This window comes from Capsicum annuum, chromosome 1 (assembly GCF_002878395.1).
Source record: "Capsicum annuum cultivar UCD-10X-F1 chromosome 1, UCD10Xv1.1, whole genome shotgun sequence".
Classification (NCBI taxonomy): domain Eukaryota; kingdom Viridiplantae; phylum Streptophyta; class Magnoliopsida; order Solanales; family Solanaceae; genus Capsicum; species Capsicum annuum.
The window spans coordinates 185,214,112-185,286,200 of NC_061111.1; the positions used below are offsets into that span (position 1 = coordinate 185,214,112).

Sequence of the window (72,089 nt, forward strand, 5' to 3'; positions counted from 1 at the left end):
TTAATTTCACTCAAATTAATTTTCAACTTTTATCTATTCAATTATAAATTTAACAAATTTTTAATATTTAATTACATTTCTTTATTTGTTTGATAATTTCCAACAAATAAAAATATTTGTTCCAACATATTACTTATTTGTTGCCGCAGATAAGTAATATATTGGAAATGACCTGACTGATAAAATTATCTATTGAAACGGATGATTATATCTTTTTGATAATTTCTAACAAATGACTCACCTGTTGCAACAGGTTAAATCATTTCAAGTAAAATTGGTCAAATTGATAACTCTACTTAGGACGAACACAATAGTAGATCATGTGATTGCAATGAGATCAATTGAAATTGTAATTTCACTTATCAATTCATATTTAATTCTAGCTAAATCAATATAGTTATTATAAACAATGTCTAAATTTGAATCATTTCCACTCAAATTGGTCAAATTGATAACTCTGCTCAAGACAAACACAATAGTAGATCATGTGATTGCAATGAGACCAACTGAAATTGTAATTGAACTTATAATCTCACATTTAATTCTATCTAAATCAATATATTTATTATAAATAATGGTTAGATTTGAATCATTTCCACTCAAATTGGTCAATTGATAACTCTACTCAGGACGAACACAATAGTTGATCATGTAATTGCAATGAGATCAATTGAAATTGTAATTGAACTTATCAAGTCATGTTTAATTATAGTTAAACCAATATATTTATTACAAAATGTCTTTATTTGAATAATTTCCGCTCAAATTGGTCAATTGATAACTCTACTCGGGACGAACACAATAGTTGATCATGTAATTGCAATGAGATCAATTGAAATTCTAATTGAACTTATCAACTCACCTTCAATTCTAGCTAAATCAATATAGTTATTAAAAATAATGGTTTGATTTGAATCATTTCCACTCAAATTGGTCAATTTATAACTCTACTCAAGACGAACACTATAGTTGATCATATAATTACAATAAGATCAATTGAAATTGTAATTGAACTTATCAACTCATCTTTAATTCTAGATAACTAAATATATTTATTACAAATAATTGCTTGTTTTGAATCATTTCCACTCAAATTGGTCAATTGATAACTCTACTCATGACGAACACAATAGTTGATCATTTAATTACAATGAGATCAATTGAAATTGTAATTGAACTTATCAAGTCATCATTAATTCTAGCTAAATCAATATAGTTATTAGAAATAATGGCTTGACTTGAATAAACAGAGAATTAACCTATTACAACAGATGACACCGTTATTAAAAATTATCAAATAGTATAGACATCTGTTAGAACCAATGATCAACTTGTTGCAACAGATGACTTATCTATTGGAAATTATCAAATACATATTGCAATCTATTGCAACAGATTAGTTATCTTTTGGAAATTATCAAACAATATTGACATCTATTACAATAAATGACTCATCTGTTAGAATATTTTTTATTTTAAATTAATTTTTTGTCTAAAATAAAAAAATACTAAGGATGTCAAACATTTTTTGGATAACACAAAAATCCTCCCCTTCTGTTGTTTTATCTTGTATTTTCAATGTCACTGTCTCCTCTTTCTCCTCAAAATGTTCACCACCATAAATTAATAAATATTTATACCCATCTCAAGAATTCTCTCTCCTTCAACCATAAAATAATTCCTCTCTCTTCTTTCTCTTTCTCTCCTCTTTAAGGTAATCTTAATCGTCTCCTCTTTTTTCTTTTTTCTCTATTTTTTTTTGCTTGAGGATCCTTTTAGTTCTCATCCAATCTATAACTTCTCTCCTATTTCACCTAAAATTGGTATTTTGATCCCTTTGCTTTTAATATGGCAGGTATGGTTCACTATTAGATCTGGGTTCTCAATTATTATTCTTGCCTTCTCGTCTTCTTCTTTGTCTGTTTCATCAAATTGTTCATGTTATCTTTGATAAAAATTAAAATTGTGTATATCATATTTTTACATTATTTATTTACATCTGTTGTTTTTATTTATTTACCAATTATCCATATCAGGCTTATTTATGAACTAATTTTTTAATTAAATATTCAAAAAAAAGTTATGACCCTTGAGTTCTTCCAACAGATGGTTCATTTGTTGCAACAAATTGGTCATTTATTTGAACTAACAACCTGGATTGATTCCTTCTAATAGATGACTCATATATTTAAATAGATTGGTCAGTTGGGAGAATTTAAAAAGCTCGGCACTATTGGTGTTGTTTATTTATTTATTGTTTGTTTGTTTGTTATTGGTTTTGTTATTTGTTTTTATTTTATTGATATTATTGGTGTTGTTCGTATTATTGGTGTTGGTGTTGGTGTTAGTGGTGGGGGTATTGGTGGTGTTGGTGTTGCAACAAGTGGGACATATGGTGGAAGATATTAAAATAGGCCTTCCAACAGATTCTCCATCTTTTGCAACTAATGAATCAACTATTGAAATAAATCAAAACAGTTCTTCTAACAGATGACCCATCTGTTGCAATAGATAGAGCACCTATGAAAATAAATCAAATCATTAGAAGACTCTTGATTTCTCCCAACATATAACCCATCTGTTGCAACAAATGGTCCATCTGTTGGAGTTCTTATTGTAATGTGTTGTATTTATTGAATTTTTTGTTACCCTTTTTTTAAATTATGAAGACATCAATTGTAATTTTTTTTATTTTTCTCTTATTTATAGATAAAAGATGTCTTCCAAAAGAAAAGAAAGTGAAAGTGGATCAATTTTTACCCGGCCAACAAAAAAGGTTAGAGTAAAGATGGGTTTGGAAGAATAAGCTGCTTACAGATGGAATCACTTCATAAGTGAGAGGTATGTATTACTGATCATCTTATCATAAAAATACACATAGAGTTAAATGATTTTGTGAATGTTGTGTTTTATCGATTAGGCATTGATTATTCAAACAAGATATTGTATTTTACAGTTAAGTTTGATAATTCTGAACTGATAAGGCTGAGGGATAAAGTAGGTGGTGTCGATACCCTGTTATAGTTTAATGATGGTTTTGCTAATATTTATTTGTCAAGTTTGGAGAAGGGAACAAGTTTTGGTGGCAGTGCAGAGATTAAATAGTGATAGGATTGATTTCAAGGGTTCAATGGACTTTTGAAAGGCCTCCAAAGCCTCTCACTACTGTAAATAAGAATGGAAATCAATATAGTTATTATCCTAAACCAAATTTATATGGATGGGTTACGCGGGGGTGATGATTATACAGTAGAAGGTGCTTTGGAGAATATCTATGTGAGAAGGGGTAGCTGCTGAAGACTATCTCAACTCAAACCTTATTAAAGAGAAGAAACACAGGGCAACAAGGAATGTGTAATAAATCTGGTTGATAAAATTGACATGAAGAATGAAAAAATAGAGAGAGCAGCAAAAATAAAAGTGCATTCAAAAATTAAAATCCATCACTCGTTGTAGAAAAGAAAAATGATAAAGTGGACTGGAGCTGTGCACTTTTCTAGGAACATCGACTAGTTAGTATAGTTTGAATGATCACCTCCAAAGAAAGAAACATAATTCCAAGGAGTTCGATTTTCAAACACCGAGGGATGGGAAGATGCACAGTCAAGAATAAAAATTGCACCAAGAACTGCTGAAGTTAAAATAAGGGATCAAGCCAAGACGGAAATTTCTAAAGTTAAACTTGCATCCTATGCCTTCTGTTTGTGGTTCTGGTCACATCAATTACAGTAAAAACAAAAAACCATGGGACTTTTGCTCAAATTCAGACCTTTTTATTTCAACTGTTATTGACCTAATCAGAACCACAAATAGAAAGCATAAGATGCAAGTTTAACTTCAAAAATTTTCGTCTTGGCTTGATCCCTTATTTTAACTTCAGCAGTTCTTGGTGCAAGTTTTCTTCTTGACTATACATCTCCCATCCCTTGGTGTTTGAAAATTGGATTCCTTGGACTTATGTTTCTTTCTTTGGAGGTGATCATTCAGACCACGCTAATAGTCGCGGTTACCTAGCAAAGTGTACAGCTCCAATCCACTTTACCATTTTCTGTTCAACAACAACTGACGGGTTTTCATTTCTGGATATACTTTCATATTTGCATCTTATTAAGATTTTTCATTTTTCAAGGCAATTTTATTGGTCATATTCGCTACAACTTCCTTACTTACAACCCTGTGTTTCTTCTTTAATAAGGTCTGAGATAATATAGTCTTCAATAACTCCCATTTCTCTTGCAGGTATTCTCCTACAACTTTTTCTGTAGTATAATCATCTCCCTGAGCAACCCATCCATATAAATTTAGACCAGGTAAATTTCTATTGGTTTTTCATTTTTTTGTTGCACTAGGAGACTTCAAAGAACTTCTCAAACTCTGTTACACTATTAAAACCAATCCAATCACTATTGAATCTCTACATTGCCATCAAATATTGATCCCTTCTCCAAACTTAACGCATAAACATGAGCAAAACCATCATTAAATTGTAACAGAGTTTTGACACCAACTTTTTGGTCCCTCAGCCATATCATTTTGAACCTATCAAATATAAATGTAAAATACAGGATCTTGTTTGACGGATTAATGCCTAATCGATAAAAAACAACATTCACAAAAGTATTGTACTTTATGTGTATTGTCATGATAACTTGATCAGTAATACATACCTTCCACACATGAAAGTGGATCCATCCATCTGCACATACCTTATTCTTCCTACCCCATCAATGTCAAATAGTATTTCATTTTCAATTTCCATACTAAAGTAGTGTACAAAACTACGGAGTCTCAAAGGGTAACCATCTTCAAAACCTTTCTTCTTAATCTTCTAGGAAAGATAACAATAATCTCAAAAACTAAATACTTGATCGAGTAACCCTTGCTGCTACTGGATTAAGTTCTTCCAATATATGACCCATCTGTTGCAACAAATAAGAAATCTGTTGGAAGAACTCAATCCAATAGCAAAGGTTTTAGTACTTCCAACTGATGACCCATATGTTGCAACAAATGGGAAATCTGTTGGAAGAACTCAATCTAATAGAAAAGGTTTTTAGTACTCCCAATAGCTCGCCCAATTGTTGGAAGAATTTAATCCAGGTTTTGTGTTCTTCCAATATATGAACAATCTGTTGCAACAGATGGACCCTATGTTGGAAGAAAGTAAATAAAAACGGTTAGTGAAAAAAAATGGTTATTGAAAAGGTGAAAAGTCATGACTTTTTGATAATTTAATAAAGAAAAATAATTAATTAATTTTAATAACTAATTTTAATATTAAAAAGGTGAAAATCATGACTTTTCACTTGTTTGATTTAAATAATTGAAAAGTCACAAGTTTGATTTAATTAAGATATGTAATTAATAAAAATGAGTTGAACAGTCGTGAATTTTGGTCTAACAAATAAAAATTCAGTCCTTTGTAAGTAGGTTCTTCCTTACTCGTTCAGTCTAGTCCACGTTATTTATTTCTTGTATCTTCTCTTTCATTAAAACACCATTATATCTTTAACTAATTCTCTTCAAAGAGTTGATTTCTTTTTCGTCCATTGAGGTTTGTTTTTGTAAAACTACTAGTTAGTAGTATACATTGTATTACATTTGAACCCTTTTCTTTTCTTTAGTATTTTACATTTTTTGTTAATGCACACATGTTCTAGATATGGCAGATTCGGGTTGGAACATGGCAACTCTGCGCAACACCATACAAAAATTTCTAAGGCATATTCATGAACTCCAGTGGGAGTTGGGTGCCATGAAATCAAGGCTGCTTGGTGAGATTTGAAGGCTGGGGAGGGCCATGCTGTTGTCGATTGACAATAATAATATTAAGAATAATAATAATGATAATGATAATGATAATAATAATTAGGTTATATTTTTTATTTTAGCATATGTATTTTGTTTCATTTGTATTGGATCTACCTAAACCTAATGTATGTTTTGTTTTATTTTGTTTTGTATTTTTAAATGTAATGAATGAAAAAATTTATGTTTGGTTGACTTTGACTTAATTTCTTACTTAATTTTATTCTATCTATTTCTTTTTCTTAACATGTTAAGGGTTGGAGGTAGGTTTGAGCGTTTGACACAATTTTGAATCTAGTAGCAATAGCAAGAGTTTTGAGTTCTTCCAACAGATGGACCATCTGTTGGAAGAACACAAACCATTGGCAAGAACTGTATTGTGTTCTTCCAATAGATGGCTCATCTGTTGCAACAGATTAGTCATCTGTTAGATGAACACAATACAATTTGATGAACTGTGTGGTGTTCTTCCAACAGATTTGTTACAACAGATGGTCTATCTGTTTAAAGAACACACAGCAGTAGCAAGGGTTTTGAGTTTTTCCAACAAATGACTCATTTGTTGCAACAAATTGGTGATCTGTTAGTGCAAGGATTTTGAGTTTTTCCAACAAATGACCCATTTGTTGCAACAAATTGGTGATCTGTTGGTTGAACACAATCTAGTTTGATGAACTGTATTGTGTTCTTCCAGTAAATGTCCATCTATTGCAACAGATGGGTAATCTGCTGAAAATTTTTTTGCAGTCGATTGTATTTAGTTCTTGTTACCTTTTTTTATTGATGCATAAGTTAATAAAAAAATATTTTATACAATAAATAATAACATTTACATTCTCAACAATGAGTTAAAATTATCAAAGTCCATAACAAACAACAACCCAAGACTATTACAACGATCATGATGCATTATGATCCGGGCATGTGGTTTTTGTGGTCAATGTTCTTACATACGAAGCACTTATTTTTACTTGATGAAAATAATTCTCCGACTCCGCGTCTTTTCTTATATCATATTTTTCCTGTTTTGATAGTGCTTGGGTCAATATATAGAGGAGGTATTAATCTCTCCAAAATCTCTACAGGAACAACCCAAGATTCTTCAGGAGGCATTGGATTAATATTCTCACAATATGCTATTATATATCTTTTCACCGAATAATATGCAAATAAGTAACCATAAATTTGAGTTCCATATTGTGCACCATATTGGGCTCAAAGCGGTGCCATAGTATGTGGACAAGGTATTTTGTCCAAGTCAAAAACTCTACATGTATAAGATCTTCTTTGAAGATTGACCGTGGCAACATCACCATGACCGTCTATACTGAACTTGTAATCTGCTATTTGATGAGCAAATAACCTATTCCTCAAATTGGTATTCATTGATATTTGCTTTTTCGCTTTTAGAACAAGTTTATGTTTTGTGTTCACAAACTGCATACGTCATTCGTGAAATAATTAGGCATACCTCTTATTTATTTCATTAAATGTAGCCACAATGAAAAATTCTCTTTCAACACCAAACATTGAATTTAATGATTCAGCTATGTTTGATGTTATAATATTATACCTATACAAAAAAAATACTTAGTACGACATCATAAAGTATTACAAAGTTGTAACTCAAACAAGACATTAAATTCATAAGAATGTACCTATTTGCTAGACAAAATGACCGGCTCCATCTCTCAAAATAGACATATTTGAGATGTTGTGATGCCTTGGAATGCATATCTCTTATTTGATTGAAATGGTAAAAAATCTCAGCTTATTATATGCTTTAGTTGCTCTATAAAAAAGAGTCACGACTCTTTCATTGTGAAAGTTGTTTCGAATATTTTCTCCAAGATACCTCATGCAACAACCAAAGTGAGCTAAAGTGAAGAAAATTGAACCCATCTTTTGGATACTTGGATGCCTATCCTAAATTATACAAAACTCTTCGGTATCATCTACACAGCTTCACATTTGTTCAAAAAGATATGTATACGATGCATCCCATTTCTTGTCCACTACATAAAAAGAGACAACAAAGATGTGACTCTCGGCATCATGTGCCACCGCCGATATCAAAACTCCATTATACTTGCTCCTCAAGAAAGTCCCGTCAACGTCTATGACTTTTCTCAATTATTTAAAACCAAGAATCCAAGCACCATAGAATACAAAAAAGTACTTGAACCTTCTATTTTCATCAACATGCAAAGTCATCTTACTTTCGAGATTTATGGACTCAAGAATGTAAAGGTAGGCATCAAGAACTGCATACTCGTGCCCATGTGTCACCCTAACCAAGTCCTTGGCAATCCCTATGGCCATATAAATCTTTCAATAATTGACTGTAACATCCAATTTTGTATGGAGTTGATTGGCCATATGACCTATAGAAGGGCCTTTTCCATTGGAGAATCTATTTTTGAAATATTTACCGAGGATCTTTGTCGTGACGTGAGGATTATGGCTCGGAATATGCTCCGAACCACATGTGTAATACTTTTCATAAACATTAATGACGAATCTTTCAAAACTTAAGTAATTCACAACCCTCAACCACCACTTGCAGTCCAGATTAAAACATCTAAAACAATAGACATTTATCGAATTAATCCCCTTCTTTAGTCAAAAATCTTTTTTCAAGCAAGCAATATATGTAGAAGTAGCTAGTTGATCCTTATTCTTGAACACCATTCCCTTGAAAAAATCAGTCTCGTCATCTTGACGATTGCCCGACTGTGTTGATTAAGAAGAATTGCCCATTATATTGCTTCCAACAACGGGCGTAGGTGTTTAATCATCTTTCCTTACTTGATCTCTACTACTCTCATCATCATGTGGAATATTCATGTCTACATCATCCAATTTATCATCAAACATATCTTCTTGTTCTTATTCTTCTTCTACATTTTGATTCTCATTCTCTCTCGATTTTTCAACCACGTATACCCTTAACACCAATCTAGCTGAATCACTCAGATAAGCATACAATTGAACCCGATCAGTTATCTTGAAAGATAGTGCCCTCTGATTTTCAAAAGAGCTGCCCATGTAGCTAGTGAAAAGTTCTTCTGATTAACAATTCAGTCCACAGTAGCTAATAATTAAGTTCATAAAATCATCATACGAAACATCACTTTGGACTATCATAGCTATCGTCTCTAGCATTTCAGCCTCATTCTAACGCCAAACATATTAATTGTACTTCTCGATCCATTCATTATGACAATCCACCCCTATTGCTATTGATCCCTCCATTAGTGTTACCTAAAGACATTTGTTAAAAAATTTGATAATGATACTATAATAAAATTAATAATGATTGTATAGTACTATATCATTAACCCTAAAAGAAAAGTAATCTGCTGCAACAGGTGAACAATATGTTGCAATATGTGAGTTATATGCTGCAACAGATGACTCACCTATTGGGGTTCATGTTACTGTACTATAGCACCTGAAGCTGATTTCAATAAATGAGCCATTTTTTGGAGCAAGTGAGTCATCTGTAGCAACAGATTATCAATTTGTTACGACAGATGATTCACTTGTTGGGATAGATCTTACAGAACCTATGAAGTTGATTCCAACAAAAGAGTGACCTGTTAAAATAGATCAGTCACATGTTGCAATAAATGACTCGTCTGTTGGAATCATCTTCAGATTCTATAGTTTTTTAACATGAATCTTAATAGGTGATTTATCTGTTGCAACAGATAACTCACCTGTTACAATAGATGACTCATCTATTTGAATTAACTTCAGGTTCTATTGCAATATTTGAGTAATCTGTTGCAATGGATAACTCACTTGTTACAATAGATGACTCTTCTGTTGGATTCATGTTACAGCACTATAGAACCTGTAACATAAATCCAACATTTGAGTCTTCCATTGTAATAGATGACTCATATGTTGGATTCATATTCGAGTTCTAACCATTTTAGAAAAAACAGCAGTAGTAGTGTACCTAGATGAGAAATTCAACTAAAAATTATAATTTTACTAACTAAAATCACCTATGAAGTAATTTCCAAGTGATATACGAAACAAAATTTGACTTAAAAATTGGTCAAGTAGCAACAGTAAGGTAACAACAACAGCAATGGTCAACAAAAAAAAGATGAAGATGATAATGGAGAAGAAAATGATGATAATGAGGCAGAAGATGATGACTACAGCAGCAACAACAATGAACAACAAAAATCGCGAAAAGAGAGAAAACAACAATAAATGAAAAGAGGGAGAAATGTGCATTTTTCCCCTCCTTTTTAGTTATATTAAGATTTATATTGGATCAAAGTATAAATTAAAAAACTTATGGGTTATTCTCAAACTTCTCCAACTTTCTTAATCCATAATAAAGTAATTGTCACTGACACTCAATTATTAAAACTTGAGTCACCTACCCTTCATTTTCAAACTCTTGTTACCTTTAACCCGAAGCCCCTATAAACATGGCTAACATAATTATACCTTTAACTATAAGTTAATGTTACTTATTTTTTATTATTGCATTAATTTCAAAAACCGATAACTTCCTTTATTTTTTATAAATTATTTTTTTCTAATAATATTGACTCCATATTATTTTTTTTCAATAATTTATATGACCACTTGATTAGGCATTATAGGTCAATACTTCATTCACATGTATATATATATGTGTGTGTGCGCGCGCGCGCGTGTGGGAGGGGGGGGGGTTGTGTTTTTAATATGTGCAACATTTTTTTTTAGTGTTAGATATTTTTAAGGGGAATTGTGTTTTTAATATGTGCAACATTTTTTTTAGTGTTAGATATTTTAAAAAATAAGAAATTCTAAAATATATGATAAATAGAAAATTTATTTTAAACACTAAGGAGTTTTAAAATATATTATAAGAAAAAACATATGATAAATGTAAATTAATCCTACTCTTACATTGATAAAATTGATATTCTAATGTGATTGAGACTTTTCCTAATTTTTAGGAATCATGTGTATGAGTTATTTTTTGAAACGAAAGAAAAATCATGAAGGTCATTTAATTTAAAATAAAAGAAAAGCATACAAATGAACCAAAAAAGCAGAACATACTCATCTGAAAGAGAAAAAAAAAAAAGATAAAATTGTATGAATTTAATCTATTTGGAATTCATATTATTTTAATATTAATAAAAAAACTATGAAAATAAAATAAAATCTAGTTAATTTATTTGGAATTCATATTATTTTAATATTAATAAAAAAATTATGAAAATAAAATAAAATCTATTATATTTAAGATAATTTCTTTAGTTGAAGAAAAGGTTTTGAATTTCTAAATCAATTAGAATTTTACCCTATATATAATAAAAAATATATTATACAATCCTATTCAAATAATATTTTACTCAAACTTTAACACCAAAATACCACCGCTTCTTCTACTTCTACCTTTCTTCTTATTTTGATTTTGATTGAAATTGTATTCTTTTAGTCATCATCATCTTTTATGCTTTTCTTTATTCTTTTTAGTGACAAATTTAAATATTGTATATAAATTCTATGTAATCAACGATTGGTAATGACTTATCCCCTTTTAATAATTTCTTCTGTCACTTTTTCAGTTGAAAAATTCTGATAAAAAATTGAACGAGAAGTGTTTTTCCCCCAAATGAAGTCAAAAAATTTAAATTTTTATGTTACGTAAAAATTAAGATTTGTATTTCGAGAATTATAATTTTCTTTTTGATTGCCACAAGTTTTACTTCTTTCAAAGTTACTTGATAGTTTTTATGGTAATAGGATATATTTATTGTTAAAAAAGAATAAAGAAAATTGATCTCCATTTGATTTTATATTCTTTATTTTTATTTTTATTTTTATTTTCTATTTGAACTAGATACAAATTTGTCTTGAATTGCTTTCTATTTTAAATTATGAATACAAAGATTTTATGATAACAGTTCGAGGATGCTCAACAATTGGTTTAGTTCGATTTATGTATTATCAATTTAATTTATTAATTTTTTATTTCTATACACACTATTAGTTTTTTATTTCTAAACAAGCTAAATCAATAATCTAATTAATAAGATATTTATTATTGATTTTTGATCCGTAAGATTCAATTTCAATTTAATTGATAAAAAAATGTTCCTATATATACACAATATGAAGATGTTCATATAGTCAAAGACTTTGCTACTGATTTATACGAAAGTAACTATGCATATAATTTTGTACTATTTAAATTTCTATTCCATAACTTTATGATTAATTAATACAGCTCACGTACACTTGACTAGTAAATTATAGGTCAAACTCATCGGTGGCCCCCTAAACTTGGCACGAACTTTCACTTAGGCACCTTAAGTGGACGTTGTTCACTTTTGGCACCTCAAGTAGCTATAAAGTGTGTCACTTTGACACCTTTTGTTGATTCAGCACATTGTGTGTGTTGCACTACACTAAAGGCGCGTGAGGAGCTGTATTTTATGATTTTTATATTTTTTTTACCTTCTTCTTCTTCCTCTTTCTTCTTCCACCAACTCAACCTTCCACCACCATTAACAACCATTGCAAAGCTTCCAACATCAGCTTTAAACCTTCTTCTTCTCCGTCCATGCTTCACCTTCCATTATCATCACCATCATCCACCAAACTGCCACCAAATTTTGAATTAAAAAATATAGAAGAAAAAAATCACATGCGTAATTTTAACAATTAAAAATCAAATCTCCGTGATTGTTATATACAATTAAAATAGTGTAACCAAATTTTTCGCACAACCACCATTAATTTTGTTATTCACCTCCACAATTTTTGCACCACAATTGAATACAATATCACCATCAAACTTACCTTCACTCAATTTTCATTAATTGAGTCTATTCATAAATGTGATCCAACTAAAATATATCATAGTATACATACACGAAACCATACCAAAGCAACTAGACAGAAATTGAGACCAAATGGGTTCCTTCTTAAAATTATTTTTTTGACCAATTTATTTTTGCTAAGATGAAATTGTTGTCAATTTGATCAAAAATTATTGTCAATTTAGATGGAGAGTGAAAAATTGTTGTCAAATATTGTCACGTTGTGAATTTGAAGTCAATTTGGTTGGATTATTGTAATGGTTGGAGGCGGGGGTTTGTGGATTAAAGAAGACAATATAGAGGGGGTGGGTGGGTAGCGGTAGGGGAGGTGGGTGGCGGCAAATGATTTAGGGGTAGGGTGGGAGAGGGTGGCAGAATACAATTTGGGAGCGAGGATGGCGGCAGATTAGGAGTTGGGGTGGATTGAAGAAGATGATATGGGATGGGGTGGGGTGGTTTAGGAAGATGATATAAGGTGGGGGGTTAATATTTTTTATTTAAATTAATTATATAAAAATTATTTTTATAAAAATGACAAGTGTCTTTTTATAATTGATTCTGTTATAAAGCAAGAAAGAATAAAGAACAAGAGTAGAGAGAGAACAGAGAGTAATTCTTATTTCTTCTCTTGAGGATGAGAGATTATATGATTGTTAATACAATGAACAAAACCCCTCTATTTATAAGAGAAATTTACTCCTAGTCTGAGTAAAAGACAAATGCTTCAATTCCTAAAAGATATCAAAGTAGATCTTGATAGACATTCACTATAATGTAAATACATTTATAACAATCCCCTTTGAATGTCTAATTGGTAGATAATGTGTCTCGTTAAAACCTTACTAGAAAAAACCAGTAGAAAACAAATCTAGTGAAGGAAAAAGAGTACACATCTCTAATAATACGCATTTTGGCTGCCTCATTAAAAAACTTACAAGGGAAACCCAGTGGGACAAAACCTCATAAGGGAAAAGAGTATAGCGCGTATTAACTCCCCCTGATTAGAACATCCTTGATCTTTGCATCTCGATCCTGTGCAACATCTTCTTGAAAGGTTTAATTGAAGAAGATTTGGTAAATAAATCAGTCACATTGCCAGTTGAACAAATCTGTTGCACATTAATATCATCATTCTTTTGTAGGTCATGTATGTAGAAAAGCTTTGGCAAAATGTGCTTCGTTCTATCTCCATTTATGAATCCTCCCTTAAGATATGCTATGTATGCTGAATTATCTTTATATAAAATTATGGGTAGATTGTCATATTTCACACCACATTTTTCTCGAATGAGATGTATCATGGACCTCAACCATACACATTCTCGGCTTGCTTCATGAATAGCTATTATCTCAGCATGATTCGATGAAGTGGCTACGATAGACTGCTTTGTATATCTCCAAGATATGGCAGTACCACCACATATGAACACATACCCTATTTGAGACCGAGCTTTATGCGGTTCAGATAAGTACCCAACATCAGCATGACCAATAAGATCGGGACTGCAATCTTTAGAATAAAACAAACTCATGTGTTTTATCCCATTTTGATGTCTCATAGTAGGAGCAGAAATATACCTTGCTAACAAATTGACTGAAAAGGCTATAGGCCTTGTAGTATTTGCAAGGTACATGAGTGCATCAATTGCACTAAGATATGGTGCTTCATAACCAATTCAATTTGATATATTTAGAATTTTAGCAAATAATTTATTACTTTGAAAACTCTCCAAGAGTTCCAATGATGTTCAAGCAATAAACTTATACAATATAAGGATTACAAATAAGTTTCCCAGAAACCTTTTCCTTAAAAAGTTTTCACATAAGTTTTGTCATGTGAGAATATTCAACATTTCATGAGTGACATCTTCAGGTGTCTGAACTGCAAATCAAATAATTTTTACGCTTACCAAAATGCATCCTTTCATGTCACTTGATAAATATTTCTACGTCAGCATGCTTAATTAAATGTAGAATTTAGATCCTCGTAATCTTTCACAATACCGTGCCAATATTGTGTCAAAGATATTGATGATATATCATTTTGTATCGGTTCACAATGCGACATAACATTTTGAGATCTCATCACTTTATTATTTTCAGGTACATGAACCTCTCATAAGGTTTCATGAAGTGGTATGTCGTAGGCTCTTCAAGAGCTCATTGCCTTCTTATTATGATTATTTGCTCCTTATTTTTCAAGGACTATTTCATTTGAAACCGATCAGTCTACCACGTTTCACGCATGCATAGACTTTGTCCTTTAGGAACACAAAATAAGAGCACTTGTGTTTAATATGAGATGCTTTCAGCATTTGACTTGAATTATTTTTTGGATGAGGATATGGTGATAATTTCTAACATATTTCATAGCGCTTATAATCTCTCTCTTATGTTAGGAAAACTAACATGCATCCTCTACTTCTTTGAGAAATCCATCGTTGTGCATTATGGTTTATTCATTAATCGTATACCGCACATCAAAATTATTAGATGGAATAATTGGTTCCCGACCTTGAACCAATTAAGAGGGAAGAAATAATCATAATTTATTGGTTTAATACATACAAATGCTATTGCAATATATCATATTTCAGACCAATGCATTAAGTTTTGTTCTCATTAACAATGGTTTAGTTATTTATCGAAGACATTCAATGCTAAACCATCATCATCAAGATAAATTATCTTGATTACACAATCTGAAAATGATGCTCAATTCATATTGAACAAGTAACTTTATGAATGTCAAACGTAAGTTGACCATGAATGTACATGTGATCATCTTATTGATGCATCTTTTCAATATATCACATGATAGGTGAACGGGCCCATATTCACCTTTTATACTTTTCAGATTTAAGGGATTCAATCCCAAAATTAGTTGGTCCAACCAACTTATCATGAGAACAAGCGACATAAATAATTCTTGAAGAATCTTGTATTTCTTCAATACATGTTTAATACTCAATATGCACATCTTTGAGATGTCATAACCGTTCATGTCAATTTATGAACTTATTTATAGTAGTAAGCTCCAAGTTTACATGGCATGTGTCTTTTTACTTTAGTAAATTTCAGATTTACTATGACATGAATAAATTTTTGAATTTACTACTTTAGAAGTAGATTTCAGAATAACTCTTCTCAATTATTCAGCCTCTTTCGGAGGTGAGTTGTGATACCATCACAATTAAGTGCACGTTTGCATTAATAAGCTTCTCATTCCCCATAGAAATAGAATATAATCGTGCCTTAAGCATATCAAATTCTGATAGCTTGTAACCTCTTTCATGATATTGCTACGTCAGGAGCAAATCGAGGCATACATATGATCTAGAGAATTTTTCTCCAGCATATCTTATGATCATAATACGCGTGCAAAAATATTATCACTTTTGATGATCATTATCATATTGTCCCTCCACGCGTATATTCATGCATTCAATCACTTGCCTTCTTTCAGACATATTATGCATTGCTACCACATACACCTCAAGAATGAAGTAAGTTGTCATATTTTAGAATTATCATATATTGCTACCAATTTATGGAATGAAGCATATTCAATTGGTTGGATTTCATGACTTTTCATCAAATACCCATTATTTAGCCTTAGCAATCATAATATCATCAATATGGTGCATTGAGGTTTAACCTCAACGTCTTATACATATAAAGGCGTCTTAGGCATAAATCGATGGGACTTAAACCCAATATCTTATTTTCATGATGAGTCGGAATTATAACCCAATGTACTATCCTTTTGATGAAATGAAATTTGAATGCACCATCTTACCATTAATCTTATATACCACGTAAGTTCATACCTGAATAGTTATCTAGATGTTCATGATCCACTGCAAACCTTTAATAACTGCATAAAGTTTTAGGCAAACAAAAAATCTTCACAAAAAGTGTTCAAGATACACATGTAAAAGAGAAAGGATGAAGGAACTCCTCCGGATCATTAAAGTGATTAGATCATTGGGTACCCGCAGGCCGTAGCTATTAATTTGCCAATAGAAAATTAAAATAATAAGTTGATTACCATGTTCTACAAGGCTACAACCAAGAAGCTAATTTCCTAATAGGTTAATTAACCTTTTAACTTCAATCAAATATCACCAAACAAACTACTATTTGTGTAGACAGTTTCTAGAAGTCCTATTTCATGCCAAAGGGTATATGGGCTAGACTTGATGAAAACTGAAAAGTGGACCGCTAAGAAATTTCAAAAGACGAGCAGCAAAGCAACATAACTATAAATAGATAAAACCAAAAGAAATAGATACCATCTATAATACAAATATACGTGTGGTAGTAAATACTAACATACCTGATTAATTACCTATATTTTTGGTTACATTGTTTTCCAATTCTCCACAACATGGGTTCATAAGAAGTTCAACTTAACCTTAGTTAGAGACTTCGTGCTGATAACATGTTATAAAGCAAGAAAGAATAAAGAACAAGAGTAGAGAGAACAGAGAGGAATTCTTATTTCTTCTCTTGAGGATGTGAGATTATATGATTGTTAATACAATGAACAAAACCCCTCTATTTATAGGGGAAATTTACTTCTAGTCTGAGTAAAAGACAGCTGTTTCAAATACTAATAGATATCAAAGTAGAACTTGATAGACATTCACTATAATGTAAATAAATTTATTACAGATTCCTTTTTATGTATATTAGTCTTTTTTTCAAAAAAGAAAAAAATTGTAGTTGGATATAGTGACGTGGCAATTTAAATGAGTTGGCACAAATTAATTGGTCGTTTTTTCCACATTGGCAGCGAGTGAGACACACTCGCTAGTACTGGGGTCGAAAGGTGTCAAAGTGACATGCTTTATAGCTACTTGAGATGCCGAAAGTGAACAACATCCACTTGAGGTGCTTAAGTAAAAGTTCGTGTCAAGTTTAGGGGGACACCGATGGGTTTGGCCTAAATTATAAAACTAAAGGAACATTGTGGAAAAAGCCTGAAACAACGCAGAGCAAAGAAAGATAGGGTCAAAACGGGGCAGTAAGGTACATCACAGACATAAAGGTATTGTGGATCACAAACTAGTTATTCAAGAATTTAATACATAGATTGTTATCCGTTGAAGAATGATGTAAGATTGTTATAAGATCCATAATCCTCTAGTAATACTGGAATAATCAAAATTAGAAGGGGAACTTCTTCAAAACAAATTACTACAACTACTATCAACTTACTTAAATCTGTTCATTTAAATTTTATGATGTAACTACAACAACTGTCTAAATCCCAAATAAGTAAGAAGGGATCGGCGGGTATATGACCTCATCGACCATGACCAATGTTTCTAAATGTACAAAAATAAAATCACATAACTCCGCTGTGATTGCATGAATTATCTAATCAGGGTAGTGATACACATCATTGCACCAGAAAGAAGAAGCTGCATTAATCTGGCATGGGCTGAAGACTTTCGGAGGTGGTACCTTACCTTCCAGCTCCATTCCTCTTGCAGCTCTGTAAGGTGCTTTGATCGAAATGACAATCCCAAAATTATAATTCACACTAGCACAAAGGAAACAAGTTTTACGCAATATCTTGAACAAAATTAAAGTACTTACATGTCTTGTCCATGGTGCAGATTTATAATATAAGAAGATTTTCAGCAGCTCTGGTTTAAGTTCTGGGAAATGCCAGAACAAGAATGTTTAATCTTTTGTACAATTCTTGATTAGCAGCACATTCTAAAGAGCAACCATGAAATTATTGACTTGGTTCTGCAGCCCACTTCCTCCTACTTGTAGAGCCTGCATTATCATAATCATGCCACACCAACTCCATCTGGCAAAGAACGGGGAAAAACTCGGTCATATTATCCCTGATACTTGCACAGATATTTTAAGCAAAAACTGAAAATTATGCTGCTGGAAGAGAAAAAGCACAGCAAGAAATCCTTTTTCACTCAGCTACGGCAATACGGCAACATATCACCGAGGATGTCAAGAGCTTTTTATCACAACATGCCAAACAAAGCTCAGTGTAGTACTGGTAAGCCTTGATAGACGAACTTAAAGAATAAGAAGCTATCAGCAAATAAGTTCAATGCAAATTACGGGAAAAGAAGCAATTATGCAGTCTAGTGGCTAGATGAGCTAGGAATAAAGAAGCAACGTAGCACAGACATACATCTCCAATAATGACAGTGTCACCCTCTTTCACGCCAAGCTTGAGTAGAGATTTATTCACACCACATGCTTCCAAAACGTATTGAAATCTTCTGTCTGAATCCATATATCTGCACAGAGAACAAGATTCCTTTTTAATGGAACTCAATGTAATTTTGATAAACCCAAGTTTATCCAACAAACCTAGATCTAAAGCAGGTTCCTTGAAGCAAGGAAATGGACGGGACCGGGCTTCAGGACTTTATCATTTACCAGCGTAAAATCTCTGTACACCTAAATTTAGGATGACATGAGACAGTGAGACCACTGGAGAAAGTCCAACTCAACTTGAAAAATGTCAACTAGTCTCAGCTATGATACAAGATACGCAATTAACTTCAGGGCTAACATGCTACAATCAAAACGTGTTTCCATAGGGATGCTAATCCGAGGGAAACAGGCACTTGACAAAAGGCAATAAATAGAAGGTAAAAGAAGACAGGATCAGAGAACAATGAGATCTATACCTCCAGTTTGTCATTTGGACAAAACGTTCCAGGCCTGATCCTTGAACATACCAAGTTTTGGAAGAACTACCATGGGAGATTTCAAACTCGTTTATGGGTGCATTTCGCTGCTTTTTCACCATGTCAGCAACATAGTTCAAGTTTACTGGATCCGTTCTCACTGTAAAAGAAATTAAAACCAATACAATCAAAGAACTTGACATTATTAACCCCACCCCCCCCCCCCCCCCCCCCCCCCCCAACACACACGCGAAAAAAAAAAAAAAAAACATTCTTTTTAAATTTGACATGTAGTTCAATATTACAAATGAAACTTGATGCTATAAATACACAGTATAAAACCTTGTCATGGAAACCCTAAAAAATTTTAAATTTCTTGATAAGCACTCTAATGTTATTTCCTATAAATTAATTCTATAGGAGTTTACCCAGAGGAAAGGAGGCAGAAAGCAATCTCAGTTCATATGTCACATTCACAAAGAAAGAAGCAAGTCCAAGCAAATTTATCTTAAGCAATTCTCAGTGACTTACACACAGCTTGATCACTTCCTTTACGAGGAAAAGGATAGATGAACAAAGAAGAAAAGAACAAACAATAAGGGCGCAAGTTGCCATAGCACATCCCCCTCCCCCTGCCCATTGCAAAAACTAAATAAAGGAAGAAAAATCATTCAAAATGTAATATATTTAACTCCATCAGTTCTATTTCTTTTAATGATAACCGAGGTTTCTGGGCAAACTTGCGTGCACCTCGACTAATTCCAAGGGTCCTTGCTACAACCCATCAGCACTGGTAATGGGTAACTCTGTCCATCAAGACTGGGATAGATGTGAATAAATCAGCTTGTGTTTTTGTCTCGGCTGGGATTAGAACCTGAGACCTCATAGTTCTCCACCCACTTCATTGACCACTAGGTCAGACCCTTGGGTAATACTAGATCTGTCCTAATATGGTAGTCCAGTTTTTTTTTTTTTTTTGGAGAAGGTAACATTTGTCTATATTGACTAAACCAGTACGTACATAGGTTGTACTGAAACCATATTTACAACATAGGTTGTCCACTTTTTCATTAAACTCAAGTAGTAAGAGAATAGTGTATACATGAATTGTTTATCATTTCTTGAAAAACAAGTATCCCATTTGGACGTTTGCAAGGTAGAAAGAATATAATAGGACAAAGTGTTTAAAAATGTAATTGTGTATTTAAAATGTGCTAATTATAAAATGGGAAACACTTCAGGACAACCCAACAAGGAAAGTAGGACAAAACCCATATTTATTTAGCTAGAACAAGCATTTGTTCAATTTAATTTCACTCGTCAAAACAAATTAACTGAACATCAACGTAGTTTAGCATGATCATGTCCACAGATATCGAAACAAATAATAATACAGACATAAGAAACACTTACCTTCTTCTTTAGCAGCTTCTCTTCCTCTACAAACAAGCTCATAAGCAGCACAAATTACTTCATGTGTACCCTCTCTTTTCACTGCACTCATGCAAAAGGGTTCAATTCCATGAGATCTCAGACTGTCCCTGAATGTCTTCCAATTCTCATATGCGTCTGGAATGTCCATTTTGTTGTAAGCCACTAAATAAGGCTTTTCAGCAAGTTTGGGACTAAACATTTCCAATTCAAGACGAACAGCTTCAAATTCATATTCCGGTTGTGGAGATGAACCATCAACAACATGCACCTTTCTCCAAATAAAATTCCATCAAGTAGTTAAAATATAAGCTCAACCTCATAATAATCAGAAAAAGGGTAAAGAAAAGCTATACACCAATGCAAGATAATTGAGACTTCTAAGTAAACTATGAAATATATGGATGCAGAGAGTACATAGAAACTATTAAAAGATCCTCAAGCAAGTGGGCAGAGGACATAGTACAGTGATTTCATGTTGCGGAATTCAGAAAGGAAAGGGATAGCTAAATATGAACACCACTATTCTTTTTCTCTTTATATGAAAAGGTCAAATACATATGCGGACTCTTAAACTTGTCCAAACATTTCATTTAGACACCTGAACTAAGGTTGTACCTATTGAACTCTTGAACTATACTCAAAACTGTGTTTATTAGACACAAATTGGTGACATGGTGGAGGAAGTGTACCAGACTTACTCCAGCACGTGAAAAGCCCTAAGTTTTCTTTTAAAAATAATTCTCTCCTTTCTCATTCTCTCTCCCTATTACCACCTCCTCCGTCGTCCATCACCACCCTTGCCACCATCCTTGTCACCACCCACTATTCCCCTTCACCTTCTTTATTCGACAGATTTGGCCACTAGTTTTCTCTAAAATCTGGCAAGTTTTTCCAACAGATTCTGGCCTCCTCCACCTATTACTTCCTTCTCCACCATTTTTTCCAATGGATAAAATCACATTTTTTTCCTCCAACATCCAGCAATTCATTTCAACAGATTTCACCATTTTTAGACTACCTTAAGACTATGACGCAATGACCAGAAGTCAATGACATTAGATGGAGAAGACAATGCTTCAATTCTGTCATCCAAATTCACAAGAATCTGTGATATTGGATCCAAATTCATAGAACCCGAAGTGGATTTTCTTGGATCCAATTAAAGCAAGCCTTGTATATTGAGAATTGGGTCAAAAAGGAAGCTTTAGAGAAATCTGATGAAGTGGGAAGGAACAATATTGGACTGATGACTATGAGATTAAGAAAGGGAAAGGGTATTGCAGTTGGCTTTAGCTGCCACTGTTGTCGGTGACGAGAAGATATAATTTTTCTTTCACAAGGAGTTTCTTTTGGACCAGTCAATGTGTTTCTTTTTTTTCAGATTCTGTTTTTTATTTTATTGGTATGTCCATTGGTTTTCTTTTCCAAGTAAGGAGTGAGTACCATTGACGCACTTCACTTAGTTTGGAGCTGCCAATATGTGTTTGCAGGCACATTTTTTGACAACAGAAAGTGTTCAATAAGTATAACCCTTTGTTTAGGTGTCTAATAAAATGAAAGATTCAGAGAGAGAGATTAAAAGCGCTCCCAGTAACGTTTCATCACGAATTAGCTATAATATAGCAAGCAGATTCAAATAACAAAGTGCAAACTATACAGGGATATGATAATTTGCCAAAACGCAAACAGCAGAGGCGGTTCGATTCCCCTTATACGTGATGTGGCGAAAGAGACTGACACAACGAGATATGCCTATGCCTGCATTAAGATTAATCTTTATCTGATTCAACAACTCACTAATAGTTCTATTTATGCAGAAGTGGAAAACATCCAACTTATTTATGAAAAGAACACTTAAGAAAAGCTTGTACCAGGACGGAACATCTTTCTGAGTGCCGAAGAAACTCATGGCCTAAACCAAAACCTCGGTGTGCCCCTTCAAGTAGACCAGGCAGATCAGCAACAACCACAGTAGCATCATAATCAAATGAAACTACGCCTAAATTTGGGAGCAATGTCGTAAAGGGGTAATTCGCAATAGCTGGCTGAGCAGCACTTACAACACTGAGAAATGTACTTTTCCCTGCATTTGGCGCTCCGACTATACCAACATCAGCAACCAACTTAAGCTCCAAGTCTAACCACCTGGTCAATAGGACTGTTATTTGAAAGATACATAAATAAAGGAATATGAAAGAAATCTGACTATGATAGCTTATAGGAATTCAAAATTAAGGATAACAGCTTAATAGACCCCCAAATGAGAGTTTTGATCATTTTCCCTAGCCATGACATTCTAATATCATACTGCCATATAGTTAGATGCTGAATGTACCCAAAAGATGCATCAAAAAATTAGGAAGAGTAAAGAGCAGAAAATATTCATTGGAGATACTCACATCTCTGGTCCTTCTTCTCCATTCTCCGCGATCTTGGGCACCCTATTCAACCCTGTCTTAAAAGAGGCATTCCCTCTCCCACCTTTTCCACCAGGCAACAGCAATGCCTTCTGTCCTGGATGCAACAACTCGAGAAGTACGTTCCCTTGAATTCCACCATCCCCAGACTCCCTAATGACAGTACCTGGTGGCACCTTTACCACTACATCCTCGCCTTTTGCCCCAAATTGCTTCTTTCCATGACCATGCCCTCCTCTCCCAGCTTTAATATGCACACTCTGCCTAAATGGCAACAATGAATTCATCGACCCATCTACCTCCACATACACATTCCCTCCTCTACCTCCATCACCACCAGATGGCCCACCCAAAGGCACAAACTTCTCCCTCCTAAATGCCACCACCCCATTCCCTCCATCCCCCGCTTTTACATATATTTTTGCCCTATCGAAACACCTCATTACTGCTGGAACCCCTTTCTCCTTCTCCTTTATATCACTCCCTTCCCCTTCAAACACATCGCCACCCTCAAATATCCTTTCCATTTCATTCCCCACGTCATCATCTTCATCAAAATCATCCTCAAAGTCATCGTTAACCTCGTACAGCTCGAATTTTCCATCACTTCCAGTACCTTCCATTTCACCATCCACATCATCATCATTTTCATCAAAATCATCATCATCACTAACCTCGTATAACTCGAATTTTCCATAATCAAACCTTAAGTTCTCTACATTCTCATCATCCAACGAGTCGAATTCTCGTTTAATATTCTTCTTAGCTGGGGTTGGAATGATTAACTGAGAGAGGGTTATTTCAGTTGAATCTTGAAGAGACGGAAGAAAAAAGTCGTCTTTAGGGGGTAGACGAGTGTAGGTGGTGGCAGTTTCACCGGCGCCGGTGGTAACAGGCGGTGGTGGCCTAAACTCGCCGGATTTGAGTTGACGGCGACTGGGGTTTTGCTTTTTTCGGTTTGTATTTGTATACACGCGCTTTGGGTTGGTTCTATTGCAACTTGTATTGGGTCGAGCTTGGCAGAGAGGAGAGAAGGTGCTTGATGTAGTTGGGAACAAAGAGAAAGCCATGGAAGGCTATGGTTACAGAGGTCAAGAAAATATCTGTTTGGGCGGGTGTTTTAGAAATCCATCGATTTTCTTCAGATAATTCCTCAAAAGGGTATGACAACTTTTCTATTGTTTAATTTGAGATGTTAAATATTCTAGTATTTTTTTATTTTTTGTAGAAAAATTGAGTGACGAACCCAAGTATGCATTTGAACATGTGATTTCATCTCGTAATTGATATAATGTATTAAATTTGTGAATAATTATAAAAAGATTGAGCGTTACTAAAGGGTAAATTAAGAAATTACATTAAATAGTTCACTCGAGAATCTTGATAACTATGGGGAAAAGTAGGGAAAGAGATTATAAAAATAGAGATTTTATTGAAATTATTAATTCATAATTGTCTATAATTGTTGTAAAGTTGAGCTAATAAAGAAAAACAGAATAAGGGAGGAAAAGTTAGTTGATATTTGTTTTCTGGATTCGTGCACCTCAAGCCTTTGCACCTCATGCGCCAACTACCTTTCTAACTAATCGACTAATTTCTCGATCAATCAATTTAATCAATTACTAGCTACTACTTCATTTGTGATACAAGGGAATATGACTTAGGTACATATCAATACCCCACGATTACAAAAATTCTTGTCCTCAAGGATTAAACTGAGTAAATTTCTGAGTGAACTTCTGGAGATCCATCTCTGAAATGTCCTCAGGAGTAGCATTCAACCATTTGACCAAGACTTCATTAGAAGCTCTTTGCCTTTTCTTGCAAAGCCTCATGTCAATAATAGCCTCAAGGGACAAGAGGATGTGACCTGAATCGATATGGACATAGGGAAGAGTGACAGTAATAACATGAGAACCAACTTTCCTTTTCAACTGGAAATGTGGAAGGTGGGATGAATCTTGTAATCATCAGGTACAGCCAAAGTATAAGTCCAGAAATCTACTCTAGCAAGTACCTGTAAGAGACCAAAGAACTTAGCAGATAACTTTTAAAAAGAATGGTTTTTCAAGGACATTTATCTATATGGTTGCAACTTGATAAAGACCAAATGACCAACTGCATAAGACTTTCCAGTTCTGTGCTTAATCAGCCTGCATTTTCATTTTATTTTGAGCTTAATTCAAATAAAACTTCAAACACCTGATAGTAGCCCTCTTAGCCTACAAGCTCCTATCCAACATTTCTAGTTAAGAGTCAAAAGTGAGATAAGGTAATAATAGGGTAGTTGACCATGGACTGCCTTATGAGAATTCATGTCAATAGATGAGTGCTAAGAAGTGTTGTACCACCACTCAACAAGTGATAACCATTGACCACAATCCTTAGGGTTGTCAAAGGTCATAGCTCAAATAAAATTCCACACTTGTTAACAACTTTGGTTTGTCCGTCTGTTTAGGGGTTGTATGCAGTAGGAGTAAAAAAATAAAATTTCTGTAGCTTGAACATTTCTTTCAAAAAATTGTTGATGGAGACGATATCTCTATTAGAAACAATAGACTTAGTCATCCCATGTAACTTAAAAACATTATGCATGAACACTTAGCTACCTCCAGAGCAGTGTAGAGGTGAGTTGTATTGCTAAGCCTATCAACTGCCACATATATAACCTCCTTACCATGAGCTTAGAAAGACCCTCAATAAAGTTGATAGAGATGTCTTTTTGGACCTTCTCAAGGATTTCAAGGGGTTTTAACAATCCCGGATAAGTTATATTTTCACATTTACATCTCTAGTAGGTGTTATCTCTTTGACAAAAGAATAGATTTCTTGTATCATCTTTTTCTAATAAAATACTTGCCTCAGTCTATGTAAATTCACATTAATACCAGAGTGACTTCCCAAAAGCTTTCATGTAATAAAGTTATCAATTTCTTTCTTAAAATGGTATCAAATCCCACCATCATATATATTTTTGATGCTCAATATACCAGACTAAAATGATAGTAAATTTAGGCTTATGGATGACTGGATGTCTTGTATAAGCTTCTGTAAGTGCGGATAAGTGGTCCATGAAGTCTTAACATTTTCTAGGAGGGTAGATTGCACCCCAGAAATGCTATACAGTTGCACCAACTCCCTCTTCCTAGAAAGGGCATCAACATCTATGTTTTCTTTTTCCTTCTTGTACAAGATTAATCATAGCCAAGTAGCGTGACCAACTACTTCTGTTGACTAGGTTTAGTAATCCTTTACTTTGGTAAGTAATTTAGGCTATGATTATCTATTTGGATGCTAAAGTAACTCCCTAACAAGTAAGGCCTCTGCCTTTGTACAATATTAACCAGACCTAGTAGCTCTCTCATACACAGAAAAAGCTTTACTCTGGGTAGATAATACTTTGTTGAAGAAGACTATAGATTTGTTGTTTAGAGGCAGAAAAACACCTATTCCATCCCCTTCTACATCAGTCTCTACTGTGAATTCCATTGGAAAATCAAGAAGGTCTAGTACTGATGTAGTGGTTAAAGCCAATTTCAACTTTTCATAGGTTGCAGTGACCTCTTTAACCTAGTAAAACCTCCATTTTTCTGCATATCATGTAGAGGTCGAGTAATGACAAATATAGAAAAACTCTCAACCCCTTGAGGCTCTTAGGTTAAGATCAATCTAGAACAACTTCTACTTTAAGTTTGTCCTTAGCAACACCATTTGTAGAAATTACATAGACTAGGTAGTCTATCTTTGTCACTCCCAAACTATATTTATTTTTCTTCACACACAGAATATTGGTCTTCAAGATGTTAAATGTCATCTCAAGGTGGATAAAGTGATCAAAACTAGCAAGAACTATAAATAAATATGTCATCAAAGAACACTAAAATGATTTTTGTGAGATAAGTATGGAAAATCTTGTTCATGAGACTTTGAGATGTGGAAGGGCTATTAGTTAAGCCAAAAGGCATAAACTAGAATACATAGTGTCCATGATGTTCTCTAAAATTAATCTTAGGGATGTTAGGCTCAAACATACTGGTCTGATGATAACCAGACGTAAGTTCTGACATAGAGAAGTATTTTGCACCATGTAGTTCATCTAAGAGATCCTCAATAACAGGTACTGAAAATTTGCCTTTCATTATTCAATTACTCAACTCCCCAAAGACCACACAAAACCTCCAAGACCTATCCTTCTTCTTGACCATTATAATATGGAAAAGTAGGGGTTAGTACTATCCCTAGTAACCACACTAGTCAGCATCTCATCTATCATTTTATCTGTCTCCCTTTTTTGAACTATAAAATACCTTTAGATCCTAATGTTGATGGTGGAAGTGACTTCATGAAGGATGATCTTATGATCATAACCTCTAGAAGGGGGAGTTTTATAGGACTTCAAATAAGCCTGAATACTTACCCAACAATTTTTGTAATTCTTGTGCCTTTGTTCCCTCTTCTACTTCTCCTTCTAGAAAGCATAGACTAACTTTCATGGTCTATCCTTCTTGAATAATCAATCCTATTGACATCATGCAAAGTTCAACAGGTTTAGCTAGTAACTTATCCATTCTTCCAGAGGCAATCAACTTTACAGTAGGAGATTGTACACGTTTGAGAGATATCTTCTTACACTTGATACTAAAGTCCATCTACAACTTTCTAAAGTTCCACATTATATCACCTAGTATTATCAACCATTAAGTACCTAATACCATCTTACAACCACCAATAGGCAAGAACAATATGTTAGAGTTAAAAGTTACCCCTTGCATCTTCGATATCGATTTCTTAAAGATACAGTGAATTTGAACCTTATTCCCATCATCCATCGAGATAATAAAAGGGGATCTAGTAGTTAACACATAACCTAGCCTCCATCAGTATTAAGATTTAGGTAGTTATAAGTTATCTCAGTATTAATAATAGCCTGAACTACTTTGCCCTTTTTTGAGATTGTAACTCTCATAGTTCTGAAATCTTAAACCCCACACAATACATGCATTGACACTCTAGGCAAGATAAATCCTTCTTCATCTGTTTCTAATCTTTGAAATGATAGACAAGACTCGGTAGGATCAAACCTTTCAATCTCAGTTGCGCTACTTTCAGTGGTTTCTGAAGCTCTTCCACTTCTAGATAGAACAATTATCTCTTTCTCTTCCATACATGCCCATAACTGTACTTTTCATCATAATTAAACCATAACTTTTTACTTTTCCTTTCCTTCATTTGATCTGTATTTAGTAATATATGAGGTCTATAGTTTGGTTTAGAATTTCCCATGGATACATTAGACTATTTTGGAGGTCCAATGGTTTTGATAAATGTAGTAGTTGGTAGTGTAGAATTGGGAAATCTTTGAACATTTCTACGAGTAGCTAGTATAGGACCATTAGAAAAAACCTACTTCTGCACAACTAAGGTTTGATTCTATATTTTAGCAAAGATAATATCCTTAGTTAGGGTTCTAATATTCAATATTTAATTGGCAACATAATCTCAGGTTTCAAATCCCTGATGAAACAACTAATCACATATTTTGTGAGAAGCTCTATTTTAGTAAGTAGTTCATCAAAAGATCCACATATTATCGAACAGAGCCTATCTGTCTTAGATTCTTGAAATCTCCCATTAGATCATCAAACATCACATACCCAAACCTAGTATATAAACAACCCATATATTCACTTTATCTAGGTCATCTCTTACAAGTGAATGCTTCATAAAGAACAGGTGCCACTATAAAGCTTTACACTTATTTCTTAAGAAGTCAGCTTTACCCTAAAACTTTCAGGTGTCTCATCCACATTAAGGAATTGATTAAATTTGTATAGGCTATCCTTAGGCCCTCCACCATCGAATCTTAAAAGCTTTACTTGATATCCATGAGTAAGCAATTGATAGTCATTAATTCTGATAGAGGCATACCTTGGAGCCTTATTCCCAACTATTACACCCGTTGCTTTTCCTTTACCTTTATCGACTGTATGACCTATTATCATTCTTTTGAGTTTGTCCATGGCTCGTCCAACTTTATTATTCATTACTTGTCATAAATTTACAACCAAACTCATTATCTTGTCCATGGAACCTTTGAGATTATCGACTTCCTTATGCAATTCCTGCATTCTCGTGTTGTGGTCTCTCATTTTGATGGTCTAAGGGAAGTGTTGATCTGATACCAAAGATATGATCTACTAAATTTAGAAATAACTATGGGAAGATTGAGTGTTCCTAAAGAGTAAATTGAGGAATTATCCTTGAACAGTTCAATCATGAAGTTTGATAGCTACGGAAAAATTAGGGTAAGAGATTAAAGAAAGAGATATTTTATTAAAATTGCTAATCCATAACTGTCTCTTGCTGCAAAGTTCAACTAATAAAGGAAAATAGAGAACAAAATAAGGAAGAAAAAGTTACTTGATAATTGTTTTCTGAATTCGTGCACCTCATGCGCCAGATAGCTTTCTAACCAACTGACTAATTTCTTGCTCAATAACCTAATCAATTACCAGCTACTACTTTATTCGTAATACAAGAAAATATGAATATAAAAGGAAACTTGAATTAAGGTACATAGCAGTAATTTAAAATCATGAGATCAAATTAAATCTTAAATTTTTCGAAAAGCTTGATTTGAGAATTTCATATAATGATTTAAAATTTTTAGATATAAAAATAGGCCCACAAGTTTATATTTTATAAAGAAAATTATCATTTTATCTACCAATTATCTATTTCATATGTAAATAAAATTTATAGTTGATAGTATTACTCTTACAGACTTACCAACCTTTATATCATTTATATCAAAAATAGCCTTTTTGCTAGAGTACCAAAAGAGTGATAAAATATTCATAAAATATGAATATGATGGTATAGATACTAATGGTATTGACCAAAAAATGGCTCAAAGTAATAATGTTGGTTCATCTTCTCGGTCATCTGATTGACAAATGCATGTTTAACTTGAGAAAATTATCTATACTATGTGGGAGAATTATATTAAAGAGTAGTGCACTACAATTAATGTTCAGTTATACTTTTCATTGATCAATAAATATTATATTTTTCTAAGACAACTTTGTGATAGTGCATTATACTTTTGTTATGAAATGTTGCTTATTTAGTGAGATTGTATAAAGAATTGAGGTAATTTTGATAGTTTTCATAATTTTTGGAGTTATTATATTTATGAAAATTATATAGTACAAAAAGTTCAATTTTCAAACAAAACTTCAACTTCATCTCAAATGTTTTCATATCATAATTTCATCTCACATGACCAAATCAGCTCTTAGTAAGTTTTTCTCCTTTCATATATTTATATTTGTGTTTGTTATTACTAGTTTTGGGTACATGTGTTACACGTATCTTCCAAAATGAATTAATATTAATTTTTAATAATATAGATAATATTAAAACATATAAGTAATGAGAAGCTAAAAGTTTGAAAGGAAAGTACAATAGTGTGTAGCCATACACAAGCAAGTGAATCTATATAACCTTTTTCATACGTAGTTTTAATAAACTAAAAGTTCACTACGACACCTTTCTTATTTTGTGCTATTTCAACACCACATAGTTTAGATGTAAATATGAGTACTGTTTGTTATTTTTGTAAATTCTTAACTCTTAAAGTTTGCATTTTATTTTTAAGAAACTATAGTTTCATTTTTATGGTCGTACACATACATATCAAGAATATGTTGACAAATAAAAGCTGTATTTTATAAAATTTGTCCAAAAATAAGTCTACTTTTAGAGGGCTAATATATCATTGCAAATTTCATGGTGTGTACTTGTGAAAAGGTAATAGTAATTTGTCATAGAGATAGTTAATAATTTATCAACTCGATTTATAAAATCTTAAAGGGCACGTATAAGTCTTTTTGTTTGATGTAAGATTATGAATACTTTTATCTATGAATTTGACAGAAGAATATTAGTTGAATTTTAAAATATAATCATATTACAAAATATAATAAAATCGATGTCTACTCACTTACAAGAGACTTGATATAAAACGTTTAGATATATAATAGTTCTTGTAAAATGTGTTGGTGTGAACATCCAAAAGAGTATCCAAACAATATTTCAAGGGACTAATAATGTAATATTGTGCATAAAGTCTATAATTTTTATATATACTTCTCAAAATTTTACACATATCACATATTTAGACAAATCATATTATAGCTCTATCTTTTATAAAAATAAATTTTTTAAAAAGAATTGTAAACATCATATCAATTACATACCTATTGATGTGATTGAGAAATGAAAATTTCACTATTGAAAATTAAATATGAAACAAAAATAAAGAAATAAGAATTAGTCAGTACACACAACCCAAGAAAATATCGTATTAAAGCAAAGCAATTACAAAAAAAAAAAATTAACTACCAAAAAAAGAGGGCAAGAGGTAAAGATGACAATTATCCACGTGAATATAATATGAAAAGAAATTTTCTATCCATATTCATAAAATATGAAAGCTGAAGGATCAGTGAGTTTTTAAATTTTTATTGCATCATTGAATTGAATTATAGGATTAGAAAATTGAAAGTTAATAACTGATCTATACGATTTTGAAAACATAGAGCTATAAGGGCAATTTTAAAAATTTTGAGTCGTAAGGGTGTTCGAACATGGAATTAAATTAATAACTAAGCAAGCTTGTAATGATAACATAGCTAAAGAATTAGCAGACTATTTGACTTCAAATTCTGCATTATGTAATTAAAATTTTAGTATTTAATTAGATATTTAATTTAATTTTGATAAAGTTGAGGGAAAAAATAGCAGTCCAATTTTGAAGATATGAGTTTCCCACTTTTAGAACAATATGATTGTTTACTCTCAAAATTGGTGTAGTCGAATTTTATAAGGTCAAAAACACGTCTTGATTAGTCCATCTACCAGTGATTTAAATATAGATTAAGTTATATCCTAAGTAAATAAGCTAAAAAAGAATAGATACTATAAATCTCAATATGATAGATAGTGAGATGAATAATTATGTTAAATAAAGAGTAAGAATAAGAATTCAAATATTTTGATGCACTAATGGGCGTCTTCAAGAGATAAGCCTCAGCTCTGAAGATATCTTTCATACAAATTTTTTAGAGCAAAAATAAATAAAGAAAAATCAAGAAAAACTTGATGCTCAAGAAAAAAGTATTGCTAGAATCTAGAATAATATTATAAATTAAATTACTAGAATAAAATATTTATAAGTTACAAAAATGAGGCACTACTAGAAATATTTCAATTGAGCTCGAAGTACTAAGATCAATGAAAGGGGTGGCATAGTAATGTCGTTAGTTGTGCCAGCTAATATTTTATAGTGTTCAAGATTGTACGGGTTAATATGCACCAGAGTCTTATAACACCTTTTGCCCCTTGTCTCTTTGTCCATGTAATCAACATCCGAACTCTCATTTGCCTTTCAGTTTTCTTTTCTTGAGAATACCTTCTTAGAAAATTAACTTTTTCGATCTTTTTTGTTCTCTCCCTTAAGTTCCACATTTCTCAATAGATTTTACCCTATAAATATAGTCCATCTGTCTTTCAACTATGATGCCAAATATGGTTGAGAGATGGAAAGAGAAGAAAATTTTAAGATATCATGTTGTCTATCTTTTTGAGAACAATGACAGACATAGTTATTGCTTTTTTCAACCTTCTTGCTATGTGTATAGTTTATTTGTGGCATTTATCCTAAGGCAGTTTCTAGACCCGTCTTATGTAAATTTGGCATACGTAGTCGTCTAGCTTCTTCATGCCATCTCTACATATTCTCTTGGAACTACTATCTCCATGCAGCTTTGTGGATTCTTGATCTTCCTTTTCCTCTTTCTACTAGTATCACATCTTCATCATCTTTAAGATTCACCAAAGTTTCTTCTTTTTGAGGTAAGTCAAAGAAAAATAAAAAATAGAAGAGGAGACATTGCTTCCCTCGAACCTTTGATAACATTTTCTCTGGAACCTTCCATTTCAATAACGACTTCACAATTTTTGCAGTGCAACACTTCCCAGACATACAATAGGGCCATATAAGAGTTTGCTTTTCCTTAGAAAGATGACATTCCCAGGTTAAGTAAGGCAATAATTGATCCGAAGGAAAGTTTCGAGTGTTGGCTTATATGGGCTCAGAAAGCATCATTTTCTCTAAACCTGGTTATTAGTTTGTTCACACCTACCCAATTACTATGGGCTTCAAAAAACCAATTGATGAATTTATTAACCTTAGAATTATGCTTGAGTGAAACTCAATCTCAGGGTCTTGATAATTGTAGCATGCCTTTAATTTCTAGTTTAAGAGATTAGGCTATCTTTTACCCTGAATCAATTTCTACGTCTATTCTCTCCAAGGATCGTTTGGGGAGGAATGGTGAAACTGGTGAATTAGACACAATTCTATCATAAAACATATACGATGCCCATAATTAGGGCTTGACAGAAAGATTTGTTACCAAAAATCTCTCCAACTCAACCGGGGAAGATATGTTCTAAAGCTATGGAACATATCTTGTCAGTATTCTTTCCCTCATTTGTTTATGTCTCTTCCAACTTCCTCTTGGTCTCTTACTATTGTCTCATTCTAAAGTGTATTTCTTACATCTAAAGGGTATCCAAACTTAAGCATCTTTGTTTTCGAATAGATCAGGGAAATTCGGGAATACGATTGTAAGATCTTAGATAAGATCTTAGACTCTATTGTGTCTAATGATTGGACATGGAGTTAAATAGCTAGAAATCATGAATGGATAGTTAAAAATCATATTATGTCATTATCCTTTTATTCATTCTACCAAACTTCTTTTGTATGCCTAACTCCACATTTTCTTATCGTGTACAGACCTTGTGAGGGATTGCGTTCTGTCTCTTATGTCAATCATTGCTAAACTTGTTGAGATTCATCAATGGCTTAATCATGGCTTTTGTGGTCAATCATTTACTCTACCTATCGTCGGAGCTAGGCTGATACCAAGAGCCAAGTCCTGGTCTTTTAAGAAGAGAAAAGGTGATCTAGACCTTTCTACAGATAGAATGATCAATCCAACTTCAGGAGTGCGTAAAGTTATCATGTTGTCAGGTGACTCCAATAATGTATTTAGAGAACACCCCTGAGCCAACTCATTCACCTAAATGCCCTTTTATGCCAAGTAGAGAGAGCTCATACATTGCCATCGGCCTCAAACCATCTTGTTATCCTTTTCTTTATGAAGATACATATCATACACGACACTTTAAAAGTACTCAAATTTTATAGAATATGACAGAGAAAAGGCATTTGCCCTTTCAAGAAGAACTTGTGCTCAAAGAAGAAAGCTGTAACACCCCTAGTTTTTGGACTCTGAAATTTTTGAGTGTGGACAATATTGTTATAGCTATGACTCAAGTGACGAGTCATTATCATTCGTCATGAGTCGTGAGGTGAGAATATTTATCTCAACAGTGAGGTTTCCCAAGTTTACTACCCTGGTCATGAGTCGACGCCATGAGTCATGACATCGAATAATGAGTCATAGTGAGTAACTCGTTGTCATAAAAGTGGAGGGCCAGGATTGTTACCCTTAGGAAACGGGTTCGGGAAATGACTCATGGTCAGTCATCACGAGTCGTTACCTAACCCATGACAACTAGAGTCAATTTTTCCTGCACATTTTTAATTGGGGGCTCTTTGGTTTTTTTCTTCCTTCACACTTATTTTCCACGATCTAAAAACACTAGGGGACCCTATTATCATCAATTACATCAATTAAAACCTAATCTCTCTATCTTAAACTCCTCAAATCAAGAAAAAACTAGGGTTCATAAGGAATTCATCCTCTAAGCTGTGAACTTTGGATTTTCTTCCAAATTCTTGGTGTTTCAGGCATGTCTCTCACCCCTACTTGAATTTTATACTATGTCATGTGTTTTAATCATTGTTCATGTGATTTTATTATTGGTTTCGAAATTTGTTTGAGGGTTTTTGATGATTATCACTTGAATTATATTTCTCATGGATTAAATGTCTTATGTATACTTAAATTGATGATTTTTGGGACTGAATATGTGCATTATTATAGAATTTGGAATGAGGAATATGAGTTTTCCTAAATTGATGGTTTTAGCTTGGTAATGACATTAACTTCAACCCACCTGCATGATTTTGGTTTTCAAATGTAGAATTTATATGATTTAACTCACTTTTGAAACTATTGGATTACATTAATGGATACAAACAGATTTGAAAAGCCTTGGTGGCCATGGTTTTGGATTTTTAAAGGAACTTGAGAGTCAATTGTTTACTTGGGATGGATTGGCATGATTATATAAGCTTGTAAGCATAATTGGTATGATGATACCAAGTGGTATATGCCTTAAAAATAAGACTCTTTGGTTTATGGTTGGGGTTATGTGCAAAATAGTTTTAATTTGGGGTTAAAGGAGGTTGTGTAGAGCATGGTGAAAGTGGAGGTCTCAGAAGAAAAATACTGGAAACCACGTTTGTCGGCGTGGGGGTCTATATAACTGTGTGCTTGGTTCATACATTATATCTTTAGAATGACTGGAGCCTTAGTGTCTCTGACTCTCTTTTGAGTTTTCTCAGTTCGTGTAGCTAACACACGCTGGGGCCCTTTCAACAAGAGGAGTTGAACCCATATAGCCCATGGGTGTCTTTAGGACTGATCAAGCTATACAGTTCAAGTTAAATCTTTAAACTCTCATGTTCATGACCCTTTATCCCATACCGACATCATATATATATATATATATATATATATATATAATAGGATATGTGCATGTGATTTTGAATGATTTTGGACATGGAATTTTTATCACTTTTCCTGAGTTACATGTCAGTACTTATCCTACTGAACATTCCTAGACGCTACATTATTTCATGATGTAGGGTCTTAGGGTTTTCTATTACCCTTGTGTAGCGTTAGTTAGTATGGTTCGTTGGTTGAGTTTCTGTGAAGTGGTGAGCCTCCATCTTTTGGATAGCCCTGCCATTTCATTAGGTTTCTTTTTAGATTTTTGAAATTGTGACTTTTCTTTGTCATGGTCGGGGGCATGTCCCGACCTAGTTTGGTATTCTAGTTAGAGGCTTTTGTGGACAAGTCTGAGTTGGATGGTTGTTTGATTTATAGAGTTTACATATGATTATTTATCTTTCTTGTTACTATTTTGGGATGTCTACTGCTGTTTATATTTATTATTCTTTGTAGGACTGGTTAAGGGGGTAGTCTCTGACCCATGGTGGGATTGAGATACCCATCATGACTAAGCCCTAGTTTGGGTTGTGACAAGCTTGGTATCAGAGTGTGGTTCAGAGCAGTTAGGTGTTCATAAAGTCGTGTCAAGTAAAGTCCGTTTTATGTGTGTGTAGCAGGCCAAACTTATAAGCGGAAGACATTGAGGCATTTAGGAATGTTTTTCTTTCTTGTGTTTTATTTTGGGCTATAGAGTCTAGTGTTATGAAACTTCTCTAACTCCTGGCTTAATTACATTTAAAATAATGCCTCCCCAAAGATCTAATAGAAAAATCTGTTGGACCCTTTGTGTTACCTGAGGAAAATGTGGAGGCGATTCGCTATGTTCATGAAGTACAAACCTGGTCTAGGGTCCCTACTCCTGATTTTACTACTCCACGTGAGGTCCCACCGATCCCTACTAGTCTTTCTCGAGCATCCCGGATTGGAGACACTTATGATCAGCTGCCTCAAGGAGATATTTTTAATACAGAGTTCCATCAGTCTATTCATATGGTTACTTATCTAGTGGCCTCTCAGTCAGATCATGTTAGTTATATTGCTCATCTATCTGAGATCACCCAGGTTAGCCAGTTTGTGAGATTAAATACCCTAACCTTTATAGGATCTAAGGCCAAGGAGTATCCTCAGGGGTTTATGGATGAGATAGAGAATATTTTTAGGATCATGCATGATACTGACTCTGAAGGTGTAGAGTTTCTTACGTCTTAGTTGAAAGATGTAGCTTATCAGTGGTATGAGGAGTGGAAATAGCTTAAAGGTAATAATTCTGAGCCAGTAGTGTGGGATAAGTTTTCAGGGGCCTTTCTTAATCACTTCTTTCCTCAGGAGTTGAGGGAATCTAAGGCCAAAGATTTTGTGAACTTAAAACAGGGGAAGATGAGCGTGAAAAAATATACTCTGAAATTTCAGCAGTTGTCCCATTATTCTCCAGAGCTAGTATCTAACATGTGATCCAAAATGAGAAAGTTTGCCTCTGAGTTATCTCATGACTTGGTATTAGAGTGTAAGGCTATAATATTGAATAATGATATAGATATCTGTAGGTTAGTAGTTTATATACAATAAATAAAGAATGAGGAAAAAAATAGAAAGAGATGGGAGAGAGACAAAATAAGAAGTTTAGATACTTAGAGCAGGGTGCAGTAAGTAGAATAGTGGAAGGGATGGTAGGCAGCGGACTAAGAAGAAGAACTGGGAAGGTTATAATTTTTATTTGATGGCTAGTGCTCCTTATCCTAAGCCTTCTGGTGATTGTCGATTTTAGACTAGCAGCTGTCCTAAGGTACAGGGGGCCTAGCCTCAGGATAGTGGAGCTCAGTTAGCCTTACCTTATACTCCTTATCATTTTTATAGGAAACTTCACCATGGTTACTGTGAGAAAGGGAGGAACTTATGTTTTAATTGTGGAAAGACTGGCCATGTGTAGAGAAATTATCCTATAGCCTAAGTTTCCACTAGAGCTAATAAGGTTTTGGTTGCCATCTTTTCAGCTTTGAAACCTAAGGGATCCACTTTGGGTACTAGCATTGGCCAAAATCGTCTCTATGCACTTACTACTCATCAGGAATCAGAGGCATCCCCAGATATTATTACTGGTATGTTATAGCTCTTCTCTCATGATGTTTATTGTTTGCTTGATTCATGTTCTACCCTATCTTATGTGACTCCTTCGGTGGCTGTACACTTTGGTTTTGGTCCTGAAAGTATTTTTGACCCTTTTTCTGTGTCTACTCTGCTGGGTAATCCTATTGTTGCTAGAAAAATCTGTAGGGATTGTGTAGTGTCCATCTTTCATAGGGAGACATTGGTGGATTTAATAGAACTGGATATGATGGATTTTGATATTATTTTGGGGATGAATTGGCTTTATTCGTGCTATTCTTCTCTTGATTGTAGGACCCGAAAGGTCAATTTCCATTTCCCTAATAAACCGGTGATTAAATGGGAGGAGAGTTCTTTAGTTTCCAAAAGGAGGTTTATTTCCTATCTTAGAGCTCAGAGGTTGATTTCCAAAGGGTGTCTGTATCACCTAGTTCAAGTTAAGGATTCTAATACCGAGGGTCCCTCTTTGCAGTCTGTCCCTGTGGCTAATGAATTTCCTGCAGTCAGAGTACTAAGTGATTCTCTAAGATTGATCTTTGTTCGAACTATCATCAATTGAAAATTAGGGAGGTTGAAGTTCCCAAATTTCTTTCCAAACCCGATATGGTCACTACAAATTCTTAGTCATGTCATTTGTGTTGACTATTGCTTGGACTGCTTTCATGGATCTTATGAATTCCGTATTCATATAGTTTTTGGACTTATTTGTGATAGTTTTCATTGATGACATCTTGGTGTACTCTGAAAGTGATGAGGATCATGCTAATCATCTCTAAATTGTGTTGTAGACTCTTAAGGACTAGAAATTATACGCGAAATTTTCTAAGTATGAATTTTCGCTAAGTGTTGTGACCTTTTTGGGGCATATTGTTTCTAGTAAGGGGAGTAAGGTAGATCCATAAAAAGTTGAGGCAGTTAAGAAATGGCCTAGACCCACGATTCCAACCGACACTAGGAGCTTCTTGGGCTTGGCTAGGTATTATAGAAGGTTTGTGGAAAGTTTCTCTTGTATTGCTGCTTTGTTGATGAAGTTAACTTAAAAGAAGGTTAAGTTCTTATGGTCCGATAGTTATGAGGGTAGTTTTGGAAAGTTGATGGATAAGTTAACTTCTGCGTCAATTTTAATCCTACCCAAGGGTACTGATGGGTTTGTTGTGTATTGTGAAGCATTCTATGTAGGATCGGGTTGTGTTTTGATGTAACATAGTAAGGTTGTGGCCTATACTTCTAGGCAGCTTAAGGTTCATGAGAGAAATTACCCAACTTACTATCTAGAGTTACGACTGTGGTTTTTGTTTTGAAAATTTGGCTCCATTATTTATATAGGGTGCATATGGATATCTATTCAAATCATAATATCTTGCAGTATGTGTTTATGCAGAAGAAATTGAATCTCAGGCAAAGGCGGTGGCTTGAGCTACTTAAGGATTGTGACATGAGCCTTCATTACCAGTTAGGTAAATTTCATGTTGTTGCTGATGCTCTTAACAGGTTGTCTATGGGGAGCTTATCCCATGTTAAGAAACAAAAAAGATGATTGGTGAAAGACATTCATAGATTGTCTAACTAGGGCGTTCGTCACTTAGACTTTGAAGATGGGGGAGTTGTTGTTCAGAAAGTGGTAAAATAATCTCTTGGTGCTGAGGTGAAGGAGAAATAGGCTTTGGATCTCATACCGATGCATATTAAGGATAATATGGGTTAATAAAAGGTTATGGCATTCGAGATTGGGGAGATGGTCTTTTGAGGTACCAAGGGAGATTGTGTATTCCTGATGTTGATGGGCTGCGAGAAAGGATTTTGACTGAGGCTCATGAGTCTGGATATATAGTTCATTGGAGTTCAACTAAGATGTACCATGACTTAAAGAAAATCTATTAGTGGAGCAATATGAATAGAGATGTGGCAAACTTTGTGGCTAAGTGTATAATTATCAGCAGGTCAAGCTTGAACATTTGAGGCTTGGTGGCATGTCTCAAGAAATAGAGTTGCCTGTGTGGAAGTGGGAGATGATTAATATAGACTTTATTATGGGTCTTCCGTGGTCTCGCAATCAGTATGATTCTATTTGAGTCATTGTAGATAGAATGACTAAGTCTGCTCACTTCTTGCCTGTGAGGACTCATTACTCAAGAGAGGATTATGCTAAGTTGTTCATCCAGGAGATTTTGAAATTTCATGGTAAACCAGTGTTCATCATTTCAGACTGAGGAACATAGATTTCTTCTCACTTCTAGCATTTGTTTTAGAAAGGCTTGGATACTCAGGTAAACCTTAGCACTGCTTTCCACCCTCAAATGGATGGACAAGCAGAATAAGATGTTCAGACTTTGGAGGATATTCTAATTGCCTATGTTATTGATTTTAATGGTAGTTGTGTTAATCATTTACCTCTTATTGAATTTTCATACTACAACAGTTATGATTCTAGCATTCAAATAACCCTTTTTGAGTCTCTTTATAGTAGGAGGTATAAGTTTCCTGTTGGATGGTTTGAGGTTGGTGAGACTAGATTGTTAGGTCTTGACATGGTTCACCAATCCATAGAGAAGGTAAAGGTGATTAGAGAAAGACTTAAGATTACTCAAAGTTGCTAAAAGTCTTATGCGGATGTGAGGCAGAGAGAGTTAGAATTTGAGGTTTGTGATTGGGTGTTCGTAAAAGTTTCTCCTATGAAAGGATTTATGAGATTTGGGAAGAAGGGGAAGCTCAGTCCCTATTATGTTAGTCCATATCAGGTTATGAACATAATTAGGAATGTTGCAAATAAGTTAGATTTACCAGCAAGTTTGGGTTCTATTTATCTTGTTTTTCATGTGTCTATGCTGAAAAAAATGTGTGGGTGATCCTTCCTTAATAGTGCCTATTAAGGCTGTTGGTGTTACAAATTTCATGTATTATGAGAAAGTCCCAATTGAGATATTAGATAGACAAGTTCGAAAGTTAAGGACCAAGGATGTAGCCTCTATGAAAGCCCTTTGGAGAAATCAAATGCTGGAAGAAGCTACATGGGAAGCTGAGGAAGATATAAAGTCTAAGTATCCTTTCTTATCCCCAACCTTGTATGAAAAGGCTTGAGGTATAATTTTCGTTTTCCCTCTTGTCGTATTCTTAAATTTTTCCTAGAAATTTGGTTGTGTTCTCTCTGTTATCGTGCTAAGGGTGTCCTAACTTATTATTCGGGGATGGATAATCTTGGAGGAGGCGGGGGGGGGGGGGGGGGGGGGGGGAGGGGTAAAGTTATACCCTTAATTTCTGGACTTTGAAATTTTTGGAGTATTGACAACACTGCTATGGCTACGACTTAGGTGATGAGTCATTATCACTCATCACGAGTTATGAGGTGAGATTTTTTATCTCAAAAGTGAGGTTGCTTAGGTGTACTTAATTGGTCACTAGTCGATGCCACAAGTTGTAATGTCGGATAATGAGTCATGAGGAACGACTCGTTGTCATAACAGTGGAGGGCCAAGATTTTGAACGCCAGGCAATGATTTTGGGCAATGACTCGTGGTCAGTCATTACCTAACCCGTGACGACTGGATTCAATTTTTCCTACACATTTTAATTGAGATCTTTTTGGTCTTTTCCTCCATTCATATTTATTTCCCATAACCTAAAACACTAAGGGACCCTATTATCCTCAATTACTCAAATCAAAACCTACTCTTTTTATCTTAAACTCCTTAAAGCAAGAAAAAACAAGGGTTCATAAGGAATTCATCCTTGAAGCTCCAAACTTCAGATTTTCTTCCAAATTCGTTGATGTTTCAGGCATGTCTCTCATCCCTAACTTGAATTTTATACTATGACGTGTTTTAATCATTGTTCATGTGATTTAATTATTGGGTTTGAAATTGGGTTGAGGGTTTTTGATGATTATCACTTGAATTATATTCCCCATGTTTTAAATGTCTTGTGTATACTTAAATTGATGATTTTTTGGTCTTAATGGGTGCATCATTGTGGAATTTGGAATTGGGAACATAGGTTTACCCATATTGATAGTTTTGTCTTGGTAATGCATTGACCTCAACCCACCTGTGTGATATTGGTTTTTAAGTATGGAATTTGCATGATTTAACTCACTTTTGAAACTATTGCATTACATTAATGAAAAAATGGATAAAAATGAATTTGAAAGGCCTTGGTGGCCATGGTTTTGGATTTCGATTTTTAAAGGAACTTGGGAGTCAATTGGTTAATTGGAACGGATTAGCATGATTATATAAGCTTGCAAGCATAATTGGTATGACAATACCAAGTGGTATATGCCATAAAAATAAGACTCCTTTGTTTATGGTTGGAATTATGTGAAAAACGGTTTTAATTTGGGCTTAAAGGGGATTGTGTAGCTCACTGTAAAGGTGGAGGTCCTAGGGAGGCCAATACTGGAAACCACGCTTATCGGCATGGGGGTCTATATGACAGTGTGCTTGTTTCACACATTATATTTTTAGGATGGATGAGCCTTGGTGTCTCTGTCTCTCCTTCGGATTTCCTCAATTCATGCGACTAATATGCGCTGGGACCCTTTCAGCAGGGGGAGCTAACCCCATATAACTCATGGGTGCCTTTAGGACGGATCGGGCTACACAGTTTAGGTTAAATCTTTAAACTCTCATGTTCATGACCCTTTACTCTATCCCGACATCCTATATATGTATATATGAATGTGTGTATGTGGTTTGACTAATTTTGGACATGACATTATTTTATGGCAAAATGACTCGATGGACCCTTGTACTATGTCCATTTTGTAATGTGGATACTCTTTGTCATCTGGACCCTTAATCCACTAAAAAGTAAAATTTTGAACCCCTTGACCGTTGACCAAGATTATGTGGCACAGAATTAGCTGAGTTGGATGAAATACATTATTACACGTGCATGGATGCGCGTGAGACATTTTTTATCAATTTTATATTAAAATAATTAAAAAAAAGATTATAATAAGTAAATTAAAACAAATTTCCAAAAAAAAAAAGATTTATAATAGAAACACCAAATTTAAAACAAAATTTCCAAAACTCTCTCTTCTTCATCTACCCCTCCCCTCCCCTAACACCATCAAGAACTGAGGCATTTACATCGGTGAAGTTCAAAAAATCCAAAACATTCTTTTTCATCAACACCACTTTTCCTTTACCTTTTTACCATCATCTTCTCCAGTTGTGGCATCCACTATCCTATCCAAGATTATGATTAATAGTTTGATAACTTCTTTAGGAAATAAAAAAAGAGAGATAATTTTGATGAGTTTGGTTTTGACCGCGCGCTCCACCCTTGCAGCCCCCAAGGCTGCCATGCCTACATCATCATTAACGCTAAATTAGTCTAATTTGTGGTGCAGCAAACAAATCAAAATTAATGGCATTTGACCCAGAAATTTTTGGGTCTTTTTGGTGGGTTCTGAATTTTGAAATTTTTAGGCTTTTTTCTGTAAATTTTGATTGTTTTACACGATTCTGTGAACTGGGTTTAAACCTTGATTGTAAATATTAAATTTTTTTGTTATTTTGGAATTGGGTTTTGAATTTTGTTTGTAAAAGGTTGAAACTTTATATGATTTTAGAGAGGTGGTGCGGCGGTGGATATGTAGAAGAGAGAGTGGAGAGATGGAGAAGATGGCTGCCATGGCCACACCATCATTAACGTCAAATTAGTCTAATTTGCGGCGCAGCAAACAAATAAAAATTGATGGCATTTGACCCACAAATTTTTGGGGCTTTTTGTTGGATTTTGAGTTTTGAAATTCTTAGTTTTTTTTCCGTAAATTTTGATTGTTTTACACGATTCTGTGAATTGGGTTTGAATCTTGATTGTAAAGATTAAAATATGTGATTTTGGAATTGGGTTTTGAATTTTGTTTGTAAAAGGTTGAAACTTTAGATGATTTTGGAGCTAAGTCTTGCTTGTAAAGATTGAAACTTTATATGATTTTGGAGCGATAGTGCGGCGGTAGATATGGAGAAGAGAGAGTGGAGAGATGGAGAAAAGAGAAGATAGAGAAGAGAGATAGAGCAGATGGAGAAGAGAGATAGAGAATATGGAAATTAAAAATTCACATTATTTTAATGTTTATTTTTTTTAATTCTCAATTTAAATTTTTTATTTTTTTAATATTTAATTTCTTATGTGGCATTTTAAAAATGATGTGGAATTTAATGAAATATTAAAAATGATGTGGAAGCTGACATGGGCCGAGTGTGTTACACTCACCAAAAAAGTGTCTAAAATATTACTTTTTAGTGGATTTAAGGGTCCAGATGACAAACATATAAGTAGGAGTATCCACATTACAAAACAGACATAGTATAAGGGTCCGTCGAGTCATTTTCCCTTATTTGATCCCTTTTCCGAAGTTACATGCCTGTGCTTATCCCACTGAACGTCCCTGGACGCTACATCATTTCATGATGTGGGGTCCTAGGATTTTTCTATTACTCTTGTGCAATGTTAACTGGTGTGGTTCGTTGGTTGAGTTGCTATGAAGTAGTGAGCCTCTATCTCTTGGAAAGCCCTTCCATTTCATTATGTTTCTTCTTAGATTTTGGGAATTGTGACTTTTCTTTTTCATGTTCGGGGGGCATGTCCCGACCTAGTTTGGTATTTTGGTTAAAGGTTTTTGTGGACAAGTGTGGGTTGGATGGTTGCTTGATTCATAGAGTTTACATATGACAGACTATCTTTCTTATTACTATTTTGGATTGTCTTCCGCTGTTAATATTTATTGTACTTTGTAGGATAGGCTAATGAGGTGGTTTTTGGGCCACGGTGGTCTTTAGATACCCGTCACGACTAGGCCCTGGTTTGGGTCATGACTTAAACTCCAGTCTCTAGGGAGCCTAATTATCCAACTGCTTCTCGGACACATGCTTCAAGGGGTTCTAAGACCTTGGAAACTGAACATTTTGATCCTTTTATATTTGTAAGGACTTTCCCAACTATCATTCGTGGTTCATCGCGAACATAATCCACTGTCCCATTGATCCAATTTATCAATCAAAGACATAAGAGAATCTAATTTATCCTTCAAAGATTCTACCTGATCCAAATAACTTGCCATATCTTGTTGACTTTGTTGTAGATGAACAATATCTGACATAACATTTTAAATGAGTTGTATATCATGTGTGAACACAATTTTGCCTTTGTTTCACACTTTGCAACAAGTCTTACAAAACAACAATAAATTTAACAGCTTAGGATCAAGTGAATTCCATAGAAGACTACATAATTGTGCATCTATTTTAATTCAAGTCTTCCTGTCACGGCCCGACTTCTTAAGCCATGATGGAACCTACTTTAACCAACCAGTAGGTAAGTCAAACCATAGCCCAAAACGTCAAGTAATAGAATAAACTACATAAGACAAAAATAATAAAAAATTTAGACATGCAATAGACGCACTAAGCAGCGGAAATATAGAAGTATGATTATACAGAACATCATAAAAAAGGAGAAAATGTGAAAAAAAAGTATCTCATGACCTAGTAAGGTCGGTATAAGAGCCATTAAATAAAAAATAAGAGTACTAAGTAGTAACAAATATACAAGAAGTCTCGAAATATAAAAAATACTATCCAAAAGTAGTAGGAGTATAGAGGATTAGCTCCAAATCTGAAATCTTACCCTAGATCTAGAACCACAACAAATCTAAATAGAGCCTCAAAGGAAGTAGCTCGTACTCAAATCTTCATCACAAAAAATACAAAACTGCAATATAAGTACCAAAACAACAGCTACTCAAGAGGCATCACAAGATGACTGAACTCAATTACATTAAAAGTATAATAAAATGTGAGAATGTAAACTAAAGTCAACAATAAGGGTTAAATCTAAAATAATACTCCAACTATAGATAAAGTGATAAACATGTAGAATAAGCAGTTTAAAAGTAAATATAATCTAACTACAATCCAATTGAGCCTCCATAAGCCCAGGAGGTACACACAAGAAAAAAAGAACCCAACGAGCCCCTATAAGCCCGACAGATGCCAACAAGGAGGAAATACTGATAATAGTAATCTTAAAGTAAGTGTATATGTGATAACATGCCTAGAAATCCCTTCAAACCATAGTGTCAAACTTGAACCAACATTTATAATAGTATTATCATAATAATGTACCACATAGCAATCATAAATGTTGGACTTGAACCGAAACTAGTAATTTAATGCCATGAAGTAAATATGCCATAGATAAACTTAATATAATAAACAATAAGAGAGTTACTAATCTTCAGACTTCAATCGGAGCTTGATAAATTAGCAAAGTGTACAAATATTACAAGATCATAATTTTCCTTAACATCTAATTGGTATTCAAACATATAAGTTATATGGCCAAGTCAGTGAGGGGAGTGATATTAGTCACACAATCTAAATATACAACCCTTAAGGATGAAAGTTACTTTATCCAAGGTAGCAAGACTAATCAAAGTTCATGGAACTGTTTAAGTCTTCCTAAAGCTCATTGTTTAATCTAAAGGGATTCATAAGGTACTCTTAGTTCTACAAGAAGCTAATTTAGGCTCTTGACCTAAAGGGAGAATCGATGGGGCTCGCTACTAGTCCCGAAAATCCAAACTAAGGCAAACATCTATTCCAAGCTAGGCTAAGGCCTAAAAATTTCATGCCAAGGCCTCGAATATTCCAAAACTGTCCCTAAAATATCATTATAACCATTATAAGGGAAATGGGGAGAATTGCTACCAAAAAGGTCCCAAGCTGGCTAACTTTAATCATAAAATATTAAACAATCAACCAAGTAATAAATACTCATCCAAAATCTAGCATAATACAACACTAATAGCATAATAAAGCTAAATCTATGAGGAAAGTAAGCCTAGCCTACCTGGATGATGTCGAAATCACGAGAACGTCTACTACTCCAGAGCTTTTTCCCTATTGAGAAGCCTCTGAATGTTGACGGGCTATCAGAATAATAATATATCCATTAAGATGAGAATAATGATACCCATATTACATATAAGTACTAATGATACCCATATTACATATAAGTACTTTGGATAAAAAGTTGAGCTAAAAGTCTCACGTGGGGCCTACTTGTGGAATTACAAAGTTGATATCGTCAATGTATCCCTTTAAGCTCAAGGATCGATTACCCTTAAAAAGGGAAAAATCCGAGCACAATTGAATCTCCAAACACCCCCAACGTAAACTAGGGATTCAAAGTTAAATCGGAGATTTAAATAAAAACTTAATTGAAAACTCACAAAATAAATGATAGGGGAAGGATTGCAGCAAAGTTTTCAACTCACTCCCAATACCCAACAATCAATATCTCACATTTCTAAGGTCGATAGGGATAATAATGGTGTTTTCTATCTTAGAAAAAATAAGCTTGGACGAATAGGAAATAAGAAATATATAGGGGTATCAGTGACGACCACTTAAGCGACTAAATAATTGCTTAAATGTCGCTTAAGAGATCATCGCTTACGTGGCTGGGGAGTCTCTAAAGCGACCGAGCCACTTATGGCCAACCTTTGCTTAAGCAGACGAATATAGCTTAAGCGACCTTTGCTAAAGTGGTAAGGAGCTCTCTTTAACCACTGAAGGGTAACACTAGCTAGACATTTAAACGGTCGTTGGCTGGTAAAGTGGCTTCACCAGATGCAACAAGCATCAATAACTTTTTTAAGTTGCAAAGTTACCAATCAACCTGTCGATATTCATTCTAACTCCCATGAATGCAAACAAATTATGCTACCCTACAAAATTTAATAATCTGTACACAGCGAGGCCATTGAAATTTCTATTCAAGGTTATTTTAATAGAATATAGGCCCCTCTTCCAGTAAGCCATTTTAATCAAAATCCACCCAATAGCTCAAAATGAGTTTGGAAACCTAAAGACCTGAACCAAGGATTTCTCTAGCCTAAAATCAACATTTCAGAGCTAATAAAATTGTCAGATTTTGAATCCAGGATCATTTAACTAATGTTTAGGTTCAATAACCATTCCTCAACAATGAAAGCTCCAAAATAAGAAATTGGCTCTTAAATCCAAATGAATTACCTAGTGACCGAATTATCAGTAAGTTATAAATGACTTGATGCAGCTCTAGGGATGCTCTAAACATAAAAAAAAGAATGAAAATGCCTATTATGACATGAAGGGTCATTACAATATCCACTACTAAATAGACTTTTATATATGAAAGTAAAGAATTAAAATGTATTTGAAAGCTCAAACTGGTGGGGATACTAGGTTCGTTTCGCCTTCTCAATCTTCCAAATATCCTCCTCGACTGGATGGTGTCTCTACTAAACTTTAACCACTGGAATCTCTCTGGAACATAACCATCAGACATCCCTAGGCAAAATAAAAACTGGCTCTTCCACAATGGCCAACCTCTCATTCAACTGAATTGAGTCCCAATGAAGCACGTGAGACTCATCCAGAATGTAGCGCCACAACATAGATACATAGAAAACTAGATGAACGATTGAAAAGTTTGGGGGCAAGGCCAACTCATAAGCTACCTCCCCAACAGTCTAACGTATCTTAAAGGGTTCGATATACCTGGTGCTTAACTTTTCCCTCTCCTCGAACCTCATCACGGCCTTCATGGGTGATATTTAAGGGAATGATTGATCACCAACTCCAAACTTAAATACATGAAGCCTACGATTATCATGACTCTTCTTCCTACTCTGAGTTACCCGTAGCCTATCTTGAATCACCTGAAACCTATCTAAAGAGTCATAATGTAAGTCGGTACCATAGAAGCTAACCTCAAAAGTCTAAAACCAACTAATCAAAGATTGATAATGCCTACCATATAGTGCCTTAAAAAAGATCCATCTCAATACTTGAATGCTGCTCCCATTGACCTCCAAATCCATAACATATATGTGGAGCATATCTTTCAAAACCTAAATAATCCACTTCGATTGTTCGTTGATCTTGAAAAGTAGTGCTAAGGTCAACCCGAGTACCTAAATCCTCCTGAAAAGTCCTCTAAAATATAAAATTAAACACTGAGCCTCCATCTAAAATAATAGATATAGCACGCTATAGATAAGATCTACCGCTATAAATATGAGCTAGCCTTTCATTACCAAAGAAAATTTAAATTGGAATGAAATAAGCATTTTTTGTCAACCGGTCTATGATGATCTAAATATTATCAAAACTTTAAGCAGTGTGGGGAAAACTACTCTCAAAATCTATAGTAATCTGCTCCTACTTCCACTCAAGAATGGGTAGCCTCTAAAGCTAAACCACTCAATCTTTGATGTTCGGTCTTTACCTACTAACAACATAAACAAAGTGGTACAAAGTTTGTTACATCCTTTTTGACACCACTCCACCAGTAATATTGTCTCAAATATCTATACATCTTAATTGTTCCAGGCTGAATAGAATATCTGGAGCTATGAGTGTAATGACCTAATTTTTTTTGAAATCAAAATGTCACACATTGCTCATGATCCCAAGGACCACAAGCTAACCCTCTGCTGATATTTATACCTGAGAACTGAATAATATAGATAATAAATGCGGAAACTGGCCATAAGGTTCAAAACATCTAAAATACTTGAAACTGAAAACTGAATTCTGATACATCTGTTTGAAAAACCTCTAAACTGTCTGAACTGTGGAGTTGGTGGGACTTGCCCCCAACTAACTCCATCTACTGAAAATAAACTAAATCTGATATGATAATAAAATAAGGATCATCCTCAAATGAAGAGGACTCACTGCTACGTCTACTGTTGCTAACTGGGACTGAGCTGCTAAGAAAATTCTGGATCTCGCGCCTCTGAACCTATGGTGTAAAATAAAACACCATAACGCAAATGCATCAGTATGGAAATGTACTGAGTATGAAGATGAGGTAAGGCTAAATGCAAGGGCTTATGCATGAACAATTACTTAACTGAATAATCATGAGAGTACTGAATGAGAACATATGCATGAATGCATAAATCATAACTGAAACCATCATGACTCGAAATACTACAACTCGGGTACTGTTTTACTGTCATCTAAACTCACTACTAATACTGAGATACTGAACAATTGAATCTCCTAATATTGATAACTGAGTACAGGAGTTTAGATCAATTATTTCTAGCGAGTGATCTCAGAAACTGATATTATTGGAGCTAATTAACTGAATCCACTCACATCAATGATTGCACTCTGAGTTTGCTACTCTCAACTAATTGAATCGGAGATCAAACCTCTCTAATGGATGATCCCTAAATTTACTATCAATGATAAGAAAAGATTATATTTGAGATCAAACCTATCTAGTGAAAGATCTCTGAATCTGATAATGAGAATAATCAACTGAATCTAGGAATGAGATCAGGCCTATCTAATAGGTGATCTCTGGATCTGATAAAAAGAATACTCAACTGAATCTGAGACTGAGATCAAGCCTATCTAATGGGTGATCTCTGGATCTGACAATGAGATTACTCAACTGTATCTGAGACTGAGATCAAGCCTATCTAACGGGTGATCTCTGGATCTGATAATGATATTACTTAACTGTATTTGAGACTGAGATCAAGCCTATATAATGGGTGATATCTGTATCTGATAATGCTGATACTGAATAACTTTATAAGGGACCAGGCATATCTAGCGAGTGGTTCATGAATCTATGAAATTATCCAAGTTCCTTGCTATGGTAGGTAACTTTATCTAACAGTCATGATTTTTGATTTCTACTCTGAAGATTGATATTGAATCTTTAACTATGGGAGTGCTCACTTAACCGATATGCCCCGAATATGAACTCGTGGGGTCCAACTTGTAACCCCAGCTAGAAGGGTATCAATAACATGCCACTGGTAAAGATCTCAACTCTGGTCAAGCCTCTCTAACGGGTGACCCTTACAGGAAGTCAAGCCTAAGGCAGTATAATAGTCAAGCCTTTTTCCCAATAGGTGGCTCCTGAATCCTGTGCTTGCTATGCAATTTTGGAGTTCAAGGATTGCTCTTAACGACTTTGCCTCTCTAATGGGGAGCCACCATTCCTGCACTCGCTCGGTGCTAGCTCCTACTCCCAACTGAAAAACTCTGAACTGATTCTTAATTGAACTTAAATTGAGCTGAATCTGATACTGATCATGTTTCTTAAATGATCTGACTGGGTTAAGCTGAATTAGCTTGGTTCTGTAACTGATAGAATAATACTGAATCCCATTATCTGACTAAATGATACTGAGTTCGAGATAGATTACTCAAATACTACTGAGGACTGAACTAAACACTTGAATATTACTAGATCTGAGCTGAGTACTGAACTGAGGGTAGAACACTAGCAATACTGAGATTTCTTACATTCTGTATTAATCTGAGAGTACAGAGCTCTATAACTCATTGAGTTATGTGAATTGCAGCTTGACTTAGATTATCGAGAAAACTGATACTATCTCTAGACTACAGCTAATTTGTCAGGTATAAATACCTCCAGGACTCGATGATATAAAAGTAAAACATAATCATTCTTGAATAATTAAAGACCATGGACATTCATTCACCATCATACTTACTAAATCATCTCTTCAAGCATTTAGGAATCATAAACATGTGATAGTATAGAGAGACATGCTATTGGCTCATACTCCATTCAAAAAGGTCACTTAGCATGTATCTAAGAGCACATAATTGGGGGAATTGCATGCTATCATAACACAATTCATTCACTAAGGCTTTTCAACAAACACTTGGCATGCATGGGCTTGCACACAATTAGGGATTTCTAGTCAACATGCTATAATGGCTCTAATTCTTTCACATAACCATTTTATCAAACATATGGGGAGCATACTTCGCTTATTCAACAACTCCTACACTTAATTGACATGAACACATCACTTAACAAGCAACTTTAAGAGGATTTATCTTGGACATCATATGAATATCACATAGTAGGGTCAAAGCTTAAAACCTCATAAACAAAACATGAATTAGAAACTCAATCATAGCATGAACTCTAATTTCAATTCACATGAATCATGAAAACTCATAACATAAGATCTTTGAAATTTAAAAAAAGGGTTCTTGAACTTCTTGTATGAAAGGGACCCAAGAATCAATATCTGCATACCTTAGGAAACTCTTTATTGAAGGCTCTTGGAGAGATTCTTGATTTCTTAATTTCTCTTAATTTTTCTTGAAGAAGAAAGAAGGGTTTTAATTTTATAGAAACCCTAGCTTTTGATGTTGAAGAGGAAAAATGAAGTTGTGAGCCTTGATCGGGTATAAATAGGGGCTGAAAAGAGAGGAAAAAGACCAAAAAGCCCTTTTTAAAATATGTTAAAAATGCTGAATGGGAGAGGTGACGATCGAAGCGATGGTCCGTCGTAAACATGACGGTCCATCGCACGTTGGCCAGGATAAGGCTACACTTCCTTAGTGGAAACGGTCCTAGCGATGGTCTGTTACAAACCTAATAGTCCATCGCAAACCTGACGGTCCATCGCAAACCTGATGGTCCATCGTCCTGGCCATCGCACTTGGGCCAAAAAAGGAGAGTTACTGTCTTGGTTGCGACGGTCTAGGCGACGGTCCTTAAAAAGCTCGATGGTCCGTCAACTCGTCCGTCATACCTGGGCGGTGCCGATAGCTCTTAGTAAAATGGTCATAAGTTTCTCGTTCGATGTCGGATTTTGGCAAAATTGGTATCGATAGAAAGCTTATTCAATGCTCTACACGGCAAAAAGTCTATATTAGGGAAATTCTACAGGGTTTTAAATACTTCTCACTTAGGAAGGCACTTATCAACCTTTTAGGGCTGGATTTATACTCCACTGAACAGGCTCTAAGGCTCAGACCACGAGATAATTTTGCGGGGTCTTACAGTATCTCCCCCTTGGAAACATTCATCCTCGAATGTCTTTTGATAGATTAAGAATACTAATCAACTGTAGCTACCGATATTCAGAGTTCTCATACTGGACATGCATATCTGATGCATGGAATACTCGACTGAAGCTACTCATAAGCTGAATTCTCATAATGGACATGAATATCTAATGCAAGGATGTCTGACTGAACTGACTCTCGAGAGCATGACTGGCTATGCAAAAATAACTGATGTTAACTTCATAAGGAGATTTTGAACATGCAACTAAATGAGTCTAAGGACATAAAAGCATCATAATATCATGGGGTATCTCCCCCTTGGTACTCTATGTCCCTTTAAACACACTTCGCTGAAATACTAAGGCAGTGCACAGGGTACCTACGATCTGGGTCATGATTGATCGACTGAGATCCAAAACTAATGTATGACTCATGCTGACATATAAGCTCAAAATGGGAGCAAAGGATCTAAAAATGCATATCATAAAGATGAAGGACTCATAACATACCCGAATCTATATCAGGCAACCTTTCCTGATCATAGTGGGTCTGAAGTACATAGACTCTGTTCTGACGCTGGCCACTATTGGCACCAAAAGGGGCACTTTGCTGATGAAACTCTCTACCCCTCTGAGCTAGCAATCTACATTGTCGCATTCTGTGGCCTGGATTACCACACCCGAAGCACACATCACTACCGACTCTAGACATACCTAGGTGGCTCTTGCCACACTCTCCACAAAATGGATAGGTACGAATATCACTAGCACTACTCTGGGCTTTGGAACCTGGTGCCCCATCATGACTGAAATCCCTAAACTTTGGTGCGGGTACACTAGCTGAGGGTTGAGCTGGGACTGAAAACCTTTGGCTATGCTGAGAACGGCTACCACCCTGGGACCCTACCTGAGAGAAACAATGACTATATGTTCTGGCTTTTTTACTCACTTTCTCTCTTTCTTTCGTGTTATCTGCCTCAATCTATTGCGCATGCATCATTAGTCTTGCAAGGTCCATATCTCTGTTGAGCATAGCAGCCCTACACTCTTTTAACACTAACCCAGACACACTAGTCACAAACTTACTCATACTTGCTCTAGGGTTAGCTATCAAGTCAGGGGCATACTTAGCTAACTGGTTAAACTTAAGACAATACTCTTTCACTGTCATGGAGCCTTGCCTTAGGTTCATGAAATTTTCTACCTTGGCCTCTCTCATCTCTAGTAGGAAAAATTTATCTAGAAAGGCATCCTAAAACTCCTTCCAAGTCACGGGAGCTGTATCCTCTCCCTACCATTCTTTCACAGCACTACCCAATTATGAGCAATATCCTTCAGCCTATAGGACGCTAATTTACACTCTCCTCCTCAGAAATATGCATAATATGGGTAATCTTCCTCACCTCCTCAAGATAAAGATGTGGGTCCTCACCTGCTACTGACCCAAGGAATTCTGGTGGGCTCATTCTCACAAAATCTCTAATTCTGTCTGCCGCTGAATCCCCATCTTGCTGAGGTGGGGCCACAGCCTGACAGTTCCCCTGAATATTAGTCGTCACACCTTGGGCTAGCGCATGAAAAGCTGCCTAAAAATCTGCATGTGACACATTCTCATTCTCAGAATCTATTGGCTGAGGTGGCTGGTCATTAACCCTATGGGCATTACCTCTGCGAGGAGGCATCCTCGGTAAATGGAAGAAAGAAGTCGATTAGATTGAGGATCAACTTGAGCTCATGCTCACTCACACAATATGAATACTGAAAGAAGGGAAACTGCTCCTAAAAACATCTTATAGCCTCTTGTACATAAATGTGGCGCGCAACACACCCATGCACAAGACTTTATTAGATGCGGCTTTTCAGACTCCCTAAAACACTATTGAACGTTAGGCTCTGATATTAAGTTTGTAATGACCCAATTTTTTTTGAAACCGGAACGTATGATGCTCATGATCCCGAAGGATCACAAGCTAACCCTCTACTGATATCTGTACCTGAGCACTGCATAATATAGATAATAAATGCAGAAACTGGCCATAAGGTTAAAAATATCTGAAACACTCAAAACTGAAAATTGAATACTGATACATCTGTCTGAAAAGCCTCTAAACTATCTGAACTACAGAGTTGTTGGGACAAGATCCCAACTAACTCCGTCTACTAAAAATTAACTAAATCTGATGCGATAGTAAAATAAGGATCATCCTCAAATGAAGAGGACTCACTGCTACGTCTACTGCTGTTGATTGGGACTGAGCTGCTAAGGATACTCTGGATCTCGTGTCTTTGAACCTATGGTGTAAAATAAAACACCGTAGTGCAAATGCGTCAGTACGGGAATATACTGAGTATAAAGCACCATGCCTCAGTCCCGATAGATCTTAGTAAAACGGTCATAACTTTCTCATCTGATGTTGGATTTTGGCGAAATTGGTATCGACAGAAATCTTATTCAATGCTCTACACGACAAAAAGTCAATATTAGGGAAATTCTATAGGTTTTAAAATATTTCTCACTTAGGAAGACACTTCTTAACCTTTTAGGGCCGGATTTACACTCTACTGAACACGCTCTAAGGCTCAGACAACGAGATAATTTTGTGGGGTCTTACAATGAGCCTCTCTCTCTCTCTCTATATATATATATATATATCAACTAAATCAGATCTCCAACCCTCAAAATACAAATATGATCATCGAATTTCAAAATGCCCTTCGAATCTAAGGTAACCCTCATAGAGTTACCTTTCATCCCCTAGTCATGAATGCCACAAAGTTTACTATCCTCAAACTGACAACTCTGAATTTACTCAAACAAGGTAGACATAGCCTTAATAATGGCAAGAATACTCCTTAGCCTAAAATATTAAGTCAAAGTATCAAGTTGGCTAAGAACTGCTGTCCAAGGTGAATGATCGCTCCAAAACTCAGATGAAGGCCAAGCTACCCATACCCTCTGCCTTCTAGTTCGAGGTGTCTACTATCATATTTCCCTTGCTCTGCTGGTATAGAATAGAGATATTATAGTCTTTGAGTAACTCTATCCACATGCATTATCTCAAATTAAGATCTCTAGGTCATAGTATACTAAATACTATGATGATTCGTATCTCACAATAAACACCATACAAGTAATGCCTCCAAATCTTAAGTGCAAAATCAATCACCGCCAACTCTAAATCAAGAGTGAGGTTGTTACACTCATGTACCTATATCTACCTTGATAAATATACAATAACTCAATCCGCTGCATCAGAACACACCCTGACCCAACACTAAAAGCATCATAATACATAGAAATTTCACACCCTCAACTGGAAAAAAGTCAATATAAAAGCCAAAGTGAGCAAGTACTTGAGCTTTAAAAGGCTTGCATTACACTCCCTCGACTACTAAAATGGATCTTTCTTCTAGTAAACCTAGTCATAACAGTTACAGTAGTAGCAAATCCCTTGGCAATTTATTTATAACAACCTGCAAAACCAATAAAATTGCGAACCTCGATTAGAGATGTAAGTCTATCCTAATCACAAATAGCCTTAATCTTTGTCTAATCCACCATAATCCCATCCTTAGACACTACGTTTCCTAGGAATATCACAGTGCGTGTCCTAGAAATGTCACAGACTCTAGCCAGAACTCACACTTTGGGAGTTTAGAAAAAAGCCTATGATCTCTCAAAGTGTGGAGTACAATCCGCAAATATTGCTTGTGCTCCTCTACATGCCTCAAATAGACCAAGATATCATCAATGAAGACTCTTTCATCAATGAAAACTTATCACAAAGGACTCCAAATAAGGCCTAAAACGTGATTCATCACATCTATGAATATTGATGGACATTGGTCAACTCAAAAGACATCACGAGGAACTCATAATGGCCATAACTAGTTTTAAAAGATGTCTAGGGATGTCCTCTGCAAAATACTCAACTAATGGTAATTGGATCTCAAATCAATCTTGGAAAACACTGCCATACTCTGAAGCTAATCATATAAATTATCAATATGAGGCATAGGATATTTTTTCCACTGTCACCTTATTAAGCTGCATGTAGTCAAGACATAAATACATAAAATCATACCTTTTCTTCACGAACAAGATAAAAGCATCCCATGATATTACACTCATCCTAATAAAACCCTTACCTAAAAGATCCTGAACTTGTAAATTTAGATCCTTAAGTTCGGTCGGAGCCATATGATAAGGCACTATAGAAACCGATCAGGTTCCTACCTCAACGCCAATAGCAAACTCAATATCATGCTCAGGAGGAAGGTTAGGTAGGTTGCTAAGAAAAATATCAGGAAACTTACGAACAATAATGGTAGAATTAAGTGAAGGACTCTCTGCACTAATATCATGAATATAAGTAAGATAAGATTTACAACCCCTCGATACCAGTCTTCTATCCTAAATATAAGAAATAATCGCAAGCGATGTACGACTAAAAGATCTTGCCATACTGTCGAGGGTGTGCTAGGCATAGCTAAGGTAATGGTCTTGGTAAAATAGTCCAAGAACACATAATTGAGGATAATGAGTCCATGTCCAGAATCACATAAAAATCAACCATGTCTAACAAAATAAGGTCAATCTGAGTATCAAACTCTCAAATACTCATAACACATGACCAATAGACCCAATCTACTACTAAAGAATCACCTATGAGAGTAGATACACATAATGGAATAGATAAAGGCTTCCAAGGCAACTCTAACAATGGTGCATAATAAGCAAAAACATGTGAATAAGTGGATCTCTCGAATCAAATAAAGAAATAGTTAGCTGACGACATACTAAAATCATACTTATAATAATAACAACTAAATACTCTACCTCTGACCTAACACCATAGTTACCTCTGCACTAACCTAATGACTGAACACTCTATTTTACAGGTTGAATCATCCCATGCTGGGGATACTCTTCGAAGAAATAAATGACTACCCTATTATCATAGCATGATCAAGGCACTCTACTTTGTTTTGAAGATTTAGTTGACTCAAAATAGCAACCTCAACATGAATACCCTAACTGTTTACCCCCAAAGACCAACCGTTACTCTACCCACTGTATTTACAGGGATGACCCCCATTAATATTCTAAAAGTGCTACTATAATAGATCTACTAGGCTGGTACTGGTGCTGATAATACTGATAGTGGGGTTACCTTTCCTGAAACCCTCTACCTCTAAATTGTGAGCCACTTTAGCTCCTACCAAAACTACACTACTGATGTGGCATTTTGTAGTTGTCTCCTTCGACCTCATGATGCATCTCCTCCATTTTCTAAGCATAATCAAGAATATCTACAAAAGAACTACCAACAAAAACTAAACTCTAAGTAGACATGCGAATAGAAAGCCTCAATCATCTGACAAAGCACCGAATACACTCATACTTGATAGGTAAGATCATAGTAACATATATGTCCAACTCATGAAACCTTACATCATAATCAACAACCATTACAAAACCCTGCTCCAAGCTGGTAAACTGATCCCTCAAGTGCTCATGTAGGCTGTAAGGCATATATTCTCCAAGAAAGCCTTAGAGAATTGAGTCCATGTCATAGGTAGAGATCTACTTGGCCTGGAATCTATATAATCTCTCCATCATTGTTTAGTTGCCTAATAAAATTGAAAAGTGGTGTAGTCCATACCATGTCACTCTACCAAGTGCAAATTATGGATATTCTCATTGTAACTAGTTAGAAACTCAAATTCATCCTAACCTGGGACCCTAAAAGCCTAGGTAGAGTCAATCTTAGAAATTATCCCAATTGTTTTCGCTCTTTAATGGTCAAAACTCGCTGAGAAACTATCGGCTATAGAACTACCGATGCTAGAGGAACCTCAAATCTGTGAGCCACATCTATAAGATATGCTCCTAAATCAACATCATACTGGTCTGTTGACTGAGCATCATCAGATGGTCCACCACCTACCAACCCTTGAATCAAGGCATCTATGAGAATTGAGAAAGATATAAACCCTAGTAAGGGCTAGGTTTCCCTTGTCCCACCAACAGCTGAGGCGATTGGACCTTAGGAGCTATCTCTAGCTTAAGAGCAATAACAAGATCTAGTAAAGGCTCCTTATCTTGACCCCTAGCTGGTGTTATAGCTTTATCCTAGCCTTGATCTCTAGGTCAACCATGACCACTATCAAATGCCCTAGCTATAGTCTCGGGAGTTCATGACCATCGTAACTAACATTCTAGCCATCTGCAAAAAAGTAAAACAAATGAGAATTTAGAAACCAACATAGACTCGATGCATAAAAATGAACAAAGAAAGTGAGGTTTTCTAAAAAATATCCCACAGCCTCCCAAAAAAAAATGATATAGACATCATCCTACTAATCTGTGGGACTCTACCAGACACTTTCTCTTGTACCAATAACACCGATGAACTTGACTCTAATACCAATTTGTCATGATTTAATTTCTTAAATCATGATAGAACCTACTCTATCCCACCAATAGGTAAGCCAAATCGTAGTTTGAAACATCAAGTAATGGGCTAAACAGTTGAAGATAAAAATAATAAAGAATTTAGACATGTAAAGACGTACTAAGCAGCAAAAATATAGAAGTATGACCATATAGAACATCATGAAAAAGGATAAAAATGTGAAAAAGAGTATCCCATCACCTCGTAAGGTTAGTATAAGAGCCAGTAAATCAAAAATAAAAGTAATAGGTAGCAGAAAATATACAATAGTCTCAAAATATGCAAAAGACTATCCAAAAGTAGTACAAGGAGTGAGGATCAGTTCCAGCTCTTAAAGATCATCCTATCTCTGGAACCATAGTAAATTTGAATAGAGAGCCAGTGATGGTAGATCATACTCGGGTCTACATTAAAAAAAGATGCAAAAGTGTAGTATGAGTACCAAAACAATGGGTGCTCAATAGGAATCATAGGCTAACTGAGCTAAATTACAATAGAAGTATAGTAAAATATGAGAATGTAAACTAAAATCAAGAATAACGAATATATCTAAAATAATACACCAACCCTGGGTAAAGGGATAATATGGAGAGCAAATAGTTTAAAATTTAATACAAACTAACTACAACCTAATTGAGTTCCCATAAGTCCAAAGGATACACAAAAGATAGGAAAAACCCAATCGATCCATCATACGCCAGGCGGATGCAAACAAGGAGAAAATACTAATCGTAATTTTAAAGTAAGCTTACATGCGATAACAAGCCTCAAACTCCATTCAAACCATAATACCGGATATGAACTAGAACTGAGAATAGTATCATCATAATATTTTAATGCATATAGATCCTGGATGCCTGACTTGATCTGGAACTATTAATTAAATACCATGCAGTAAATATGCCATAGGTAAACTCATCATAATAAACACCAAGAGAGCTACTTATTGTCGATTTAAAACAAAACTTGATGAATAATCTATGCTTCCAAAATGTTCCCAAATCTTAACTTTCCTTAACACCCAATTAGTATTCAAATATCCAGATAATACTGTCAAGTTAATAAGGGAAGTGATATTAATCACAAAATCAAAATAAATGGCCCTAAAGGTCAAAAAGTTACTTTATCTAGGGTAGTAAGGCTAACTAAAGTTCATGGGGTTATCTAAGTTTTCCTAAGGCTTATGGTTTAGTATAATGGGATTTATAAAGGCATCTTAGTTCTACAAGGAGTAATTTACACTCTTGACTAAAAGGGAGGGCCGGTGGGGCCCACTACTACTCCTGAAAATCCAAACTAAGGCAAGCATCTACCTTAAACTAGGCAATGGCTGAAAATTTCCATCCAATGGTCTCGAATATTCTATAATTAGCCCTAAAGTGTCATAATAACCATTATAAGGGGAAGTGGGGCCAATATCTACCAAAAAGGTCCCAAATGGCTAACTTTAATTAATAAAATATTAACCTATTAGTTAAGACATAAATACTCACCTACATCTAGTATAATACTATACTAATACCATAATGAAACTCAATCCATGAGGAAACCAAGCCTACCCTATCAAGAGGCAGCCGAAAGCACGAGAAAGTCCACTGCTCTAGAGAGTTTTTCTTTTGAGAAGCCTCCAAACTTTGCTATAATATCAAAATAATAATATATGCATTAATAGTAAAATAATAATACTAATATTACATACAAATATTTTGGGTCAAAAGTTAAGATAAAAATCCCACATAGTGTCCACTTGTGGAATAACAAAGTTGATATTGTCAACGAGTCCCTCTAAGCGCAAGGATCATTTATCCTAAAAAATGGGTGAAATTCGAGCACAAATGAATCCAAAATTATCCCTAATTTAAACTAGAGATTTAAAGTTAAACTGGAGAATTAAATAAGAAATTAAGCAAAAATTCACAAAAGAAATGACAGGGGAAGTATTGTAACAACAAAGTCTCCAACTCGCTCCCAACACTCAATAATCAATATCTGATTTTTCTAGTGTCTCTAGGGTTAATAATGGTGTTTTTGAACTTACAATAATAATAATATTGGATGAATAGTAAATGAGATATGTAATGGGGTATCAGTGATGATCATATAAGCGGCTAATGACCGCTTGACCAATCACTGCTTAAGCGACTGGGGTGTCGCTAAAGTTACCAAGCCACTTATGGAAGGCCTTTGCTTAAGAGGTCAAATATCACTTAAGCGACCTCCACTAAAGTGGTAAGGAGCCTACTCTAGCAACTGAAAGGTGACATCGACTGGCAGCTAAAGTGGTGCTAAGCTGCTAAAGTTGTCTTTGGCCGCTAAAGTGGCTGCAACAGACACAGAAAGCATCAACAACTTTACTAAGTTGGAAAGTTGTCGATCGACCCCTCAAAATAGGTTCAGAATACCATGAAACAACAAATTATGTTACCCTACCAAATTTGATATTTTGGACTCAGCAACACAATTGAATATTTCGTTTGAGATTATTTCAATATAATGTGGTCCCCACATCCAATGGGCCATTTTAACCAAAATCCTTCCAATAAAGCAAAAAGAGTGACATTTTAGAGCTAATGGAACTGTTAGAATTGGAAGCCAGGACCATTTAACTTAATTTTAGGTCCTATACTCATTTCTTAATAGTAAAAGCTCCAAAATTGGGAATTCACTCTAAAAAACAGACAAACTACCAAATGACCAAATTGTCAGTCCTAATAAGTCATAAAAGACTTGGTATGGCCGTAGGAAAGTTCTAAACATCAAAAAAGAACTAAAACACTAGTAATAGCCTGAAGGATCATTACAGTTCCTTTAAGTTGATGCAATGTCATTATAACTTTTGATCAACTGATCATCATATCCTTGACTTTAAAATCGTAATAGTACAGATGAAGTCTATGAAATTTAATTTCTACTATCTTCTAGTTTTATTATATTAAATATAGGTGATAGTGGGGAGAGAGTGTTGATCTTTCAATATTCCGAGTTTCATTATTTTCGGACATAATTTATCACCAAAAATTGATATATAAACCAATAGTAACATAAAAAATAAATATGGCATGCAACTAATTTCCCTTCTTTTTCATTTTATTTCATAGAATCTATTTTTGGAGAAAAAAAGAAAGATTAGAAAAAGAAAAGCACTGATACCATGAGAAATTAGGCAGAGAAGAGAAGAGATTTTGGAATTAGTGTCTTTATTATTTCCTTAAGCTAATGGAATTAAATAGTGTTACAGGGAGTGTAAATAAGGAGGGAAACCAATTAGTATATTACACAATTCACTATTACCGAATTAGAAGAATTTAGGGATATTCTCATATCTATACTATTTGATTACAGGGACATTCACATATCTACACTATCTAATTATATCATATTCCCTCCATTCCTAAATACTTGTTATGCTTACTAAAAATAGATATTTCATAATATTTGTCATTTCAAAAAATCAAGACATCATTAGTTGTTCGTTTTCACTTTTACCCTTAGTCATAAATATGGGCATATATTATTAATATGGTGCAAAGGAGAGGAGTATTAAAGGGAGATGAGTAATAAATAATTTAGTCAAATTACCCTATAATTAATGTTTTCCTTAATGGGCGTGTAAATCAAATAAGTGACATGTATTTTTGAATGGAGGTACCACTTAACAGTATTAAACATAAGAGAATAGTAAGATGGGAATCCATGTCACGACCTAATTTACGAATCATGATGACACCTACTCTATTTCGCCAGTAGGTAAGCCAAACCGCAACCCGGAGCTAAACACAATGGGTTAACTTGGTGGAAATATCCCAAAAGGGCCTAATAGGCATTCCAACACAATAAATAAACAAGACAACAAAAATAGTTTAAAGGTAGTCACTACATAAATACCATCCCACGACCTGGTAGAGCCAGTATAAGAACATTTAAAATTAGAAATACAACCCAAGTGTCTAGAATAGTCAATACATCTATCTCGAAACTAAAGACTAGACATAGGTAAGATAGAGGAAAATGGGTGACTTGGACTCCAAGAGCTCACCATATCTCTAGATATCAACACAACATGAACACGGATCAACGACGACAACTAGTACTCGAATCTGCACCAAAAAGGTACAGAAGTGTAGTATGAGTACCAAAACAATGGGTACTCAGTAGGCATCATTGTCAACTGAGCTAAATCATGATATAAATATGATAAAATACAAGAAAACATAACTAAGTCAAGGTATGGAAACGAACTTGAATCAACTCCAACATTGTTTTGCATAAATAAGTAAATAAACTGGAATAATAGCATAACATGGAATCATAATTACAAAATTGGCTTCGATACGCCAATTGGTGCAGAAAAGTAAATAACCTACCGCAAGCCCGCATAAAGCTAGAAGCTACAAAAAAGATAGAATAACCCACCATCGTCATTTATTAGCTCTCATGATACCATTGGACTTCATCCAAGTCGTGACACACTATAACCATCGGTTGTCCATTCATCATTTGTAAATAAGTCATCCTCCGGTCTGCCAGGTATATAGCATCATAATCATCCACCGCCCTTGTCGGGTATAAATAAATCATAATCATCCGGCGGCCTTGCCATACATATAGCATCATAATCATCCTCCGACCTTGCCGGGTATATATCATCATAATCATCGCTAGATTTCTACCAGGTATAAATTATCAATATCATTATCAATATAGCCAATAGCATAATCATTAGATTATTTTACAACAAAACCATGAACAATATATTAACATGATCAATAATCATTATCGAAATCATGAATTCTAGCATAACTAATAGCATAATGCCAACTTAGTAAATAAGCATGATCCTTGGCATAATCACTAGCATATTCAATAATATAATTAATAAGCATGCTCCTTAGCATAATACTTAACGTATTCACCAATATAATTATTAAACATATCCTCTAAGATAATCAATATGTATTATCAAGCATAGGCAATACTTGTCAATAGCCTAATTAATGGCTTATCATTATCATAAAAGATAGATTACCATTAACTTTATCAATACATAATACATGGAATAATCTATAGCTTATTCATAACATAATCACTAGCTTAATTTATGGCTTAGTCAATATCATACTCAAGGGATCATTCAATAGTATATTCGATAGCCCAATCAATAGTCAAATCAATAGCATATTCAATAGCTCATCATGAGCTTAACTAATAATTCATATATATAGCATAATCATTTAAGCATTACTTTTAATATCATTCATCATAACCAACAAATACCAAGGTATCTAAATATCACTGAAATAACCATCTTCCTAGATGTACACAAGCGTATCAAGGGTCTTTAGTCACTATCATAAGTCTTGGCCTAAGGTGAGTCGAAGTGCCCATCTTTAAATCCTCAAAATCATTTACCAAGCAATATCTAACCTGGACTAGGATAAGGTATTTAAATCTACTATTGGATGTCGATCAAGCCACAACTAGTCCTAGGATAGAAATTTCTACTAATATGGAGCAACTAGATAAATTTAAGCTATCATAAGGCAATTTAAGAAAGTTTCATCCTAAACTCAAGTGACCGAGGAAATTTCTCATTAATTGAGTATCTACGGTATATTCCATACTAACAAGAGCCTACAAGGTCAATTTCACCTAAGATAGGAATAACTACGCTATCATGCCCAAAGAAATAGTCAAAATAGCTTAAATGATCCAACTAATCCCAAGTATTTAAATTTATCACCATCCCAAATCTAACACAATATCATTAGCATACTATGAATTAGTTCAATCTAACAAGAGGTAAAACCTAGCCTAGCTGGATGCCAAAAAAAGCTCACAAGATCCACTAAATCATTGGTTTTCCCTTCTGAGAAGCTTCTGCAAGATGTCAAGCTATCAAAATTACATTTTACTCATCAATACAAGAATAATGATACCCATATTGCACTATTGTGCTTCGAATCTAAAAATCACATCGAAATCCCATGTGGGTCCCACTCATGGAAATCATATTTCTGAAATCCATCCCAAACTTCTCACATGCTCAAGAAATTATTACCCTAAAAAATAGGTGAAATACATGATAAATTAAAGATAAAATCAAGAAAATCTACCAAGAAAATAATGAATTCTTACCTCGAATCAAAAAATAATCATAGACACAAGTGTAATTAAACTTCCCAATCACACCACAATCCTTAATCCTACTTAATCGCACTCTTTAGGGTTTAAGCTCTCAAAAATAGATGAGAAATGGCTAAAATCGCAAAATAAGGGGTCTATTTATACCCAGCCCAAATCCTTGGGTTTCGTGATCGCAACTCAAGGTGTGCGATTGTGACACTTTGCGACAGATAGGCTTGTCGCAATCGTGACAATACACTGTGATCAAGGTAATTGGTGACTTCCAAGGGTATCACGATCACGACCCTTGGCACCGCAATAGTGATGCACCAGTTGACAAATGAGATCCCGTATATTCAAAAATACTATAGAACCATAACAAATTTGATGTTTTAAACTCAATAGCGCAGTCAAAATTTCCATCTGAGGTAGTTTCGACCAAGTATGGGTCCCACACCTAATTTTCATTTTCTTAACTTTCTGACCAATAGGTTGAAATGAGTTTGGGTGGCTCGAGACCAAAACCAAAGGTTCACTTAGACTAAAAATAATATTTCGGAGTTGATGGAATAGTCAGGATTTATATTAGTGGTTGTTTAGCTGAAGTTTTTGCCTGGTGGCAATTTAAAACTAGTAAAGACTTCAAAATAGGAAAATGGCTCTAAAGAACAAACGGCAAAAATAAGCAAACTTATGAAAAATGACCTGAAGTTTCATTACAGTATCTGCTACTACAAAAAATTTCACTCGCTCAAGTTAAGGAGTAGGATATGCCTGAAGTCTCAAACAGACGAGGATAATGGGTCCCTATCTCTCTCTCGGTGCCTCCATTGAACCTTAACTATAGGAATCTCCCTAGTGCGTCTTCCTAACATCACCAGCCAAAATAGCACCGGCTCCTCCACAAAGGTCAAATACTTATCCAACTGGACTAATTCCCATCTATGCATATGACATGGATCAGGAATCTATCGCCTCAACATAGAAACATAGAAAATTGGATGGACAACAGCAAAATCTAGAGGTAAGGCTAACTATAAGTCACCTCACCATATGTACAAAGAATCTCAAAAGGTCTAATATATCAAAGGTTGAGCTCTCCCTTCCTTCCAAACCTCATCACACCCTTCATAGGAAATACACATAGAAATACTCAATCACCAACTCTAAATCTCAAGGCATGAAGCCTATGGTCTGCATAGGCCTTTTGCCTACTCTAAGCTTCTCTCAACCAGTCCTGAATCACCTTGTCTCTATCTAATACTCCTGAAGCAAATCAGTACCACGGGGTCGAATCTCAAACCATCTAACAGAAGAATGACATCTCCTACTATACAAAGCCTCAAAAGGCTCTATCTCAACACTTGAATGATAACTATTGTTATAAGAAAACTCTGCCAATGCTAAGTGCTCCTCCAACTGGCCTTCAAAATCCATAACAAAGGCTCAGAGCATATCTTCAAGCATCTAAATAGTCCGCTTAGACTGGCCATTTGTCTGCTGATGGAAGGTTCTACTAAGATCCACCTGAGTACCCAACTCCTCCTAAAAAGCTCTCTAAAAGTTAAAAGTGAACACAAAACCCTAGTCTGAAATAATAAATATTGGTCGACCATGCAAACAGACTATCTCACACACATAGATATGGACTAACCACTTGGCATTAAAATACATCTGAATATGAAGGAATTATGTTGACTTGGTCAATCTATCCATGATGACCCAAATAACATCAAAACCACGAGACGTACAAGGCAAACCACTAACAAAATCCATAGTAATCCTTTCCCATTTCCACTCGAGAATAGGAAATCTATAAATCAAACTACCTGGTCACTAATGCTCGACCTTTACCTACTGACAACAAAGGCAATAAGATACAAAATCTGCCACATCACTTTTCATACCACTCCATCAATAATGCTATCTCAAATCTCTATACATACTAGTTGTGGCCGGATGAATAGAATATCTAGAGCTATGAGCCTCATGTAGAATCAACTAAATCAAGTCATCAATCCCCAGAACATAAATACATCCATCAAATTGCCAATCTCCCTCAGCATCCATGGTGTTCCTCTCAGACTTAACACTCAACACCTGATCATGAAGGAACCAAAGCTTACTATCCTCAAACTGACGATCCTGGATATGCTAAAAAAGCAGTGACCTCACCTCAACACTAGAAAGAATCCTCCTAGGGTCTGAAATATCAAGCGAACCATCAAATTGGCTAAGGACTGAATGTCCATGCCAATGGCCTCTAATAAACTGAAATATGCCAAGCTACCCATACTCTCTACCTTTCAACTTAAGGCTTCTGCTACCATATTAGCCTTGCTCGAATAATACAAGATGGAAATATCATAATCCTTAAGTATCTCTATCCATCTATTTTGTCTAGCATTAAGCTCTCTTTGGGAAATAGGATGCTGAAAATTGTGATAATCGGTGAAAATCTCACAATGCATACCATATAGATAATGCCTCTAAATCTTAAGCACGAAAACTATTGCCGCTAACTCCAAATCATCAGTGGGGTAGTTACGTTGGTGCACCTTAAGCTATCTCATAGCATAAGCAATAGCACAACCCTAATGCAACAAAACATAGCCTAGACCAAAACTAGAAAAATATTCACAATACACGGTGAATCCTTCACCCTCTATAGGAAGAGCTAGAATAGGAGTTGAAGTAATAAAATCCTTGAGCTTTCTAAATCTCGAATCACACTACTTGGACCATTGGAAAGGGACCTCCTTCCAAGTAAATCTAGTCATAGGAACTGAAATAGTAGTAAAACCCTCGACGAGTCATCTATAATAACCGTCCAATCCAAAAAGCTATGAAGCTCAGTTGGAGATGCAGGTTTAGCCCAATCACGAATTGCCTCAATCTTAGTTGGGTCTACCATAATACTATCCTTAGACACCACATGTCCAAGGAATGTCATCGACTCTAGCCAAAACTCACATATAGAGAACTTGGATAAAAGTACATGATCCCTATAAGTTTCGAGCACAATCCTCAAATGTTGCACATACCTCTCTCTACTCTTCCAATACACAAGGATGTTATCAACGAATAGAATCACAAAGGAATCCAAATAAGGCCTAAACACTCGATTTATCAAATCCATAAATGTGGCTTGGGCATTAGTTAAGCCAAATGACATTACCAAGAACTCATAATGACCATAACGGGTCCTAAAGAATGTCTTCGAGATATCCTCAGCCCGAATCCTCAATTGATGGTAATCAGATCTCAAATCAATCATAGAAAATACTGGCACACCCTGAAGCTGGTCGAATAAATCATCACTGCGGGGCATAGGATAATGGTTCTTTACGGTCACCTTATTAAGCTACCTATAGTTAATGCACATATGCATGGAGCCATCTTTCTTTTTCTTAAACAACAGAGGAGCTCCCTAAGAAGACACACTCAGTCTAGTAAAACCCTTACCCAAAATACCTTAAAGCTAAGAATTCAGCTACTTAAGTTTGGTAGGGTCTTGTGCCAGGCTCAATATCAATAGCAAAAATAATCTCATGGACAAGGGCAATACTAGGAAGTTCGGTAGGGAACACATTAGGAAACTCACAAACTATAGTAATAGAGTCAAACGATGGACTCTCCACACTAGTATCACAAATATAAGCGAGATAAGACTCACAACCCCTTAAAATAAGTCTCATAGCATGAACCTAAGAAAGAATACCTATCGGCTTATGGCTAACCTTTCTTTGCCACACGACTGGAGGGATACGGGGCATGGCTAAGGTAACAGTCTTGATAAAACAATCCATGACTGTAAAATAGTAGGATAACCAGTCCATGCCCAGAATAACATCAAAATCCACCATGTCCAGAATAATAAGATCAGTATGAGTATCAACATCAATAATATTCAAAACACAGTTTCAGAACACCTGATCTATTATTAAGGAATCACCCACGAGATTAGCTACACAAAAGGGCATAGACAATAGATCCTAAGATAACTCCATAGAGTATAATAAGCAGAAACATAAGAATAAGTAAATATCATATTAAATAAAGCAAGTACCTACTGTCGACCCACCAAAATTATACCTATAATAACACCATCCAAAGACTTAGCCTCAGATATAATAGGTATTGTATATCACTAACCACACCTACCACCTAGCTGGCTCTTGATCGACTCCTATCCTACTTACTTAAGAACCTTCTCGGGTACCCTGGAAACTACCTCAACCCTAAAAACCACCTTTAATAAAGGGATGAACTGCTCTAATAGGGGGAATACTCTGAGATAAAGCAATAATTACCCCACGACTAGGGCAATCTCGCAAATAGTGACCTAAAGCTCCACAACTATAACATAACACCTGAACTAAACTAGAACCAGCAGATTCGACTGACCCAGAATAACCACCACATCTAAAATGACCAGATAATAAACCTCTCAAAGACTGACCACTACCCTTACCAGGGATATCACTAGCACTAGACTGACCTCCATTATTGGTAATCTGAAGAGATGTTAAAACAGATTGACTAGGCTGTCTCTGAGGCTGATAGGATTGATAGGGAGGATGTATACCATAAAAATAAATACCTCTAAATTTGGAACTACTATGGCTCCCACCAAACTGCCCTAATATGTAGGCCTATTATCGCTGGCCCCACAGGCCTCATGATGTATCTTCTTCATAAACTGAGCATAATTAAAAACCTCAGCAAAAGCCCTACTTGCAATAACTTAACTCTGAGTGGACATATGAAGAGGAAGTCTCCACCTTCTAACAAAGCAATAAACTCTCTCATACTTAGTATCTAGAATAGAAGTCGCATACTCAACTTGTAAAAATAAGCCTCATAATCTATAACAGTCATGGAGCCCTGCTCTAATATAAAGAACTAATCACTCAAACAATCCCTAAGACTATGAGGCATATACTTCTCCAAGAATATCTCAGAGATCTATGTCCATGTCAAAGGAGAAAATCTAACTGGTCTAGAATCCATATAACCTTTCCACTAATATGGAGCAGCCAAGTCCAACTGAAATTTCGTGTAATCCATACCACGAGTCTTAACTAGGCCTAAATTATGGATCCTATCCTCATAAATAATTAGAAACTCATATGCATCCTCGCCCAGAGCACCAAAAAACCTAGGCGAAGCCAATCTCAAGAATTTACCCAATATCTTCTACTCTTTGATAGACATAGTAGGTTGGGCAACCACTAGCTGAGCAACTAGTAATTAAGCAACCTCTGGCACATGAGGAATCTCAACTCTAGAAGCTCAACTATAAGTTGTTCCCCTGCCTCAGTACCATTATGGTTTGTAGACTATGCACCATTAGATGGAGCATCACCAACTAACCTCAAAAGATGCACCAATGCATCTTTGAACACTAAAAAGAAAATAAGCCATGGTGGATCCTGGGATGGTCCTGGCCCATCTCTGGGTGGGACAGAAGAATCTCTAGCTTAGGAGAGAGAATAGGGCCTGGTAGAAGACCCTTATCCTGGACCCTAGTTAGGGATACATATCATGGTTGTCTATGACCTCTGGGTTGGCCACAAAAAGAAGTAGGATCCCTAGGCTTGATCTCTGGACCCTTATCACTTGTAGCAGTAGCAAGTGTCCTAGACATATGCGAAAGAGTAAAGTCAAAGGAATGTTCTATAAACCAACTCAAACTCATTGCACAATATGAGTGAAAAAAGTGATGAACTCCCAAGCATATCCCACAGCCTCCTAAATATAGGAAATGGATGTCATCATTCTAATCTGAAGGACTCTACTAGACTCTTGCTATTGTACTAACAATACCAGTGTAGTCTAGATTCTGATATCAATTTGTCATGACCTAATTTATGAGTCATGATGGCACCTACTCTATCCTGTCAGTAGGTAAGCCAAACTGTAATTCTGATCTAAACACAATAGATTAACTAGGTGAAAATTCCCCAAAAGGACTTAATAGGTAATCCAACACAATAAATGAATAAGACAATAAAAATAGTCTAAAGATAGTCACCACATAAATACCATCCCACGACCTAATAAAGCTAGTATAAGAGCATCTAGAAATAGAAATATAATTCAAGTATCTAGAATAGTTAATATACCTATCTAAAAATAAAGACTAGACATAGGTAAGATAGAGGGAAATAGGTGACTCAGACTCCAAGAACTCACCCTATCTTCAAAGTTCAACACAACACGAACATGGATCAACGATAGCAACTAGTACTTGAATCTTCCCTAATAAGGTATAGAAGTATAGTATGAGTACCAAAAAAATAGGTACTCAGTAGGCATCATCGACCGACTGAGATAAATCATGATATAAATATGATAAAATACAAGATAACATAACTAAGTAAAGGTATAGAAAGGAACCTGAATTAACTCCAACATCACTGTGCATAAATAAGTAAATAAACTAGAACAATAGCATAACGTAACATAAAGCATCAACACATGCAATTATAATTACAAAATTGATTCACATACGCCAATTGGTGCATAAAAGTAAATAACTCAACATAAGCCTGCATAAGCCTGAAAGGTACAAACAAGATAACATAA

General features: G+C 35.0%; 1 protein-coding gene and 1 long non-coding RNA gene across 4 annotated transcripts; one reads left to right on the plus strand and one right to left on the minus strand.

The window, feature by feature from the left end:
* The first annotated feature begins 1,683 nt into the window (after positions 1-1,683).
* Positions 1,684-6,001, plus strand: LOC107857144. Its single transcript, XR_001670785.2, has 3 exons — positions 1,684-1,855; positions 2,710-2,776; positions 5,661-6,001. It is a non-coding gene; the product is annotated as an uncharacterized LOC107857144 (long non-coding RNA).
* An 11,753-nt stretch (positions 6,002-17,754) lies between these two features.
* LOC107842643 (GTP-binding protein OBGC, chloroplastic) lies at positions 17,755-29,949 on the minus strand. 3 transcript variants are annotated; one of them, XM_016686598.2, is made up of 8 exons: positions 29,602-29,949; positions 23,164-25,198; positions 22,636-22,909; positions 20,744-21,032; positions 19,331-19,490; positions 18,826-18,934; positions 18,261-18,480; positions 17,755-18,166 (listed from the first exon to the last, which is right to left on the minus strand). In XM_016686598.2, exons 2-7 carry the CDS (start codon positions 24,249-24,251, stop codon positions 18,403-18,405), a joined length of 1,998 nt encoding a protein of 665 aa, XP_016542084.1. In that variant the 5' UTR covers positions 24,252-25,198; positions 29,602-29,949; the 3' UTR covers positions 17,755-18,166; positions 18,261-18,402. The 3 variants fall into 3 exon arrangements, with proteins under 3 accessions (XP_016542084.1, XP_016542089.1, XP_016542095.1); XM_016686603.2 differs by lacking the exon at positions 29,602-29,949 and having other exon boundaries at positions 17,755-18,156; positions 23,164-24,440; XM_016686609.2 differs by lacking the exons at positions 17,755-18,166; positions 29,602-29,949 and adding an exon at positions 19,008-19,097 and having other exon boundaries at positions 18,463-18,480; positions 23,164-24,404.
* Positions 29,950-72,089: the final 42,140 nt, after the last annotated feature.

Bases quoted from the DNA above. Each gene is read 5' to 3' on its own strand.
- LOC107842643 (XM_016686598.2), bottom strand. From the start codon at position 24,251: ATGGCTTTCTCTTTGTTCCCAACTACATCAAGCACCTTCTCTCCTCTC. The intron at 21,033-22,635 runs GTACAAGCTTTT...ATTTGGAGAAAG, and splicing joins CAGAAAGATGTTCCGTCCTG to GTGCATGTTGTTGATGGTTC. The intron at 18,481-18,825 runs GTATGTCTGTGC...GTTCTTTGCCAG, and splicing joins ACACTGTCATTATTGGAGAT to ATGGAGTTGGTGTGGCATGA.